Source organism: Coenobita brevimanus, chromosome 43, assembly GCF_032717465.1.
Source record: "Coenobita brevimanus isolate Jiangsu-jjx chromosome 43, ASM3271746v2, whole genome shotgun sequence".
Classification (NCBI taxonomy): Eukaryota; Metazoa; Arthropoda; class Malacostraca; order Decapoda; family Coenobitidae; genus Coenobita; species Coenobita brevimanus.
Window position 1 is genome coordinate 526679 of NC_136996.1, and position 72089 is coordinate 598767.

The 72089-nt window shown below is 42.8% G+C and overlaps 2 protein-coding genes across 3 annotated transcripts in view; one reads left to right on the top strand and one right to left on the bottom strand.

The window, feature by feature from the left end:
* Positions 1–903: 903 nt before the first annotated feature.
* On the top strand, positions 904–6916 carry LOC145397779 (uncharacterized). Its single transcript, XM_080270801.1, has 7 exons — positions 904–1002; positions 1642–1815; positions 1957–2061; positions 3303–3920; positions 4484–4721; positions 5336–5436; positions 6794–6916. Exons 1-7 carry the CDS (start codon positions 904–906, stop codon positions 6914–6916), a joined length of 1458 nt encoding a protein of 485 aa, XP_080126927.1.
* Positions 6917–56087: 49171 nt separating this feature from the next.
* LOC145397735 (breast cancer anti-estrogen resistance protein 3 homolog) overlaps positions 56088–72089 on the bottom strand; it is a 92941-nt gene continuing 76939 nt past the window's right edge. For both annotated transcript variants that reach the window (XM_080270751.1, XM_080270752.1), the window contains exons 5-13: positions 69670–69748; positions 68971–69236; positions 68527–68711; positions 65215–65740; positions 63745–63969; positions 61514–61657; positions 60116–60284; positions 58616–58822; positions 56088–57167 (exon numbers count right to left, since the gene is read on the bottom strand). In XM_080270751.1, coding sequence (XP_080126877.1) covers positions 56868–57167; positions 58616–58822; positions 60116–60284; positions 61514–61657; positions 63745–63969; positions 65215–65740; positions 68527–68711; positions 68971–69236; positions 69670–69748 — 2101 coding nt within the window. In that variant the 3' untranslated portion in view covers positions 56088–56867. The remainder of the gene's footprint in view (positions 57168–58615; positions 58823–60115; positions 60285–61513; positions 61658–63744; positions 63970–65214; positions 65741–68526; positions 68712–68970; positions 69237–69669; positions 69749–72089) is intronic.

The window sequence follows — 72089 nt, forward strand, 5'->3', positions numbered from 1 at the left end:
TAGAACATGGTGCTAGTCACGAAGAAGTGCTATGGAGAGAATGCAGAACCATTGTCTTATTTTGTCACTGAACTACGTGAAATACGCTGTAAAAGGAGGAAAATCTGGGTCAAGTTAAGGTCAAACAACAATAAGTGAGTCCATTCTTATCTATTGACAGACGCTTTCATCTCGTAAGGGGTGGCCACAGACAAATCACCTCCACGTCACCCGGTACTCTGTTATTTGTCTGCCCTCCCTCCAGCTCACATCCCCCTCTTTCATGTTTTTCCATTTCATCCCCCCATCTCATCCTTGGTCACCTTCTCCCCCTCCTCCTCTCTCTCTCTACCTCACTCACATTCACTCTTCTGGTCAGTCTCTCATTCTCCATCCTCTCCACACGGCCCTCTGTTATGAGGTAGGAATGAGTCTCCTTGATAACTAGTCAGACCAATTTCCAGTCTGACTACATTTGGCCATGAACTGGGCTTAAAGGGGTTAGAGATATGTACCAGATGAAAATATACTGAAGATGAATGCGTGAAGGAGCGTGGGTTATGAAGAGAGACAAGATAATACTGAGGTGTAATGTACAGAATAATTCGCTAAGTAAAACGTGTTGCGGGACCTCCATAGTGACTAAGAATACGGCCATGAAATATTCGTGCTGTCGATAAGCATTAATCATCATCATCATCATCATCATCATCATCAGTCCTCCTCCTCCTCGTCTTAATCTTAATCCTAATCCTCTTCCTCCTCCTCCTTCTTCTTAATATTATTTCTTTTTCCTCCTCCTCCTTCTTCTTAATGCAGTATTATTACCTCCTCCTCCTCCTCCTCCTCCTCCTCTTCCTCTTCTTCTTCTTCTCCTCCTCCTCCTGCCCCTCCTTCTTTTTCATTCTTCGTTATTTTTCCAGCATGCGAGTGGTATGGCGGCTGTGGTTGCGTTCCTCCCTTCGCCCACTGCTGGTCGGTGTGAGTCTGATGCTGCTGACTCTCCACATCATCACTAATAAGGCAAGTTAGACACAGTTGCCTTCAGATATACCATGTCGCATCATTACGGCCGCTGGAGAGGGACCCCTTCACTCGGTGGCCCCAGTACACCCAGATGTAGGACCTGGCCGGATGCACCAACTTCCCTCAACTCCCCTCCTCCCCAGTCCTCTCCTTCACCACTAGTATTCCCAACAGATACCAGATACCAAATTCCAGGTTCCATATACCAGATACCAGACACGAAACGCCAGATACCAGATACCAAATACCTAATACAACCCACACCATCTTCCCATCAAGCACTTCAGTTTTTTTGACATTTTATTTTATTCCTGGTGTCTCCTGATGATTTTATTCTCTTTAGAAGGGATTTGATATAGTATTCATATACCAATTTGCTCCTGGGAGATTCTGTATACTCAGAGGAAAATCGTTGCACAGATATCAGACGGCGCTTAGAGCAGAAACACCCCAGAGCACCAATCCAGTCCACAACAACGACCAAAACACTTTCCCGTCAAGATCTGTGTGGGGATCCGTTAAGAGACGTTTCAGAGTAAACTAAAACGTGCACTAAGAAGCATTTCAAAGTAAACTAAAGCGTAAACTGGGAAACATTTCAGAGGAAACTAATTTAAAATGTAATCTTTCCTACAGGCACCGGACGGAGCCGAAAGCAGAAATACCCGAGAGCACCAAACTGATTCACAACAACAACAACAACAGCCACAAGACTTCCACGTCAGGTTCGATGTGGCGCCGCCGTTCAGAGACTTTCCAGAACTCTCCACTAGGGACCTGACTCTTGGCCCCCCTGCAGACTGGCTGGAGGTACAGTCCTTTTACCTTAACCTGGCCCAGATTTTTGGTTGGATTAGCTTATACGATCAGATCAGATTAACACACACACACACATACACACACACACACACACACACACACACACACACTAACCATCTTTCTCTACGCCAGGTGGAGGGTTCGGGTAGGAAGTTCTTCGTGTATGCCGCCTACCTGGACAATCGGAATAAGGAGGCGGTCATCAGAATCATCGCCATCACAAAGAAGAAGATCAAGGTGAGGCTGCATCCATTAAGACGTGTATTTTTTATCAGGTTAAGAGACTTTCTGGCACTCTTCCCCTAGATTTTGATTTGCCACGGTACAGTTAAATATTCTGTTGTCTGTTCATGGAGTTCAGTGGCTTTATCTATCTATATTATATATCTATCTGTCTATCCATTGCCAGATGCCTTAATACCGTAAAGGGCGGCCACAAACAAATCGATGCCATGTCAACTTGTCCTCCGCTATTTGGCTGTCCTTCCTCTAACTTCTCTCATGTATCTCTCCACTCCGTCCCTCCATATCATCTGCGTTTCCCTCCTCCCTTTCCCTCTTCACCTTACTTACATATATTCTAGCCAGACCATCTCAGAGTATTTCGCTCAGTGCTTTCAGTCACATCCACATCAACACCACAATGCTCCCTCACTTCTCCATTCATCTGTCTGTCTCTCTACCTAACGCCAAGGAACATGTACGGTATTATCTTCAGCCACTGCATAAGTAAACATACAAGAAAATACTGTAGCAGAAAAATGGGCAAGGAGGAGATACTATGGAGACTCTTAACTGAAAAAATAATACAGCCCATGGTATGTAATGTATTGTATAGCCTGTCCTTCTTAGATCGCATTTGATAGTCATGCAGCCATTTTCTTGAGCGATTCGAACATTCATGATTCGTCTCCGTACAAAATTAATCCTTTCCAGAGATCGTCTTTTTATCTTACGTTCTTGTGACTGCCAGACAGTTATTTTCAGCTTACGGCAAATTGGTCGTAGTGAAGTTATTAAAGAACTTAATGTCTGGCTCTTGTGGTCCAGAAAATATCCTGAGATGAACAGGGTCACCTGGAGGCAGCATGAATAAAATAATTGCCTCAGACTGAAAGGGTTAATGTGAAAAAAAATATATATATATATAGGCCGTCGATGACTGTTTAAAATTAAGAGTTGTGTGAAAAAGACCTGTGAAAAATACACCTTTCTGTACAAGGAGTTCCCTTTTTTTTTTTTTTTTTTTTTTTTGAGGGGGGAAGGTAGAAATATATAAATAGTTATGAAAATATGTCATCGTTTTGAAAAGATTAAGTAGATAATTTTTTCCCCCTACAGGTGCATAGTTGTCAGAAAAAAATTTTGCGTGCTTTTTCATCATCATCATCATCATCATCATCATCATCATCATCCCAGTCTCTTTTCTCACCTAAGGATTTTATTTATTTATTTATTTATTTTTATTTTTTGCACAGGTAGATGGCTGTGAGGTGTATATGGCAAACAACAGGACAGAGAGAGTCACAGCTCATACAAAACCCATCAAAGAGAACTGGAGCCTCGCCTACTCTGCCAGCTTCATCATTTGCCAACTACCAGAGTCCTCAGCCACACCTCTACGGGTCGCCATTGTTGTCAACTCAAACCCTGCGATATATTCTAGTCTACCTGTCCAGAATCTTTCAAACAGGCAGATTCTGGGCAATATGAGCGTATGTGTGAAGCCCTTCCACTACGACTTCGACAGAGCTGTGTGGTTAGTTGAATTCATCGAGTTTTATCGCCTGCTCGGGGCGGACGCGTTCATTTTCTACAACCACACGATGGGCAAGAATTTAGAGGCGGTATTGGGGTACTACAGAAAAGAGGGACTCGCTACTATCCTGCCTTGGAGTCTACCGGTCATAACCCAGAAGGAAATAAGGACAGAGGGCATTTTCGCAGCTCTGAACGACTGTAACCTGAGATCAGTGGGCCGGTACCATCTCTCCGCCATGGTGGATGTGGACGAATTCTTGATCCCCAGAAAACACTCCGATTTACTGCAGCTTGTTAACTCTTACGGCCCCCCATATAATGCTTATATCTTCCAGGTGAGTTCAAAATATTCGTTCCCGCATATATCAATTATACTCGGTCTGTTATCACTAAAGGAAACTGGGTCACTACCACAACTTTAAAGCCAAGTCGCGGTTGAATGGAATCTACTGGGCTTTAGTTATGAAGCAGGATTGAGGAGTCTGCCTGGTTACTATAGTTGTTTCACCTTAACTTGGTCCAGATTTTCGTTCTATCGTAGCTTATTTCAAGTAGCTCAGTGGCAGAAAAGACAGTACTGTAGGTCTACATCCTTTCCATAGCATATTTTGGTGACTAGCATCATTGTCTTTTATTAGTATCGCAGCATTTAAGTTGGAGAGATAGCAATTTCAGGCCAGGCTTGTGTAAAGGAAGTATAGTCAAATCAACCGTCTGATCTGACAACACGGCCATCGACTGAGTTGAAAGGATGAGGAATATTCGTCTGGTTAGGGCAAAAGCACTATACAAAGGGAAAATCACTCTTTTCCAAGGGATAATCAAACTTAATTATAGATCTATCATTTGACTGCTGAGTGCTAGAACGAGATTATTTTTTATATATATTTTTTTTCAGAATGTGTTTTTCTACCTGTACTGGGACAACGACACAGCAGTACACGATAGCCTGTACGCGGACCAGAATGGCTTAGGTTACTCTCTATTCGGGCCGGAGGAGTACATGCCTTATCTGTTAACGGCGTACAAGACCCGCAGACTGAGCAAGCCTCACAAACACGGCCAGAGATCCAAGTACCTGGTGCGGCCAGAGAAGGTGATAGAAGTGGGCAATCATCAAGCGTGGGAGCACGTGGGTGAGTATGAACACTTTAGTCCCTGTGTTTTCATATGACGGAACTGTGTCACTTTCACACCCTGAAAACTAAGTCGTGGCTATATGAATTTCGATGAGCTGTAGTTACAAGTGAGTCTCTTTGGTTTCTAGTCAAATCAACCACTAGAATCAGTTTGCTCTCACTTTACGGGACTGGATAACTCACAATTTCAACACCCTATATCGTGGGTGTATAAAATTGGACGAGGCATGTTTGTCTCCTTGGTTACTATTCAGATCAGCCTTCCAAACTGTCGTTGTTGTATGAAATTCGATGAGCTTGTTTTGAGTAAGTCTCTATGGTTATTAGTCAAATTAACCCTCCAGTCTGAGCACATCTGACCATCGCCTGAGCTGAAAGTGGTTAGGGATCTTTGTCAAGTAAAACATGATATCTGTAATTACCAAGGAGACTCATTCTTACCTCTTAACAAAAAATCCGAATTTCAAGTACAGTAAACACGACTTAATATTCAAGTTATTGGCCCAGTTCCATCAGGTGATAATACATGACCCAAACATGCTATGATATCGTCTCGTTATCACCACCATGGTACTGGAGATTTGATAAGTGTTCCTGTCCCCTACCCCCAGGCACCGCGCGTGTGAACAACATTCCTTCTGACGTGGGACTCTCGCACCACTACCGCATCTGTGAGTTTGGCGGATTCGACTGTCTAAAGCAGCCCAATGAGGTGAGGTGACGCCTTTGATTCACGTGACGCATCTCTCTCTCTCTCTCTCTCTCTCTCTCTCTCTCCATTCCAAACGATTAAAACAGCTTTCTTACTGTCCAGACTGACGGATCGAATTTGAATATCTGTGAAGTCAATTTCCGCGCTTTTTTTGTCACAAAGTGATACGAATCCGGTTGAGATATTTCTTAATTAAACCACGATCGTCCTTTACTATTACCAGCCGCGATAGCGAAGCTGGTATTGTTTTCAGTTTGTCTGTCTGTCTGTCTGTGTGATCACAAAATTTTACAGGTGTGTAGTAGGGAAAAAAAATCTATCACGAATTCGAAATTGATGAAAGTAGGTCAAGGTCAAGGTCATATTCCGAGTCGCTCTAGATATGTATCGGCTTGCGACTGGTGTGATTCCCACCTTGGGGAGGCCTTTAATTATTATTATTATTATCATCATTATTATTATTATTATTATTATTATTATTATTATTATTATTACTATCATTATTATTATTATTATTATTATTATTATTATTATTATTATCTTCGAAGCAGCACGGGAACAGTGTTGGTACTGCATATACTTGCCTGGAGCCATTCACAACGATAAGCAGTGTGAGTGAGCTGTAATTCACATAAAATAGCCCTATTAACATGAAACTGCATCGCATGAAAAGGTTATTAATGATAAATACGGTCATTTCAGCACAAATTAAGACTTTGGGGGCTACATTTGCACAGCATAATTTGCTGATAAAAGTGCTTGTTTCTGCCACAACATTTACTATATTCGATTCGCTTTCACCTGAAGGAACTGGGCCAACTAGAAAACCAAGTCGTGGTTGCATGAAGTTATATGAACCTAAGTTATAAGATAGGAATGATTCTCCTTGGTTATTAGTAAAATCAGCTACACTTGGCTGTCAACTGAACTAAAAGGGGTTAAGGATACATGTCAGATTAGAACAAACGCTCTACGTCTCATTTCCCTTCATCTTCCAGACAGAGCCAAATTCAAGATCCGTCTGTATCTGCCTTTTGTAACTACTGTAATTCTTTCACCTTACTTTGGTCCAGATTTTCGTCCCGTTCCACGCACTTTAATGGCAAAATAAGACAATACTGCGGCTCTACATCCTCTCCATAGCACTTTTTCCTGACTAACAACATATTCTAGTGTTAATCTGTTGTTGCAGCTCAGTTTCAAGAGGGAGATGTGTCAGTTTTAGGCCAAATTATTATTATTAGAGTGTATGAATAATGTGTGTGTGTGTGTGTGTGTGTGTGTGTGTGTGTGTGTGTGTGTGTGTGTGTGTGTGTGTGTTCAGAGAGTATACCAATAAGAGTGTGTGTATGTTCAGATCGACCGTACTACACATCGCTGGCTGGTTCCTCTGGTCACACGGACAGCTGAGGCCTGCAGACGTGCATTTACCGACCAAGGGAGGTGTCCTGAGGCGCCGCCGTTGGGGTCGCCCTGGTGAACCGATGCGTCTTTCCATCAAAGAGAGAAAATGACTAATTCTGTTTTAGCTAGTATTTTTAGTGGCTTTGGAGATTACTTAACACCTCTTCCTTAGCTATTTATTCTATATTGACATCATCGCTTGCATATGACTCCTGTTTGTCTCAGTGTTGTATTCTGTTTGGCTTTGGAGATTTCTTAACATAGCTATTTGGTCCGCAGAGTGCCTTAACATCCTCTTTTATATTATTGCAACAAACTGGTGTCGATATTAAAACGAAGAGAATATCGTACGGGAATATGAAGCTCTGAAATACTTAATAAACTCCCAGGGAAGAGGGAAGACAAGTTCTACGCCACTGAGAAGACGGCTTTTCTATGTGCAAAATAAATAGCTAAGCAACAGGTGCCACGAATTCTGTGTCACCAGAATGCGACCCGCTCTGTCCACCATCGCTCACATAACCAGATGTAGAATGACCGCCACATCATTCTAATTTGCTTTGCTAACTGAGTCTAACACAGTGCCCTAAAGTTCATTCATTTTAACCTGGCGGAGATTTTCGTTCTGTAGCATCCTAGTTCCCATAGCTCAGTGGCAGAATAAGGCAAACCTACGGGTCTACATGCTTTGTGTAGGACTTCCTACAGTATACTTTATCGTGATACCAAGCAGTGTCCTTTGTGTAAACCGAGTGCCTTTGTCAAAATACGACTGACTGTGATTCCTCTGTGTTACAACAGTACACGGGTACTGGAGAGGGGATGCCTGCATGTGGTGGCGCTGATATAACTGAGCTGCTTCACTGCCCAGTTATGCAAACTTCCCCCAACTCCCATCTTGCCCCCCGAATGGAGAATGGTGGACTGCAGGAGGTGGGCACCTTTAACCTGCAGTCCATTCGATTCACGTTTCATTTGAGCCTCGAGGCACACCAACTTAACCACAGTTTACTGTCTTGTGATACCATGCAGTGCCGTATAGGAAACCAAGTGCCATTTACTTGTCTTGTTGTGATACCATGCAGTGCCCTATAGGAATCCAAGTGCCTTTATCTACCAGCAACTACCTGTAGTTCCTCTCTACTGTTACTTCACGAGTCTTTCACTCCGTCTGGGTATTATTTTAGTTTCTGTGTTAAATGGATTTCGTCAGCATTTATGAGCGCTACAACCATATTTTAGTATGTATACTATCTTTTCTTTATAGCACTTCTGTCGAAAATCAACCTTAATTCTCTTAGCATATTCGTCTGTCACACTGGAATTGGCTTCCCACACGGAGGCAGCCATACTGGTTCTTTGTAAACAAGCTACTTTAGATTAGGTTATTATTTTTCAAAAGAAATGGAAAGTAGAGTGACACAAGGAGGGAAAGTAGATGGTGCTATGAAGGCCTTGATAAGAAACAGAGGCTTGAATGTTGCAGCTACGCGAGTCTTGCATGGAGGAGTGTTAGTGCCAACTTTAACATTGGGTTGTGAGACTATGGTTTGGCATAAAAATGAAAAGTCAGGAGTGAGAGCAGCGGAGATGGGACTGCTGAGGAATGTATGTGGAGTACAAAGAGTGGACATGGTACGAAATAATGTGATTCGTGAAAGTTGTGGAGTGAGGAAGTCTGTGGACACCAGAATCGGGGAGAGTGTACTGAGATGGTATGGTCATGTGGAGAGAATGGATAACAATAGAGTGGTGAAAAAGGTATATTTGAGCGAATTTGAAGAAAGGAGGAGGCGAGGTAGGCCAAGAAGGTAGAGGGATATGGTGGATGAGTGTGTGTTGAAGAGAGGTTTGGAAGTTGCTGACGCTAGGGGATTGACAAGAGATCGGGCTAACTGGATGAATGTTGTGAGAAGTGCATGATCAAGGACTTGACACCCCCTTTTAACATGACAGCGTCCGGAATGACTATTGGATACATTTATGCGAAGCTACAGAATGTGGTGAAAGTTTTTGGCATATCAGATAGAGCCAGGACTCCGGGAGCTTAAATGATGAGTGAATGGAAGCGTGGCCCATTGAACTGGGCAACTTGGGCTGTCTGGACGTTGCTACTCCTTATCCTGCCCTAGGGGGGGAAAGGAGGTCCTGATGATGATGATGATGATGATGATTTGCGATAGAAGTTTTACTAAGAAATATGATGTACAACCCCGTTCATAAGTAAGGATACACACCTACGTGTATTGTCTACTGTAATGTCCTCTTCTGAAGTGTAACTATTTCACTTACTGCCTGATGCACTGATAATTAAGACACTAAGTGGAAAAGTGAAGTAATTTGACATCCCGCCAGTAAAGGATGCTACAACAGGCAACACTAGTTGGTCTGTATCCCTTCCTATGGACGCATTTGTGAAGTACAGTGTAGCAGACATCAAAATTAATATAATCCAGTTGACACTGAAACGACAAATTTACCACTGTCGCCTGCGTCTGGTCTATCTTTATTATGACGATGCCCTTTTCCTCCCTGCCCACAGTACACCAATCCATTACCCTCCCTGCTCACACTACGCCACTCCATCACCCTCTCTGTCCACAGTTACCCACACCATTACCCTCCCTGCCCACAGTACACCAATCCATTACCCTCCCTGCTCACACTACGCCACTCCATCACCCTCTCTGTCCACAGTTACCCACACCATTACCCTCCCTGCTCACAGTACACCACTCCTTTACCCTCCCTGCCCACAGCACACCACTCCATTATTCTCTCTGCCCACAGCACACCACTCCATAACCCTCTCTGTCCACGGCACACCACTCCATCACTCTCCCTGCCCACAGCACACCACACCATCACCCTCCCTCCCCCAGTACACCACTCCCAGTACCTCAGTTCAGAAGATTATGGCTGAAGTCAACTTTCTTACCATCGACTATGTGATACAACCTAGTCAAAAGATCGTATTATTCAGGGCCGTAATTTTATTGGCTTGGGAGATTTCGCAGCACAACTTCCTTAGTGATTTAATTGTCCATAAGGCCTTAATTTCGTTGTATGTTACTTATACTGTACAAACAATGTCGATATTAAAACGATACAAGCAGCATACGAGAGATTGTTAAGGTGTCATATGCATAATAAATCGCCAAGGAAAACGTGCTACGGAGCCTCCTAACCACCTGGAATGTTGTTCTAATTCTTAAATCGTGAAGTGGATTGCAAACTCCTCGACGATAAGTTTTGAAGCCAGCGGGGAAGAATGGAGGACGCCTGTGATATGATGTATGTTTTTTTTTATATTTAACTTGTTTTTCCTTCCTCTTCGTCGGAGAGAGAGAGAGAGAGAGAGAGAGAGAGAGAGAGAGAGAGAGAGAGAGAGAGAGAGAGAAACGTTAGTCGTTCCTCGTATCGTTATTAACTCTTAATATGGGATGCAGGCTGACGATACGTATAGTTCTTTGACTTTGAGTTGTCTTAGACTTTGATTATCGTCTTTTTGTAGCTAATTCCACGTAGGTCAGTGGCAGAAAACGAAAATATTTTAGGCCAACTTAGAGTAAAAATGATTATATTAAAAACAGCGTTTCATAAAAAAATCGCATGAAATTAAATCCTTTCAATCCAGTGACGCATTTTTAGTTTCATGTTCGTTATCTCAAGACAGTTTTTATTCATTATAGATTTTTCGAAATACAGAGTTAAGAAAAAAACAATTAACCCTTTCGTTTTTATCGTGTGCAGATAGGAAGAACAGGTTAAGAAAATAGATAATCGGATGGAAGGGGTTCGTCTTTGGCCTGTATTCTCGTCGGTTGAGGAAGCTCCCTAACACCATTTCCTTAGCTATTTATGTTTGGATACGGCTGGTTGATATAATTTTATATGTTATTTATGAAGAGTATGGTGATATTAGAATGAAAATAAAACAGACCATGACAGCGACGTGTAATAAGCAAAATAAATCGCATAGGAAGAGGTGTTAGGGAGCTTTGCATTCCATTTGACGATGTAAGATATAAAAGCACATTGGCCGAAGTGTGTTGAGGTTATGGGGCTTCCAAGTCTTCCTTTGTGTGTGATAATTGCTGTTTTTACGATGAATAAAGAACTTGTAATTTTCTCGTAGTCTTTTTTCTGTCCCTGAAATGATAAGTTTTTGTCGAACTCTAGGACAAATATAACTGTAGTGTGTGTGTGTGTGTGTGTGTGTGTGTGTGTGTGTGTGTGTGTGTGTGTGTGTGTGTGTGTGTGTCTGTCTGTCTGTCTGTCTGTCTGCGTCTGTCTGTCTGTGTCTGTCTTCTGTCTGTGTCTCTCCGTTTGTGTGTGTGTGTGTGTGTGTGTGTGTGTGTCTGTCTGTCTGTCTGTGTCTGTCTTGTGTGTGTGTGTGTGTGTGTGTGTGTGTGTGTGTGTGTGTGTGTGTGTGTGTGTGTGTGTTTTAATCAACGTAATAATAATCCTAGGTCACATAAAACTCTAATATTCTTGTTTTTCTTTTTTTAATCCAGGTAATGACAAGTCTGGTTTGTATCCTCATTGTCTTGTAAGGCTTTCTATAGTTGGTCTGTTTTCATCTGACGGGACTGGGCCACTACCACAACTTGCATGCTAAGTCGTGGTTGCCAAAAATTGGATGGACCGTTTTATGAAGCAGGAATGAGTGTCTTTGGTTTCTATACTCTTGTCACCTAACCTGGCCCAGTTTCTCATCTTTTTGCAGCCTATTTCATGTAGATCAGTGTTAGAAAAAGACAATACCACGGCTCTACATCCATTCCATAGCACCTTCGTGACTAGCACTGGAATCTGGTGTTAATTTATTGTTACAGCCCAGCATTCAAGATGGAGAGATGGTTGTTTTAAGGCAAAAGTTCAGTAGTAGTGTTAGCCCCAGGTTGATCTGAAACGTGAACCCAGTGGACTGCAGGCTGAAACTGCCCTCCACCAGCAGTCCACCCTCCTCCATTTTTCAGGGGATAAGGAGGAAATTGAGAAATGTCTAACCAGGCAGCTCCACAACCCGGTTATATTGGTGCCACCTCATGAAGGCGTCCCTCTCCAGTAACAAAGAGAGGAAAAACAATGCAGGGTGGTTCGTAAATAGCTCCACTCACGTGCCGGTAATCTTTTGTGTTGCGGGGACGGCTTACTCTTGCTGATTTGGTCATGGCTGTGGTAGTGGGAGTAGGAAGTGGATAAGAGATGCAGGGTAAATACTGTCAACACTAAACCGTCCCCACAGTACTTGAGAAATTGCCCGGCCGCGTGGAAGTGGAGTATAGCCTTTTGTGCTACAGTTCTCAAAATTCATTCAAGTCAGCTCCCAGGGACACCTTGATCCTGGCCATTCGCACCCCTCTCACCCACTTAGGCCAATTCAAAGCCATTCAGTTCGTATTAGATCCATTCAGAGCGTTTACCTCCATCGTGGTACTGGAGAGGGACGCCTTCACCAGGTGGCACTGATATGACTGAGTGGTTCAACTGCCTGGTTGTACACACGTCCCTCAGTTCTCCCTCTCTCCAGACAGGAGGATGGTAAATTGGCAGAAAAGGGCAACGTCAGTCCGTAAACCATCAGGTTCACGCTTCAGACAAACCTGGGACTACTACTATTCCTGCTTATTACTACTACAATTACTACTACTATTACTCCTACTAGTCGTCCTTACACACTTATCTACCATATCATCCCACTTTCTTGGCCCACAGAAAGCCCAGCTTTCAACCTCACTCACCTTTTCATCACCCTTTAACACATTCTCTACATATATGCCAACCATATAAGTACTCTCTTCAACTCTTAATACCAACGGACCTCCTTACTCCACAGCTTTCATGAATCACATTATTCCTCATCCTATCCACTCAATTTTCCTCACTGTCAAATTGATCATCCATTTTTTTTTTTTTTTTTTTCCAATCGGAGGTGTGGGAGCCAGGGGTAAGGATATTTAGTCCCAACAGATAAGGATGACCTGCTTCGCTCGTCCATGACAGGCATTATGTGAACACAATTCCCAGCCATCCCTCTGGTGTAAAACCTTACGGGAACCATCTGGTCAGAGCGCCTTAATCCACTGTACCTGAAGGTATCATTTGGTTATATGGTTGCCACCCAACGTAGTAAACCGTGTCCTGGGTTTCAGGAACCTATTTGGTTTGTCACTCAGCGTCGAGTCACCTGAACAGCACCCATTTCCACAGTTCTTACTCTTAACTTTTCTTTCTCACGCCAAATCAGTCTCTCACCCCTTACAGTAACCTTCCCATGGTCGGGACAGTTCAAGTATTCTTTCCCAGCAAACGCCAAACGACTTGACTCGGCTGAAAGTACGCCATAGCGGTGATGTGGACAATAATACACCTTTATGCAACCCTCTCACAGCTTTCGCACTCACACCTCTGTTTAGTATCAAACTGTTCACAGCATCAGCAACCTTCCTTCTTTGCGTAGTAGTAGTAGTAGTTATAGCAGCAGCAGCAGCAGCAGTAGTAGTAGTTATAGCAGCAGCAATAGTGGTCGTTGCAATCCCAGGCTCATCTGAACGTGAACGCAGTGGACTTCACGCTCACGCTGCCCTCCAACTGCATTCCATCCTCCTCCTTTAAAGGGATGGGGAAGTTAATGAGGGACGTTTATTTAACGAGACAGTGGAACCGCCTGGTTATATAGGTGCCACAGTGCCACTGCATGAAGGCATTCCATTCCAGCATCCCTTGTGACGTAAACAATAATAGCCCATTCCATATTACACCTTTAAGGTGTAGGGTCCCGAGGCTAGGCTACCGTAGTTTAATATATTTAATGGTAGATGCTCGTAGTGAGACCATGATATTAATAATAACAACAGTAAACTCCCAGTCCAAAAGCAGTCAAGATACGTCACTCCAAAATCTCTTTACCTAAAGACTCGTGGCAAGTGAAGTGCAAGATTTTCGCACAATAGGACAAAATCAGTTCATGTTTAAGAACATTGTACGTAGAATGAATAAAATTCTAGTTTCTGGAGTACAGGAGACTGCCCCAACTTTCCATTTGGGGAAAAAATGGTTAAAGGAAAAAAATCTAGACAGAAGTTATCGGGAAAGGGTTATGGTATCATACAGTTGGGTATATGCAACTGCCTTTTTCTCTCATATACGAAATGACACTGAAGCTTTTTTCTCAATCCCTAAATACGCGCATCATTATTGACTAATGTGATCTGGTGCGAATATGGCTGCCAGCAAAATGGGTAGTGAGAAAAGCGACCAAATAATAATAATAATAATAATAATATCTTTTTTTTTTTCTGCTGGAAGGGGGTGTTGTTATAATCAACCGAAAAAGCGCGATGAAGCTATGTGTTTGGCCGGATTTATATATCTATCAGTCTGTCTGCCTGCCTGCCTGTCTGCCTTTGTCTGCCTGCCTGTCTGTTAGCAAGATTATGTTAAAAAGCAGATTATCTTATTTCTTTATTTAGATTTTGAATTTACCATTCCATACAAGCCCTTATAATCTGAGGAACGTTGTCGTTGGAAGCCGAGCAGGAAGAGTCAGCGGACAGTGACTAATTTTTCGCAGTTACCCATCCATTTTGCTGCTTTTCTCTGAACTGACAACCCACCCCGACTTAATCAGTGGCGTCACAAAAGGTGCGCGAGCAGATCATCTGTCATTAGACTCTGAATTAGGTTAGGATGAAGTAATTTGTTTTTGATAGCATTCAGTAAAAGGTCAGGGCTACAAGACAGGGATAAAGGCTCAGTCAGCCGTCATGCCTGAGTGACAGGCCCATGAATTTCGAAGCATTGTGACAAGCAGGCAATAAACAGTACGGTAGATCAGTAGACTCCGTGGAGAGAGTGCATCAGTACAACACGTCTACACGATTATTTGATTTCCTGTTACCATACTTCAGAATCATAGGTGTTTATTGATAAAGTGGACGGGCGTTTGAACCGACTGTGAGGCGCGAGTGTTGTTGGCGTCACTTCATAACTGGTGGTTAGATTTTGCTGGATTTTCCCTCCATTGTCCTCATGCCTGTGATATGTCGCCTTGTCCCCGCTGCACCCTCCAAAGGTATGCTATGTGACTTTACTAATTCTGTACTTGTTTTAATCTAACTTGGCCTAAAATATCCATCTCTCCAACCTGAATGCTGAGTTGTAGCAACAGATTAATGCTAGAATATGTAAGTCACAAAAAAGTGTTATGGAAAGGGAGCCTCAGCGTTGTCCATTCTGCCAAGGAACCTTATGTGTACTAAGAGGCAAAAGGACGAAAATCTTGGCCAAGTTACGTTGAATAAAAATATTATACTGCATGATATTATGATAATCTAGGACGGTGTGGACAGTTGAGAGTTGTTTGTGGTTTGCAATTGAGGGACAGGCAGACAGAGAGACAGACAGAAGACAGACAAAGAGACGCAAGGCAAGGAGACAGGAAATGGTAGAAGACAGACAGACACAGGGCAAGGAGGCACGACAGGGGAGAAGAAGCGTGGAGTTATTGACTGTAGCTGATTTCATACAACATTACATTTGTGCCCTAACTTGAGTAGCATGTCTTCTTAAGTATAACCAAGGTCCTTTGACTAGTAGTGAACTAACACACACACACACACACACACACACACACACACACACACACACAACACATCCACCTGGACACACAGACACACACACACACACACACACACACACACACACACACACACACACACACAATACTCTCTAATGGAACTTGCTGGTGGGGAAATGTGTGTATGTAACTGTGGTGGTGTCGGGAGGTTGCCATGGTAACACACAGGCACCTCCCACCAGTCAGGTAAAGACTTCCTTTACAATTTATTTTTTACAAGTGCTGGTAAAGAGAGCTGTATGATCATGAGAGTTAATAGAGACACATTAACACTCTCAGAGTAGTATGACTCACTCTCACCTGAATACTATCACCAAGCAGTACCTGGAATAGAATACTAGAGTTGGCCCTACCATGAAAGGGCCCTGGTACCATCTAGTGGTTGTAAAAGTAGCTGGACAAGTGTCTCGTCTTGGCAGGCGTCGCTACTTGGCTGCTTTTGTTAGTTTCCGCCGGACAATGGAAGGACGAGGGTGTGTGTGTGTTGCTGTTGCATCATTCCCCTGAGGTAAATGTTGGATATTTGCTGTTTTTAGCCATTAAGGTGACTACATTAGGACACAAAGATATCGCACTGACAGCCAGGAAGTATCATGGCCCAAAGAAATAATACCTATAAGGTTAATAGACGTATTTCTAATGAGAGAAGGGGGCTGTTGGTGTGAGGGAGATGAGGAGGCCTTGTACCCCCTCAGTCTTGGCGTCTCAGCACCTGTGAAATAGTGTGAGTTTCGTCATATAGATTCTCGTGCCGATCAGACTGGTGGACTAGGTTTGCCTGCCCCTTTGTCCCTGTCCACCCAACAGTACAGTTTGGGACCTGAATGTACACTGATAAGTGAGATTCAGATATCAGAGGGACAATGTGATGGAGAAAAAAATTATTGTATGTAAATTATTTTGTCCTGAAGGGCATGTGCACACACACACACACACACACACACACACACACACACACACACGTACGTATATTGTGGTGTTGTTCCTTCGTTTTAACTAGGCCGAGATAGTCTTTTTTTGCAGCTGATTTCCCGTAGTTCAGTGAAAGACCTAGACAAACTTACAGCTCTACAGAATTTCCATACCACTTCATCGTGACTAGCATTAACTCTCCTCCTCTAACTGACTCCCTTCAACCTCTGTCTCTTCGCCGCACTGTTGCATCTTTATCTCTTTTCTATCGCTACTTTAATGGTCATTGCTCCTCAGAACTGTCTGCATGCATTCCTCCACCTCTACGACGGGCGCGTAGCACCCGTCTAGCAGCAAACTCTCATCCCTTTTCTGTCCAACTCTCTAATGCAAGAGTTAACTGTTACTCCCAATCCTTCATTTAAGCAAGAGGTCAACTCTGGAACTATCTCCCTCTGTCTGTATTTCCTGCTGCCTATGATCTCCAGTCTTTCAAACGCAGTGTGTCCAGGCATCTCAAAATGATCGGATCTTGAATTTGGCTCTCTATTGTATTTTGTTTTTCTCTTGGAGGGAACTGTTACTGCAGGCTCATGGCCTTTGGTTCCTTCTTCCTCGCATAAAAAAAAAAAAAAGATAGATAGGTGATGATGATATGATAATGATGATGATGTTGATGGTAATGAGAATGAGAATGAGGGTGTAGATAATGATGATGATGGTGATAATGACGACGACAACTACGATGATGATGATGATGATGATTTTTGTTGGCAGGTGGAAGGACGAAACAGCAAGAACTCTACCATCAGTCCAAGCATCCACGATTCCACATCCACCCATCCGTCCATCCATCCATCCATCCATCTCGCTTGATGTTAAAAGCTAAGTCCATTTAACTTAAGCAGTACCAATTGCTTCTTCATAAGCTTTCCAACTGTCTGAACAGATCTGCAGTAGCTTTAAAAGCTTCTAAAATAACTCTGTTCTGGTGCTCATTTTTTTTTTTTTTTCCTTTTATCAGCACTGGCGCGGCAAATTTTGAGAAGTGTCGCTCAAGTAACTCCTATTATTTTTTTTTAATTAGGTTTCTAATGATGTCCATAGATCTGTTGTTGCTTTAATAGTTTCCTAGACAACACAGTCTTGTCGCTGTTCTCTGCCACCCTATTATACTATGTCATATAGCGTTTTCGCACGCTTGCTTTGTTCGCTCGCTCGCTTGAACTGAAGAAAAGATGATATAAAACCCCCTCAGCCGCCACAATATTATCACTCTCTGTATGCAGTCCGTTCCCTGTGGTCTTGTAACTGTGTTCCCGGAGCGCATACAAAATTACTTGCGATAAAATTCCTGTCGTAACTATAATCCTTTCACTTTAACCTGGCCTGAGTTGTTGTTGCTGCTACATCCTAGGCTCCTCTGGATGTGAACCCAGTGTTATGTTGAAGGATGGTCTGTGTTGTGGTAGTGTGGTGCAGGAAGTGAGTGAGTGTGTGTGTGTTGTGATGTGGGGGTGCCACTTTGCAGTATGAGCACAGGGGATTGTATGTGTGTTATATTTTGTGTTAGTATTGTAGCAGGGAAGGTTGGTTTACTCGTGTCTCTCTGGGCTAGGTAATATCTGAAGGGTGTATGTCTGGAGATGGTTCATGAAGGATGCTGTTTGGTAAAAAGTTTTGGCTGGCTGGGGTGACCATGTGCTTATGTATGTGTTTGGTAGAAAGTTTTGGGTGGATGTGGTGACTGTGTGTTTATGTATGTCTGGGAAGTGTAGAGTTGGGTGGAGGAGGGGGTATGTCGCAGATAGAAAATCTATGTACTGTTGGGCGGTTGTTCGATTTTGTTTCTTTGTGGAGAGGATGATACAACATAAGGTTACAAAGGTGGGACGGATCTTGAGCTGAAGTGATGAACTGTGTGCCTCTCATATTCACTTGGTCTCTGACTGAAATTAGTTATGTTTCTTGGTGTAGGCTGTCAGTACTTGTGGTCTTAGTGTCCTCTGCTATCAAGGTATTGTTTTCTGTTCTTTAAAGCTCCTTCGTGTTTGTGTTGGATATGATTACGGCTCAGCTTGTGCGGCAGTAATTCACGGTTGTTTTAATGTATTACTTATAAGTGGAGGATGGAGTTGGGATGTATATGAGAGAGGGTGTGAATTAGGGGGAGTGATGCATAATGACGGGGGACAGGGTGGCATAGAGGCGACTTGTTTGTGGCCACCTCTTACGGGCTTAAGTCGTCTGGCTATAGATAGATGGATAGACAGATAGCTTATAGTTTCCATACGGTTTGCCGAATAGTAGCGATAGTTATCACTAGAATATGATGGTAGTCACGAATGAGTGCCTTGGAAAGGATGTTGGGCTGTAGTATTGGCTGTTTCTGCTACTGATCCGCGTGACATTCTCATATGCTTTAAATGAAACTCTGTGTCAAGTTAAAGTGAAAGGCGTGTATGTTTGTGTAGGAGGAACGAGAGACAAGGAGGTATTCTGTGGCCTGTTGTCTTTGTGCTTCCTACAAGACACAGTAATAGTTATGACGGGGCATTGATGGCAAGTTTGTGGGTCAGCACACACTTACGGCCTCTCATTATACAAGGTGGTCCATATATTACGCCACCCAGTTCTTGTGTGTTGCAGGCACGGCTCAGTGAACATTACCAGTATCTATCCTGCATCATTATCTACTTTCCATAACCCTCTTCAGGCTTAGCTTTATAATATAGGCTTTAATTTAGGTCCACTGATTGCATGGTGGAGAATTCCCATAACCTTTTTTATGCTTAGCTGTATATCATTGTATTGTATAATCTTTTATGTCCACTGATCACAAGGCTGAGCAGTAATTTGGTGAAGCGATCAGAATGTCTTAGCTCATCACAAAAGCCGTCCCCACAACACACAAGACTGCAGAGCGCAATATACTTATCACCTATATTAAGTCAAAGCCACAGTTAAAAAGGTAATGAAACAAGACAGAAAATTTAAGTTTTCATTATTAATACTTCAGTACAAAATACATTAACAGAGACAGCAATATAAAATATGCATTCAAAAGTAGCATTTGTCCACAGAACATCCTGGACTTGCAAGGCAGATCACACCATCACCACCAGGCTTCTCTCGGCAGGTCAGGGCAGATCACCAGCAGCAGCAGCAAGTAATCTCACGGCTGGGGAAGACACGACACCCTGCCGCCGCCGCCGCCTCCGCCACCACCACCACACCACCAGGCATCTCAGAGTAGGGGAAGACACCACACCACCGTCAGGCTTCTCACGGCAGGGCAGACCAAACTGGAAGGGTCACATTACAACCTTCAGGAACCTGTTCAGTAGGAAAGTAATTAAAGGTTGATAGGAGAGCTTTTGGACTGAAGGGGTTAGGGACAGGCTTCATTAAGCCATTCTTGTTACCTTTAAACTATGTTAATCAGCATAGGAGAGACTTTTCAAACTTAGAGTCCCATATCACATTGTTTAACATGTGTAGGAAAGACAGTGGATAAAGGTTGATTGGAGATATAGTATATTGAACTGGAAGGAGTACATGCCTTACATCCTTCATTAGCCATTGCTGCTACCTTTAAATAAGAATTATCATACTGAAGGTAATTACTAGCAGCCTTCATTAACATATTACTGTACTGTAATTAGGAGAGAGGTTTCATAAGTTGATTGGAAGTCAGGAGACAGCAGGAATATACCATTACTTTTGAGGGGGATGAATTTGTGTGTAGGCTATGATATAGGAAGCATATCTCAGAATATGGATGTACAAGGTTAATCATATCTTGTATAGTACTTACACTTTCAGATTTGATAGTTTTTCCTTTCGTAATCTTTACTGAATGATGCAATCAGTTCATGATTACACATTATATAATCTCAGACTTCATCTGTGTCATTGTAGTTGGCTCACCTTGACAAATTTTAGTCCTTCTGCTGCTTAGTTCCTGTATCTAAGTGGCAGAATAAGACAGTATTATGGTTTTGCATCCTTCCCATAGATCTTCATCGTGATTTGCATGATAATCTAGTCTTTATCTCTAGAAACAGCTCAGCATTCAAGGTGGAGAGATGCCAAGTACTGTACTGTCTTCCTGTGCAGTGTATATTTTTTCGTTTGTACTCTCATTATAAGTTTCATTAAAGAATTTGTATCATATGTTTAGTTTCTGTGTCACTCAGTGTGTTAAGTTTATGTAATATATGGTTAATCGTTTAAGTTCTGCCGTTGGATAGCAGTCTAAGTTGCAGTTTTTACTTTCTCCCTTTATATAAGTAGCAACTGCTCTATATTCTTTCCATAGCACTTGTTCATGATTAGCATTAAACTGCAGGCTTAGGTATTCCAAGTAGCTCAGGAAATTTCGAAATATCTCCTCCTAAAGCGACATTAATAGGTACATGACAATTTAGTTTAGTCTGTGCATGATAGTTCAATTTTCCATTTTTTGTAACATGTAAAGAAATAAAATACAGAAGAAGTTTTAGCCGGTATTCTTATGGGGGAGCGGTGGCATGGTCAGGATGGTGCTGGCCTGCTGATCAGGAGGACCCGGGTTCAACTCCCGGTGTGATAGAGGTTTCTTTAAAATGTGGCTGAGGGAAGTTTGCGTAGCTTTCTTTCCTTAAAACCAGAAGGCCCCATACTTACACTTAGCTCACACACACCAAGACACTTACACACACACTACTACACACACACCAAGACACGTACACACACGCTACTACATACATACACACATCAAGACACACACACACACACACACCAAGACACGTACATAGCCACAGCCACCTTCACACAGGAGACACACACACACAGAGGGTGGGACAGACACACCACAGGCAGACAGAGAGGGACATATACAAAACACAGGGAGTGAGAGAGGAGGGGGTTTTATTAAAAAGTCCAATTTTGGTATACCTCCTCTGGCAAAAATTGATATAGCCCCCCCTTTAATATTTTTTGGATATTTTCATTTAGTGCCCCCCAGGCCCCAGACCCACTCGGCTGAACCAAATTGTCTGGCGTCAGCTGGAACATGATATACCAGAGTTATGCCGGTCATGTGGGGGTTAATGGTGACAGTGTAGTAACTGTCAGGCTCCTATGACTCACTCAGCCGAACAAAATCGTCTGTCAGCTGGAATGGAATACTAGAATTGTCCCAAGCACCAGAGGGTTAAGAATCTTAACGCCCTCAGTGATGCTCGGGACAACTCTAGTACCCCATTTCAGCTGACTCAGACGATTTTATTCGACTGAGTGAGTCATAGGAGCCTGACAGTGTCAATACCGTCACCATTAACCCCCTCACGACCCACATAACTCTAGCATCATGTTCCAGCTGATGCCAGACAATTTGGTTCAGCCGAGAGAGGATCCTAGGATCCTGAGAGACACTATAACATCACAAACAAAATACAAAATGCCTTCCCTCCATCTTGAACGTACTAGTAGTCATTTACATTAAGTAAGCTCGTATTTTCGTATTTTTGCAGCTTATTTCATGTATCTTAGTTAAAAGAAAAAAATACTACGAGCCGGTGAATAAAACCCACACTTGTAGACGAAGAATATAATTACCAAACAGTTTCGGTGGACACTGCCACCATCTTCAGTGGTCAAGATAGTGAGAGGGAGTGACATACTGACCATACAAGGGTTCCTTTTTATGCGTGTGTGTGTGGAAGGGTGGAGTAAAGGTGAGGTGGGGTGAGGTAGATTGTAAGCGGGGATTAACCCAAGGAGGATTTTGGAGGGGACATTACCGGACAGGTCAGGTGTAATTCCTATCTGACCTTACCTGTGTCGTAGCAGGAAGGGACATGTCTCTTCCTGCTACGACACAGGTAAGGTCAGATAGGAATTACACCTGACCTGTCCGGTAATGTCCCTCCCAAAATCCTCCTTGGGTTAATCCCCGCTTACAATCTACCCCACCCCACCTCACCTTTACCCCACCCTTCCACACACACAGGCATAAAAAGGAACCCTTGTATGGTCAGTATGTCACTCCCTCTCACTATCTTGACCACTGAAGATGGTGGCAGTGTCCACCGAAACTGTTTGGTAATTATATTCTCCGTCTACAAGTGTGGGTTTTATTCACCGTCTTTGATTATCACGCAAGAGTGATTCATCCAGCCAATACTACGAGCTCTGTATCTTTTCATAGCCCTTCTTCGTGACTAGCATCGTATTCTAGTTATCGATAGTTACAACTGAGCATTCAAGTTGGAGGGATCACAACTTTAAGCAATTACAGTAAACAAACAAACAAAAAGCAAGTGTCGTCCTCTTGACCTCTCGTCTTCGCAGGAATGCAGCGGTGGCGCCATCTTGTGCGTAGAATGCGTGAAGTGCAGACTCTTGAGTGGAAGGAGCACGGAGCCACGGGAGACTTCATAATATTCGCTAGTCAGCCAGTCTAGAAGCCTGGGACATTTGCCTGAAATAATAATAATAATAATAATAATAATAATAATAATAGAAATAACAACAAATCCAGTCATACATAATTCAATATCTTAGTCACTCGATCTGTCCATTCCGCTCCTTCAGTACGAGGACGCATTTCTGTAAGCTATTTTTTCTAACATGGGAGGTTCGATACGTTTGATTAAGCCTATCCATAAGACTCCTAAAGCCGAGTAAATGCCTCTGAAAGTTGCAAAATATAAAATATAAAACGTCTATATGATATAAAAACCTTTGTTCACCTTCGGGACTCGATCTGTGGTGCCTAGAACAAGTGTTGACGTCATGTTTACACTTTGCTACCTTTAGACGATTTCCTGGAGCTTAAAGAAACCCTCTCGGGATGATGGGACAGACACAATAACCCCTTCAGACAGAGAATGACTTAGTTACTTAGTTCTAGGTAACCGGACGATTTTATTCAGCTTAGGAGATCCCCTCGTAGTGAAGGGGTTGATGGTGACTGTATCTAACCCCTCCAGTACGAAATTTCTCTCCAGAGTTGAAGAAAATCGTCTGGAGGAAGAAAGATGAAAATGAAAAAAAGTGTTAATGTGGACAATGAGTTAGGTAAGTGGTTTGGTTAAGGTAGGGTAGGGATGGGACGGTTGTGGCAGGGTGGGGTAGCGTTGGGTCGGTTATGGCCGGGTGGGGTAAGGTTGGGTTAGTTTTGGCAGGGCGGCGTAGGATTGGGCCGGTTTTGGCAGGGTGGGGTAGGACTGGGTCGGTTATGGCAGGGTGTGGTAGGAATGGTTCGGTTTTGGCAGGGTAGGGTAGCGTTGGGTCGGTTTTGGCCGGGTGGGGTAGGATTGAGTTTTTTGGGGCAGGGTGGGGTAAGGTTGGGTCGGTTTTGGCATGGTGGGGTAGGGTTGGATCGGTTTTGGCAGGGTGGGGTAGGGTTGGGTCGGTTTTGGCAGGGTGGGGTAGGACTGGGTCAGTTTTGTCAGGGTGAGGTAGGATTGTGTCGGTTATGACAGAGTATAGAATAAGTTTTGGTCGGTTTTGACAGAGTGGGGTTTGATTGGGTCGGTTTTGGCAGGGTGGGGTTTGATTGGGTCGGTTTTTGCAGGGTGAGGTAGGATTGGGTCGGTTTGGACAGGGTGTTAGGACTCCATATTATAATTACAAATCATAATAGTTCCGTCATATCCAACGCCTATTTCACTCAGTTATACTACACTGTCTCATCAGATTTGGGGCGATCTTCTCTACGATTTTTGTTCTTCCCCGCTTAGTTCAGCCCTTTAGTTCATTCATGACCCTTGGCTTTCCTTTTTATTTTTATTCCTATTATGTGGTGGAGCGCAGGTGCACGAGGCTTGACCACCATTAGTCCAGAATATTTAAGGGTAGGCCACCAAACTACGCCCTGGTAACGTCTACACGTCAAAACATCCGTCCACCTCTGGGACTTGAACTGCGGAGCGCTGGACGCAGAGCTCCCGGTCTGCGGATGTCACTTTTACACTTTGCTAGCTTCTGACGATATCCTACAGCTTCAGAAAACCCTCTTAGGATGACGGGACATAATCATTTAACCCTTCAGACCAAGAACGATTTATTTACTTTGTCCTAGCTGACCGCACGATTTTATTCAACTTAGGAGATCCCCTGACAGAGAAGGGGTTGATGCTGGCTGTATCTAACCCCTCAAATTCAAAATTCCTCTCCAGAGCTGAAGAAAATCGTCTGGAGAAAGAATGAAGAAAACTGAAGAAAGTGTTAGAGTGAAAAATGAGTTAGATAAGATTGGTTTGGTTAGGGCAGGGTAGGGTTGGGTCGGTTATGCCAGGGTGGGGTAGGGTTGGGTCGGTTTTGGCAGGGTGAGGTAGGACTGGGATAGTTTTGGCAGGGTGGGGTAGGACTTGGATGGTTTTTGCAGGGTGGGGTAGGATTGGGTCGGTTATGGCAGGGTGGGGTAGGGATGGGTCGGTCTTGGCAGGGTGGGGAAGGGACGGGTCGGTCTTGGCAGGGTGGGGTAGGGACGGGTCGGTTTTGGCAGGGTGGGGTAGGAATGAGTCGGTCTTGGTAGGGTGGGGTAAGATCGGGTCGGTCTTGGCAGGATGGGGTAGGATTGGGTCGGATATGGCAGGGTGTGGTAAGATCGGGTCGGTTTTGGCAGGGTGGGGGTAGGATTGGGTCGGTTTTGGCAGGGTGGGGTAGGGATGGGTCGGTCTTGGCAGGGTGGGGTAGGGATGGGTCGGTCTTGGCAGGGTGGGGTAGAGATGGGTCGGTTTTGGCAGGGTGGGGTAGGATTGGGTCAGAGTTGGCAGGGTGGGATAGGAGTGGCTCAGTTTTGGCTGGGTGGGATAGGTATGGGTCGGTTTTGTCAGGGTGGAGAAGGGTTGGGTCGGTTTTGGCAGAGTATAGGTTAGGTTTCGGTTGGTTTTGGCAGGGTGGGCAGGATTGGGTCGGTTTTGGCAGGGTGGGGTATGATTAGGTCAGTTTTGGCAGAGTGGAGTAGAATTGAGTTGGTTTTGGTAGGGTGGGGTAGGGTTTGCTCGGTTTTGGTAGAGTGGGGTAGGATTGGATCGGTTTTGGCAGGGTGGGGTAGGATTGGGTCGGTTTTGGAAGGGTGAGGTAGGATTGGGTCGCATTTGGCAAGGTGGGGTAGAATTGGGTTGGTTTTGGCAGAGTAGGGTAGGGATGGGTCGGTTATGGCAGGGTAGGGCAGGATTGGGTCGGTTTTGGCCGGGTGAAGTAGGATGGGGTCGGTTTTGGCAGGGTGGGGTAAGATTGGGTCGGTTTTTGGCAGGGTGGGAAAGGATTGGTCGGGTTTGGCAGGGTGGAGTAGGACTGGGTTGGTTTTGGCAGGGTGGGATAGGATTGTGTCGGTCTTGACAGGGTGGGGTAAGGTTGGGTTGGTTTTGGCAGTATGGGGTAGGGATGGGTCGAGTTGCGTTCGGGAGGGTAGGATAGGTTATGGCAGGGTAGGATAGGGCTGGGTGGTGGTGGACTGGGTAGGGTAGGGCTGGGTATGGTAGTGTTGGGCTGGGTAGGGTAGGGTAGGCTGAATCAGGGTAGTGTAGGGTACAGAAGAGAGGTGGGTATAACTGCCGTTTAGTTCCGTCATATCCAACGCCTATTTCACTCAGTTATACTACACTGTCTCATCAAATTTGGGACGATCTTCTCTACGATTTTTGTTCTTCTCTGCTTAGTTCAGTCCTTTAGTTCATTCATGACCCTTGGCTTTCCTTCTTTTTTTTTTTTTTTATGAGGTGGAGCGCAGGGGCACGAGGCTAGACCACCATTAGTCCAGAATATTAAAGGGTAGGCCACCAAGCTACGCCCTGGTAACGTCTACACGTCAAAACATCTGTCCACCTCTGGGACTTGAACCGCGGAGCGCTGGACGCAGAGCTCTCTGTTTGCGGATGTCACTTTTACTCTTTGCTAGCTTCTGACGATATCCTACAGCTTCAGAAAACCCTCTTAGGATGACGGGACAGAATCATTTAATCTTTCAAGCCGAGAACAACTTATTTACATTGTCCTAGCTGACCGCATGATTTTATTCAACTTAGGAGATCCCCTGATAGAGATGGGGTTGATGATGGCAGTATTTAACCCTTTCAGTTCGAAATTTCTCTCTACTGTAGAGGTGAAGAAAATCATCCGAAGGTAGAGAGAAGAAAACAGGAAAAGTAATGTAGTGGTGAAAGGGCTGTACAGGGGAGGGTAGGTTAAAGTAGGGTAGAGTTGGGTCGGCAATGGCAGGGTAGGGTAGGGTAGGCTGAGGTAGGCTAGTGTAGGGTTGAGAAGAGTAGGGTACGGTAAATTGAACTGAATAAGTATATACAATAAAATCTGGCGATACAACAACCAGGGTCATATGCCGCCGGACGACAACGAGAATAAAAGCACTCGAAAAGATGAAATACACACACACACACACACACACACACACACACACACGCACACGCACACGCACGTGCACGCGCACGCGCACACGCACGCGCACGCGCACACGCACACGCACACACGCACGCACGCACGCACGCACGCACGCACACACACACACACACACACACACACACACACACACACACACACACACACACACACACACACACTTGGACCTAATTCTTAAAAAATATCTATGAATACTAAAGTTCTCTGTACCAAGAAATGAAGTGAAAAAGGTGTCTGGTGGTGGGGTGTAATGGGTGTCTAGCTGTGCATTGTGGTGAGACACACATGCGCTCACAGGCACACATATACATGGACATGCACCCACCCACCCACACCTACACAGAGTAGACTGTAGCACCATTCGAGCAGGGCAGTACTCCCAAGGTGGATGGAAAGCTGATGACAGGGAGAGCTGGAGCTCCTGTTTTATCAACTCCCGGGACTAGTTCCTAACCATCTCCCCTTGCTGAACTTTTCAGTGTTTCAGTAACACAGAGGGTAGGCCAGCATGCTCTCCAGTACAAGTTCTCCAACTGTCAACACCAATCTACATGCACAGTACACACTACACTTCCTTAAAAAAAAAAAAAAATGAACAAAATAACCAGGCCTCGGAGTGCCCAGGAATGGGGGGGACCATAAATGCCCCCATCCGCTCCTCTCCCAGTGACGACTCAACGAGATGCCTGGAACCACTGTCTGACTCATTCCTTCATTTCTGCAACATTCGCGGCCTCTTTTTTTTTTTTTTTTCTAAAACTTCTCTGTCGAGCACCACCTCTCCTCCTCTAAACCTCACCTTCTATTCCTGACAGAGACTCGGCTGTCTGAGGCAACTGACAACAAACCCTTTTCCGTTTCCTCCTACTCTTTATACTCATTTCAAGGGCAAAAGTGGCTGTTGTGTATATGTACGCAGCGACTTATCAAGCTTTCGTGTTCCTGAACTTGATTCTTCTGAATTCTCTGCTCTCTGGTTTCGGCTTTCCTGTCATTCACTGACTAAATGTATCTGCGGTGTTAACTTATCCCCTAATTCAACTATGAAAAATTCTTCGACTATCTTAACTTCTACGTTGGAAAACATTCCATCCATTTCTCCTTTCTTTGAAATCTCCATTCTAGGAGATTTCAATGTTCACCACCACCTTTGGCTCTCCTCTCTTTTCACTGATCCACCTGGTGAACAAACCTAAATCTTTATCCTTAATGACCTAGAGCAGCTTGTACAGCACCCTACCCGTATCCTTGACCGCCTTGAAGAGAGCTCCAACTTACTTGACCTCTTCCTTACAACTATTCCTTCTGCTTACACTGTATATCTTTCCTTCCCGTTGGGCTCCTCCGATCACAACCTTATTACCTTGACCTGTCATATCGCTCCTGTACGGCCTGTGGACCCTCCAAATAAACGTCGACTGTGGCACTTTGGAGCTGCGGATTGGGAGGCCCTCAGGCAGTACTTCCTTGATTTTTCTTGGAATGATTATCGTTTCCATGGCCGAGAGCCATCCGAATGTGCCTTGCGCATTACGGAGGTTATTCTCTCGGGCATGGAAGCATACATTCCCTTCTCATATCCTTTGACTAATGCAAAAAAGCCTTGGTTTAATCACGCTTGTTCTAATGCTGTCTGCAACAGAGGCGGCCTATAAAAAGTACCAGAGCCAACTCACCCCTGAATCATCTTTTTTTTGTTTCTGCCCAGAATCGCACGCACGCACTCACGCACGCGCACGCATACACGCACACACACACACACACACACACACACACACACACACACACACACACACATACATACATACACACACACACACACACACACACACACACACACACACACACGCACACACGCGCGCACACACACACACACACACACACATACATACACACACACATACATACACACACACACACACACACACACACAGCCTCCAAAGTCACATGCAATAGAGTATGATTAAGAAAACTGGTTGTGTTATGCTTATTAAGCTAGTGAATCCTAGATCACCACCTTAATTTTATTCTTGCTATCTCAAGACAATTCTATTTAACATACGAAACATGTGACAGTGAAGGTTAACTAAGATATTTTTCCTATTCCCAGGGCTAACGAACGGCCATTAACAGCAGCAGCTGACAAAGAAACTAAGTGACATCTCTTCACTGCAATGTGCCACCATATCCCGCCCCACATCACCACACATCCCCTCCAGTCCCTCTCTAGTCCTCAGTCTACGAAACAACCTAACATCATCTTTCCAAAGCCGCGAGGTGTAGGTGGTGTGAAGTACAATCATGAGTTTCTCTCCTAACCTGAGTATGTCATCAAATAAATAACTGTTACCTTGTGTTGTTACCAGTTTTTTATATAGGCGTAGCAGAGAGGAAAGGTTTGCATGTAATGGAGATGAGGTGTCTGTGGAGTTTGTGTGGAGTGACGCGTATGGATCGAGTAAGAAATGATGAAATGCGAAGGAGAACTGAAGTTGTTCAGGAGATGGCTGATCGAGTTGAACGGAGGGTGTTTCAATGGTTTGGGCACATGGAGTGAATGAATAATGAGCGATTGGTGAAAAGGATAACTAGATCTGATGTGGGAGGTGTAAGGGTGAGAGGGAGACCACGAATATGATGGATGGACAGTGTGAAGAGAGCGCTGGATGCGAGAGGGATGTATGTTGAGCATGGGAGAGTGGTTGTGCGTGATAGAAATGGAGAGAAATTGTGAATGAATAAATGATGACGCAGCCCTGAGAGGATATTCTCCCGCATTTTGTCTGATCGGCTGATCAGGTCAGGTGCGGGTAAGGGGATGGGTCCATTATGATGCGGCAGGGGTAAACCAGTGCTGGTGTCGGGCCCTGCTGCGGATGTCACTGATTGCACTGCGCAGTTGACCCTCGTGTGGTGGTGTGCGGTGAGAATCTGTCCCTTGTCCCCTTTGGAGCAAAGATGCGAATGAATGAGTGGATGAGTAAATTGGGTGTGTGTCGTCCTGTCTAGGCTACCTCCCTTTCCCTGGGGGAAGCAGCTTAGGTAGGCTATATACATAGACTGATATGAACAGGCTTAAATATTAGCCGTAAATAACAAGTCCAGTTAGGTAAGCATCCTGTGAAAATGCTCTGAGTACATAATGGGCAAAATGAGGACACCAGAATTCAAGGACAAACCAAAGACGAGCCCATGAACTTAATCATGACCAAAAGCACCCCACCTGGCTTCCCTAGCATTGGAATACTGGATATGTTGGTACTCCACTATCTGTGTTAGTCATGAAGGCTGTAATCTCAGTAGTACCCTTAAGACAAACTACTATATGAAAATCTGATAGGAAAACTGTGAAAGCTTTGAAATGTCGAGATGCCAAGATCTGAAATAACGCTTAAACTGTAGCGTATTGCATTAAAAGGAACAGATCAAGTCAGACACTAATCCGATGCAGTAGCCTAACATCAACTCGGACACTGTTAGCCTGAAGGTTCCGTTATATTCGTCAATTAAATCTGGAATGCTGATCCCTCAGACTAATAACATTAATAATAATAATAATCGATGGGGTATTCCAACCACATGTAGCGTTACTGGAGGATACAGTTATCAAATGTTCCTTTCACTGTCTGATTGTCCAGCAGGAAAAAAGTCTTGTTAGGCTAAATGGTAGAAGCCAACCCGTGTACATCATGTACCCTCTTTTTTAATGTTCTTGTGTAAATAGTAGCTTCAGTTACTGAAGTTTGCGTTTTTTTTTTTTTTAATCCATACTTTTTTCTTTTTTACATACTGGTACGTGGTATATCGACTGTGTGATTAGCCGAAACAGTTATAATTCCATAAATTAGTTCATGGTGAGGCAACTTAAAAAAAATCAGAAGGATGAGGATAATAATGTAAGCCTAGGAGTTATATTATTTTTATTTAGGTAATTTAACATTTAGTACATGTCCTAGTGCTGAGGTGCTATGCCTCTGAAGGTCAAACAGGGATAGGTAGAAAATGACAAGTTGACAAACTAGCATATGTCACATCACAGTAGATCAATAGAGTAAAAAACATTCACGACCACTTCCCACGAAAGATGGGGGTGAACTAGGGTTCAGAAACCAATAATTACTCTAATAAAAGGAAAACTACCAAACATGTATTAAATCAGTACATGCCGAGCTTTCAAATCAATGAATCAAATTATATGGATGGCAGTCCTGCTACTTCGTGTCAGGGCTTCAACAGTTAAATGGATGGCAGTCATGCTACCTCGTTTCAGGGCTTTAACAATTAAATGGATGGCAGTCCTACTACTTCGTGTTTGGGCTTTAAATGTTAAAAGTCCAACACGATGTCGCCTTATCCTTCCTCATCAGCTCCAAACTGACACTTATTTTATTTGTTCTCTCAAATTGATTTTACTTTAATACATGTTGACAGTTCGTGTTGTCACTACATTCTGGACTGGCTGCTGGATGGACGCGATACGGAAGAAGGATAAGACGACATGGTGATTGAATTTAATGGCAGTCCTATTAATGAATTCCGTAACAAGCAGAGTGGGCATGTTTCCACTTGTTTGCTGTCTTCCCCTGCTCAAGAAGGAATTACCTTGACGTACAGCGGATTTCACTTAGTCGTGCAACGTAGGCCGCAATCGTAAACTGGCAAGTACAAACTGGCTGAGCGGCTCCCTTCAAAGTACAGTATCCTTCATTTGATTTCTCGATAAATCTTTAACTTTAAAAAGTCAACGTATCTTTGAGGATATCAAGTTCTTTTTCATCTCCTCTTTGTACAGGAATTGTGGTAAACATTAGTTTTTGTTCTGCCAGTTTTTATGGGTGGATATTTTTCCCTAGTTTTTAGTATTATTCTTTATAATGTATCGTTCGTAAAAAAAAAAAAAATAGAATCAGTCATGAAGACATTGAAGGGATTGATAAGTAACAAGTCTGCTTTGATTTTCAAAATCCTTGGCTGCAATTTTGATGCACAGTAAACTTCTCAGTCTTGTGCAAGACCTTCATAAGTGACAAATAGGGGGTCTGCAACTGTACATCATGTTTTCTTACCCACTGTGCCTGAGGAGTTGTATTTTCATTTTATTGTTTCCCTTACCTGATACTGTTTAGCTTGGGGTGCTCTTCAAACTGGAGGATTAGATACAGTATAGCCTTAATAGGGGGAAAAAATGCCATACCCAGATTGCCCCTAGGTTACCTTTAGTTCAGAATAATTAAGGTTAGGAGATCAGCCAACACCACTGGTAGTACTTGACATTATACAGTAGACAAACCTCTAGCCATCTGTAACGTTAGGACAATGTAGTTTATAAGCCAGATAGCACTCGAACCAGAGATCTCCAGCAACTGCACCACCAGGCATGTATGCCTTCCTTATCTAAATGATAAAGTCAAGCTGTGTGTGTGTGTGTGTGTGTGTGTGTGTGTTCATTTCTTTCATGAGAACGGTAATAGATATTGACAGTTCTTTTTACATTAGGGTGGGGGTAAGTCCAGGGAATGTCAAAAATACAAACAAAAATTTTGGCAATTGCATGCAAAGTGACAGCGAAATTGTTGTAAATCACAACATGCGAAAGTGTCCGAGTTTGTTACTTTCATGAGATCAGTAATAGATAGTGACCTAATACAAATCAGTAATAGATAGTGACCTAATACAAATCAGTAATAGATAGTGACCTAATTCATTTTGTATTAGGTTGGGATAAGTCCAGGGAGTATCAGAAAAATACCAAACAAAAATTTTGGTGAATGGACAGACAAATTGGAAATTGACAAAAATTATTATTTTTGTTTTATTTTATTTTTTTTACTTTTTGGTCACAAATGGTTATTGTGGTCTTAACAGTATGGAAACAAAGGTAATAGTATTTGCAACCATCTTGTGATGGAAAGGTGATTAGTTACAGTAGTCCCACAAATTTTTGTGGGCAAACACTAGTACTGAATAAAACTCTGGCAAGAGCAAAAAAATATTATACAGTCAACTTGGGTAATTCGCTGTTATTTTAGTCGTAATTAATACTTACTGTGATGTAGAAATTCAGCGAATTGTAAGAAGCATATCTCTTGGGGAAAATTACTTACTGTATGAGTCTAACCTCTTGGCAAAGTAGCCCCCTACCACCATACTTACACCAGACTGCCACCAGTGAACACTTAACACCTTTTCAAAACAGTATGTAATGCATATTTGGTATTTAATGGGAATGAACAATATTGTAAGGTTCTTAGCTGACTACAGTTAACGACAGTGCTTAAGTGGATGGGGGAAGGGGAGGGGTTCAGAGGCTTGAGGCAGACTACGGCCTCTCAGCACAAGGAGAGAGAGTAGTAGTAGTGGGGACAACAGGGTGGACTTATGTGCCCACTTGCTGCAAGGCATGGTTGGGAAACACTGCGATTGGCTTGTCATGATTGAAAATGATTGACTTCTGGCCGTGACTAGTGTAAATGACACCACGACCTTGAAAATTCCTCAGAAATGAGTCACTTGGGACAGGGACTGTGTTATCAAATTGGTTACCGCGATGTCTGAAGCGGTCATTAGAAACCCATTACAAACAAACCCATGATATATGCAATGCAAAGGTTTAGTAATTTTCACTGTAGGTGAATAATGCAGAAGATCTGCCTGCTGATTTTTTTTTTTCCATCAAACCTAACCCAGTGCTAATAATTTCACAGCATGAAGATGTGTAGTGTACCCCTTTATAACAGTCCAATTGGTATTCTTTAAGAAGACATGGACCACTTTATTTTTCAGTTTTCTTGTTTTTTCTTTACCTTAGCTCTTCATGGGATTCTTTAAGTATATTCTAATTGTATGTTCAGATTTCAGTGCTTTTTATTATTTTAAAAATAGTGAAAAGTATTGTAAAAAGTGGTGTTTGTCTACAATCCCTAATGGTGCCGAAGACAGATGGACGGCATCTTGTGGTGAGCGAAGACAAACACTGTCTTATAATGCCATTTTGAATGAAATTAACCAAATTAGTACTTACTTATCCAAACAACCTAAATTTTGATAACCCAACCTTATTTATCATAACCTTATTTAACGTAACGTAACCCATTTTATGTTAACCAAGCCAGACTTATCCTATCTAACCTATCCCTTATGTAATATTTTTCTTGCTTATTGATGGATCTTTACACATAAAAATGCACTTCTGTACACCTTTATAAAGTCACAGGATCAGTTCAAATGTAGGCAAAAATTGTTAATTTTTAAGTGGTGGTCCTTGTCTCTCTAAGGATTACTGTCTGAGTGGGTGGAAATCAGATTCATTATATCCAGCAACTCAAAAGTGTTATAGCCATACTGTATTTTGTATAATGTGGTTCATATTACTGTATCACCTTCAACTCTATAGAGAGGTATCATAATTTCTATTTTTCCTAGGTATTGAGGAAGTAGAATGCACAGATGGCATGTTTATTGCATTAAAAAAAAAAACATGACTAAGAAATTATGTGCAGAATGATAACAGATCCAGTAAGGGGGGGGGGGCCTTATATAGTTTTTCACTTATAAATGCTCCAACAATGCTTGCATGTGTTGGCCTTGGTCGCCTAATGGTAGCTATCCAGTTTGCTCGATTTCTGGCTTATAGCCTACAGTCATTTATATCGAGGGTTCACAGTAATTAGAAAAATGTTGTCAGAATTTTCCATTAACACCTACAAAACTGGTTACCTATTTCCCCTAACCTACATAATTGATTATGAGGGAAAAAAAAAAAAAGTGAAATTGTGGAGAATATCTTCAGCATATGACAGGGACTTGCTGTAACCCTGGTGCTGAAGAGGAACCCCATAATATGGTGGCTCTGAATTAAATGGATGACTCCACTGCCTGGATATACAAATGTCCCTTAACTCCCTCATGGTCCCTAAAAAGGAGGATGTTGGACTGCAGGAAAATGCATTCTGAACCTACAGTCCACTAGGTTCATCTCTAGATGAGTCTGGGGTTGCAAATGCTACTACAGTACTGCAGTACAGTACTATTACTGTCCCCCTTTGCTGACACCACGAGGGATTGAATTCTTTTATGGTTTGGAACCTTACTGTATTTTTTTAAAAGCAGATTTACATAACCTGTTTCAGCTTCGGTGATAGCCAGGTGTAGTTATACTGGTACCATGCAGTTTTATTAATCAAAGAATAGTCTCTGGTATTAGTAGTAGCTGCAGTATTAATCTCGTATGAACATAAACCTGGTGAACTGCATGCCAGAGTTGGACTTCTGCAAGCTGCCATCCTCCTTTTGGCAGATAGGGAGGGGGTTAAGGGACTTTTGTGTACCTGGGCAGCTTCACAGCCTGGTTATAACAGGACCACCAAGTGAAGATATCCCTACCAGCACCCCTCATGTGTCTAAGATTTGTTAAGGCTGCCTCAACTTCTCCAGGTCAAAAAGTATATACAGAAATTAGTAAATGCATCAGAAGATGGCAAAAATAAAATGAGAGCCTTATGACGATGCAGTAATCAGTTTTTACCTGATGGAACTGCTATTTCCACAACTTCTAATACTATGCCATATGTACATTTAATAGGATGAACATTAATTGTGAAATGTGAGAGTACTTTGCTACTAGTTAAATCAGTCCTCCAGTCTGACCACAATTATTTATCCAAACTGAAAGGGAATTGGAGATCTTTGTCAGGTTAATCACACATTGGGATGCACTGAGTATCTCATTCTTATCATGGCAGCTGGTAATCCTGATATTACTTCATCTTGCCCCTAGTTTTCTCATAACCCCCTGGATCTGGATGATGCCTTTTTCTTTTATTCTTGTCATCACGAAGCAACTTTACTCAGCTTCCAAGAAACTTTTCAAACTGGAGAAGTTAGATGACAGCTGCCATTATATAATTAGGTCAGGTCAGGTCAGGGACCCTTCTTGCTTTTCTGTCTTTTTCTTTAACTCAAAGAATGTTACATTAATTATAACCTACCCAATAATAAACAGCCTCAAAAGGATGAATAGGTATTTTGCCGTTTGATTTCTTTGTAATCTTTTATTAGGCAAATGGTAAGTATTGTACTCTTTTTCATTTTTACTCCTTTTTAGGTAGTTAATAAAGTGACAGGAGCCTGGCTGGCCATGAGGTGTGTCGTAGATTTACCTTTATGTTGCAGCCATTATTGCTTCACTCCATGCATTATATTGGATTGCTTTTGTCTTGTTTAATGTATTTATCTGTCCATCATTTATTTATTGCTTCATCAGAAGTATAAGGACCTGGGGGTTGGAGGTAGGTTATTCAGTCAAGATATTTAAGGCAAGTGATCATTTGCTGTAGTGGCCCTTGAGTGGTTTTGTGTGACCAGTAAACTCCACACCCCTCTTGAATTTAAATTCATATTGGTTGGGGTGCCTTAAGTCAGTACTGTAGCTCCGTTACTATGGTTCATTCACCTTAATGTTCCGGAACTTTTTTTTTTTTTTTTTTAGTTTATTTGCTGTAGTGACAATACTGTGGCTCTGCAAACTTTCCACATCATTTCTCAGTGGCTCACATCATGCTCTTACGTTACTCTCGTTATAGCTCTGAGTTCAGGGTGGAGAAATGGCAAATTTTTACGTAGTTCTTGTGAATGGAGTAAAAATGACCCATTCTCTTTACATCTGTTGGCATATTTCATCCTCTGTTTTCTGATGATGACGTGAGTACCATAGTTAGGCTTGACAGAGCATCATCCTTCAACTCTTGTGACTGCCACCTTTGTCATTAGTGAAAACCTTTTAGATATGTTGCGCCCTGGAGCAGACTGCACTGTCCCATTTCCTTGATACAGATTCCTCATTCCTCGTGTTCATCAACCAGGACATATTATGGTGTATGGTCCTAATGTGCAGGTGTCACCCCAAGGACTAGGTTAGCTGAATTCTTAACTGATTATCAAAACTATTATCTTTGATGGATGAGTACCTTGCTTCCAAAGCTGCATGTTACATCAGGTTGATGGCGCTGGTACTTTTACACACTTTGCTATAGCTAGTTTGTTTTCATTTGACAGAACTGTGTCACTTCCACAACTTGAAAAATGTCATTGTTGGATTAATTTGATGAGCCTTAGTTTTGAGGTAGGAATGAGTCTCCTTGGTTACCAGTAAAATCAGTCCTCCAGTCTTGCCATACTTTGCCATCAACCAAACTGAAAGGAGTTTGGGATCTTTGTCAGGTAAGACCAAGTGCTCTGTAGCCATTTGTTGCTGCATGATTCACTTCGTGTGTGTCCAGACAGCTTTATCATCATGATAGTTCCTGTGTTTTGAATTGCATAGATACTTTATTTCTGTTCATCATATCGTACATTGAATGTACCAACGACTTTTTGAACATTATGTTTGGCTTACTGGGCTTCATATATATTCATCAGTGTCAGTCATTTTAATGGTTTAATGCCACTTTTGAACTCTTGATCTGACTGGTAGATTTTTGCCATGTATCAGTCTCCAAGTGTGATGCAAGATTTCAATGACTCATCCAGATATCCAAAAATCATACGGTATTTAAGATACAGCTGTCAGTGTTGCAGTCAGTAACATGTGCTGGAGTAATAAGGCAGCCATATATTCACAGGCAGAGTAACTTCTTTTTTAACACCTCTTCAGGTGTAACATGCTAGCAATGAAGTGCCTAAATCTTGGGTGTGTTGTGGCTTGATCCATTTTTATGTTTGTTTGCTTATCTTTCTGTCCAACTCTTGGTGGGTGGGGGCACTCCTCATCCACACATCTGATGTAGTGATACCTTCAGATGAATACACTAAGTGACAAGGCAAATGGTTTCTTGTAGCAAGGGAAACCATTTACTTCGTATGTTAGGTGTTTACCATAAAATGAAATGAATGCTTGATCTAGTGCTTAAGGGACTCCAGGCAGATATGGCCCATAAGAGACTGTGTCTGAGGGAGTGTTGGAGCTTATTCCTCATACAGTATAATGCTACTCAGGGATGAGCAAATGGTTACTCTTGCCTTACATGTCAGGACTATGTAGCTTAGCCCTGGGCCTCTGTGCTCCTGGTGGGACAATAAAGGATTGGTTGAGAAGATAGTGTGTCAGATTCTAGGCATAGGCTACAGTTGATTAGTCTGTTCCCTGAAGTTCCAAAGGGGGAAGTAATTCCTCCGTGGAAGAAAACTTGGATAGTCCAGAGGGTGGGGGTGGGGGGGGAAATGAAACATAAGATCAAAATGGCCAAAGTACAGTAATCTTTTTGATGTCTATCTATCTATCTATTGCCAGACGCCTCAATCCCGTTTGGAGTGGCCACAAACAAATCGCCTCCAAGTCGCCCTGTCCCCCGCCATTTCACTGCCCTGCTCCCAACTCAACCCCCCTCTCTCATATACCTCTCCACCCCATCCCTCCATCTCATCCTCGGCCTCCCCCTCCCTCTTCCCCCCTCCACCTCACTCACATACACTCTCTTCGTCAGTCTTTCACCCTCCATCCTCTCCACATGGCCAAACCACCTCAGCGTTTGATGTATTGTTGGTTATAGATTTCCTGTATTTTATGGCCAAATGCACTGACTTTTGATTTGTGCTGTTAAGAGTAAAGTGAATTTTGATTCTTAAATATGCTGCTTAAAAGTACAAAATCTATTATTCCCCGGACTTTGTAAAACTCTCCATAATACCACTCCTTTTTTTGACATTACTCATTTAAAACCACAACTAAACGAAGGTGGATAACTAGAAAATATTTACAATAACTCCTAAAGGCAGGAATTTTCCCTTTTGGGAGTTAGGGAGGTGGAAGAGAATTTCTGGCAAATGTGGGGAATGGCCAGAAAAAGTTTGGGAACCTCTGACCTTCACCATCACCCCACACCTCATTCCACATCACACCATTACCCACACTATTAATTACACCAGCACCCATACTATTTTTCACACAATCACCCTCACTGTTATTCACACCATCTTCCTCACAATTAGCCCACACCATCACCCTCACTATTAGCCCACACCATCGCCCCACACCATCAGCCTCACTGTTACTCCACAGCATCACCCCACACCATTGCCTCATATCACCCCACACCATCAGCCTCACTGTTACCCCACACCATCACCCCACACCATCAGCCTCACTGTTACCCCACACCATCATCCTCACTGTCCCCCACACCATCACCCCACACCATCAGCCTCACTGTTACCCCACACCGTCACCCCACACCATAGCCTCACTGTTACTCCACACCGTCACCCCACACCATCAGCCTCAGTTACTCCACGCCATCACCCCACACCATCAGCCTCACTGTTACCCCACACCATCAGCCTCACTGTTACCTCACACCATCAGCCTCACTGTTACCCCACACCATCAGCCTCACTGTTACCCCACACCATCAGCCTCACTGTTACCCCACACCATCAGCCTCACTGTTACCCCACACCATCAGCCTCACTGTTACCCCACACCATCAGCCTCACTGTTACCCCACACCATCAGCCTCACTGTTACGCCACACCATCAGCCTCACTGTTACGCCACACCATCAGCCTCACTGTTACGCCACACCATCAGCCTCACTGTTACGCCACACCATCAGCCTCACTGTTACGCCACACCATCAGCCTCACTGTTACGCCACACCATCAGCCTCACTGTTACGCCACACCATCAGCCTCACTGTTACGCCACACCATCAGCCTCACTGTTACGCCACACCATCAGCCTCACTGTTACGCCACACCATCAGCCTCACTGTTACGCCACACCATCAGCCTCACTGTTACGCCACACCATCACCCCACACCACCACCCCACACCACCACCCCACACCACCACCCCACACCACCACCCCACACCACCACCCCACACCACCACCCCACACCACCACCCCACACCACCACCCCACACCACCACCCCACACCACCACCCCACACCACCACCCCACACCACCACCCCACACCACCACCCCACACCACCACCCCACACCACCACCCCACACCACCACCCCACACCACCACCCCACACCATCACCCCACACCATCACCCCACACACCATACCATTATCCAACAGCACATCAGCTAAAACACGTAACTGTGTAGAATAAACGAGGAATATGCACATCATTTACTTTTTATCTGCATTATGAAACCTCGTGATTGCTACCCCCACGAAAATAAGAATTATATGAGCTGTAAAACTGGATGATTTCAACATATACTGGCACTGCATTGTATTAGATGTATGAAGGTCTATCTGTTTATCTTTCTGTATCTGTCTCAGTTGCCAGACGCCTTAATGTAATCCGGGAGGGGTGGGCTATGAACCAATCGCCCCATCACTTTGTCCTCCACCATCAAGCTGCCATACCTACAACTCATACCACCCTCATTCCATTGCCTCTCCACCTCATCCTCGGCCTCCGGGCCCCTCTCACTTTACCCTCCCTCACTCACGTACTGTACTCTCTAGTCAGTCATTCTCCACTCTCTCTCCATGGCCAAACTCTCTCTCCTGGGATACAGCTTATTTTGCCACCAACCTGTTTCGTCACCGTATTTTGACCCGTCTCGTAATTCCAGTCCCACCCGTCTCGTCACCATGTTTTGCCGGTCGCCAGACATTCTGTAGGGACAGTAAATACATTTCAATAAGTTTAATGCATGAATGTGAGTTCCTTTTTCTGAGATTGATGGGATATAGTATTCTGTTACTGCATTTTAGAGGGTAACTAATTTTCTGTCGCCGTTTAAGGGCGTTGAACTTTTATGAAGTATTCAGAGCTGTTAGTTTCTAGGAATACTCAGTAGTTTATTTACTAACTGCAATAGTTAAACTTTAAACACATTAGATATATAAATGTGATACTTTCAGCTGTAGTTGTGAGAATAAGGACTGAAAAAGAATAAAACATCTAAAAACAATATTGTGTACACAATTTAGGGCACAGATACTATGTGCATCTCATGCTTCTGTTCTGTTAATCCTGGGTGAAGGCCCTGGCAATCTTTGGGAACTTGGTGGTTGAGATGGTCTTTTTCCCAGTCATCTCAAGTTTCCAGAGGCGAACTTATTTGCCTTGGTCTGCCCGTCGTGGTGCTCATTTCAGCTTGTGCTCTGCAGCTAATTGTGGTTGGTAAACATAATTGTATGCCTGTCTGGAGTAAAGGGAGTAAGAACAAAGGTTATTTTTCCCTGCATGTTGATCCAATCGTAGGTATCAAGCCACTCAAGCATCATTAGTTACTAGTCGTCGAAAGCCACATCAGTTGCAAGTAACTAATTTGCCTGCAACATTCATAATCTGGACGCTTTCCACTCAGTAATGCAAGGGCCTGTGAAGAGTATTCAACAGTCCTCGGGTTTTATGAACGCGTGAACAGAGACGTTGATAAAATGGTTGTCATACTATTAATCAGTATTTCCCTGTCTTGAAACTCTTCATAGGGGAAATTGCTCATTGGTAGCCATGACTGACGTGCAGTTGTCTGGCCGTTAGCTTTGTATATTTTGACGTCTTTTGAAGAAGTCAGGGAGCCCTGACAAGGAGATAGGGGCGGGGGAAGGTGGTGATCAGGGAATAATCTAAGCTTGAATTAGAATGACGTTTTAAGAGGTGGACTGGTGACTTCTACGCGACGATACGAGCGCCCCTCACCCCCCGTACGCGACGACACAAGCGCTCCCCCTCCCCCCCGCACGCGACGAAACAAGCGCCCCTCCACCCCCACGCGACGAAACAATCCCCCCCCCCACCTCCCACTCTACTTTCCCTCCGCTACACGCCCTCTCCTTGCGAGCCATTTTTTCATTCTCCCCTCATGACTGAACTGTCTCAGTCGCATTCTAGCACACCCACAAGATTAAATAGCACGGTTTAATTTATGTTAAAAATACATACTGGAGTTTTGTGTATCATACGGCGAATTCCATGACTCCATCCACGTATATTCAGATGCAATAATTCTACCATTGCACTTATATCAGGTTTTGTTACAGTTGGCATTGTAGCGCACCACCCTTAGTGGTTTATTCTGTGCGTTACACCTCCGTAATTATATTTTTGTATCTTATTGATGTGATTTTTATCGATTCTAAGACGATATAAATAACATGCAAGTGTTCGGGGGAAAATACACGCAATAAATCGATAAGAAAGAGGTACAACGAAGCCTGTCTTGCCACCTAGAGTACCGGGTCAAGACAAAATTGTTGGGGTACTTTTCTGTGGTCGTCTGGGTGGTCTGCCGTCCTTATGGTGAACTATCTGCACTGTTCTATAGTTCTTTCACCTTAACTTGGCCAAGATTTTCACCCTTTTGCTACTTATTTTATGTACATTAGCCAAAAAAATCCCGTTGCGGTACACTCCTCAGTATTTTTTCGTGACCAGCCTAATAGTCTAGTCTAGTGGTAGTCTGTTGCTACAACTCAGCATTGACGATGGGGGGATAATTTTTACGTCGTTAGATCGAAAAGGGAATAGGCTAGCCTTGTCACGGTATACTCTGGACACTTTAGCCAGACGTAAAACTGCCATCTCTTGAAATGCTGAAATGTAACGATAAATTAAACAGAATATGATGCTGGTCAAGAAAAAGTGCTGTGGCAAAGGTACATGGCGTAGTATAATCTTATTCAGCCGTTGAGCCCTGGGATAAAGGCAGCAAAACGACGAAAATCTGCAACAGTAATTAGTAGTAGTATTAGCTTCTTACTAATGTTACACTAGCCTGAGAGATCTGTGCACAACTTCACCTTTCCTACAGCCGGCACTGGTGGTGTCATTCCTTGCATTCCAGCAGTTGGGTCGTCCATAATGGTGTGTGATATCCACTCTTCCCAGTCTCATCTTGACACTAGTATTCTGCAGTAGTAGCCTTGTCTTGTTACCAGTGTTGCAGTAGCCTGAGTGTTTGTTGCACGATGAGTTTTTTCTTCACTTGGTACCGATGTTCGTATTCTCAGACTCTGTAGTCTGTTCCCGTCAGCGTTCTGTCTGTCACTGGCGCGCTGCTGTGCCTCTGCTTTACACAGGCTTGCTTTCAATTCATCCCCGGTTCGCTGCTTCAACTGGTCGAATCTGTAAGCTAGGTCTGGCAATACATTCGCTATAGCGCATGGAAACCATCATTTTAGGAGAAATGTTCAAGTTTTATTAGAGCCATCAGGAAGAGGACATATATGAATATATTTCAAAGTGACATAACCTTCATAATTAACTTGTTCAGAGAAGCATCGGCAGATTCGGCACGTACAGGTAGTTATAGCTACTGCGAGGGAGGGATAACTCAAGTAATTATATTAGCCTTCTCCAAATCCATAAAAACAGCATACAGCTTCGTGCTCTGCAATATACACTTAGTATTTACGTGGTCGCACCTTCCCTGCCGTTTTATCGCATCCTCTCTTCTGTTTTTATCCCACATTTCCTGCTGTTTTATGCAAACTAACGGCAGACGATTTTATTCAATCTTTTCTTGGCCGCACCTTACCGTCCATTTTATGCAGGCTAACGGCAAACGATTATATTCAGTCCTCTCTTGGTCGCACCCTCTCTCCTATTTATCGCACCTTCAATGCTTTTTTTTACGCAAGCTAACGGCAGACGATATTATGCATCCTAGAATCTTAAGGGGTTGAGAGAGTTAATACTGTCACCAAAAATCGTGCTGTCATCGGGGTAATTCAGGTATTTTATTCCAGTGGTTTTATTAAACCAAGCCATTTTATTCAGCCGCGTCACAGAAGGGTGAGAGTGTTAATATGTCACCAATAATCCTGTCATCACTGGGATTACTGTAGTGCTCTAGTCCAGCGATTTTGTTAAGCTGACAGTCATAGGAGCTTGAGTGTTACCAGCTCTCGTGACAGATATTTGATCTTTCTATACATATCTATCTGTCTTTCCATCTGTCTTTCTGTTTGTCTACGACTCTATTGTATAACCAAACGCCATCATGTCACCCTTTACGCCATCAGGCTACCCTTTGTCCAGCTCACACCTCCCTCGCTCATCACCCCATGCCTCCATCTTCTTGATCTCCCTCTCCCCCTGCCCCCCATTACCTCATACAAGCACTGCAGTTCAGTCTCTCATTCGTCGTTATCTCCCCATGACCAGACTTCCAGTGCTTCGACACCATCACAACACCCCTTCTCTTCCTCATTTGTCTGTTTATCTCTCTGTAACTCCATACGCTGCTCTTACGTCCACTGCTCTTACTCTTGGCTTGTATCCTTTCAATAGGGCCTAAGCTTTACTTCTGTACCTTTGAATGGGGATAATGAAACAAAACATCGTAGTCTTTGCAGTTAAGTGAATATCCTCGATGTAGGTATTTTTATCTGTACATCCCAGCCCAGTGGCGGGGACAGAATTTGGAGTGCAGGAACTTGAGCTGTAAGAGAGAGAGAGAGGGGGGGGAGGGAGGCACTATGCAGTACTTCATTCTAGGAGAGAGAGAGAGAGAGAGAGAGAGAGAGATTGGACTATACATAATTCCAGTATTGAGAGAGCTTGCACTATACATAATTCCAGTATTGAGAGAGAGAGAGAGAGAGAGAGAGGAGGGGAGGGGAGGGAGGGAGGCACTATACTTCATTCTAGTATTGAGAGAGAGAGAGAGAGAGAGAGAGGGAGGGAGGCAGGCAGGCAGGCAGGCAGGCAGGCAGGCAGGCAGGCAGGCACTATACTTCATTCTAGAGAGAGCAGCCTAAGACGGCCCTTTGTAACCAGCAAGGCAGTCAGAGGGGTCAGTCGCCTCGAGTCCTCTCTCTCTCTCTCTCTCCCCTACTTCTCACATTCCCCTGCTGGCTAATACTGTATTCCTAAGCTGAGAGAAACTTGGTAATTTTCTCTGCTCATAGATACAAAAGCTCACCAAGTATTTCAACTCCTCTCCTTCTCACTTTCCTGTTCGCAAATATTCCAAAGCTGAGAGGTACTTGGAATTTTCTCTTCTTAAATGACGTGTCATGGGGGAAAGTGACAGACGTTCCCTCATTGTAAAGGCACTGGAGTAGTAGGTGAAATCTTGATTTTGACTGTAGATATACCGGTATATAATTGGCGATAGGTGGGGACGCTCACCATCTATTCACTCGATGTAGTACTGCTTTAGGTGTCAGCCCTTTTCTCTTTTCCATCCTTCCTCTTCGTTCTTTCCTTTATTCTTTCTCTGCTGCTTATGGGTGACTTTACACTGAGTGACAAGTCAAATGGTTTCCTGAACGCCAGGAAACCATTTACTGTGCTGGGTGGTAACCATATAACCAGATTATGGCACGTGGTGGTTTAGTGGGTAATTAAGGCACTCCAATCAGATTGAGTCTGTCTAGATTTATATCCAAGGGGTGATTGGGGTTTATTGCTTATGTAATGCCACTCAGGAATGAGTGGGGCCGGTCACTTTCATCTTAAATGTCAGGACCAATTTGCCTAGCCCCAGGCTCTTCGCTCCTCATAGGGCAACATAGGATTGGATGATGGATGGTTGGTGATATACAGGTATATGAATGGGAGGAGACTGGAATTGGTAAGAGAGTTCAAATACCTGGGTACAGTCATAGAAAAGAGAGGAAATTGTGCAAAAGAAGTGGAAAATAGAGTGACACAAGGAAGAAAAGTAGCTGGTGCAATGAAGGCCTTGATAAGTGTGTAGCAGCTGCATGAGGCTTACATGAAGGAGTGTTAGTGCCAACGTTAATATATGGATGTGAGACTATGGTGTAGCATGAAAATGGAAAGTCAGGAGTGAGAGGAGTGGAGATGGGACCGCTGAGGAATGTATGTGGAAGACAGAGAGTGGATTGGATACGAAATAATGTGATTCGTGAAAGATGTGGAGTGAGGAAGTCGGTGGCCACCAGAATCGAAGAGAGTGTACTGAGATGTTATGGTCATGTGGAGAGAATGGATAACAATAGAGTGGTGAAAAAGGTATGTCTGAGCAAATTTGAAGGGAGGAGGAGGTGAGGTAGGCCAGGGGGAAGGTGGAGAGATATGGTGGATGAGTGTTTGAGGAAGAGAGTTTGGGAAGTCCGTGAAGCTAGGGAACTGACAAGAGATCGAGCTGGCTGGATGAATGTTGTGAGGAGAAGTGCATGATCAGGGATTTGGCACCCTTTTTTAATGTGGCAACATCTGGATTGGCTTTATCAGATACATTTATGTGAAGCTACAGAACATGGTAAATGTTTTTGTTGTATCCGATGGAGCCAGGATTCCGCGGGCTTGAATGATTTGTGAATGGAAGCGTGGCTTATTGGATTGGGGAGATTTGGGCTGTCTAGACATTGCTACTCCTTACCCTGCCTAAGTGTGGGAAACGAGGTCCGGATGTTGATGATGATGATGATGATACGTTAGATGATGGTGGCTACATTATTTTTATCCAGTGTCTCATTATTTTGCTGTACTGTATGCTGTATGTGATAAGTTGTTGAGTGTTCATTTCTCTATTTTCCAGGAGTTCATCATTGTTGCTCCCCATAGCTGATGGTCAGTGGAAGACAAGTAATCATCAGACCATCTTATTGTGAGGAGAACTCAAGAAAGGGAGCAGGGAAAAAGGCAGATACCAGCAAATATATCAAGCACATGGCTATTCTCATATTAAAGCTGATAAGAGAAGGTTGAGTGCTGTATCATTTTCTCTTAATTCACTTGTGATCTTCTTCATTAAGATCAGGAAGATTTCACCATAAAAGCTGTGATCTTAATGTCAAGTAGTAGTGAATGAAGATACAGTACTAGTGTAATCCCAGTTAATGTTGAACTCAGATGCAGCATTTTGTGAAAAGATGCTGTACAGTACTGTACTGTTAAGAAGTGAGATTTGTCAGTCAGGTAGCCCAGATTTTTCTCAACTTTTTCTGATGCTTACGGTAGTTAGTTCCAGTACGAGTCAGTTGCCAGTTTGCCTGCTGTTTGTGAGTGTAGTTATTTCATAAGTTATGCATTAATTTTTGTGCTCTTTTTAATGTTTTATTTATGTGATTGCTTGTAAACTTAGGTAATTTAATTTAAGTTCGTATGGCAAATGATTTAGAGTGTTCTGTAATGTAAGAAAACTGGCATGTTTTGATATCTCAGGGTTGGCAAATGTTGTTCTCATAGAATGTAGAAGTTTCTCGAATAATGCAAGCTTATATAAAGATGAGGTAGAGACTACTTCAGGTCAGTCAGTTTTCAGTTCAGTGTGAATGTAGTGCTGAGTCAGTGCAGTGAAGTTTGTATATTTTCAGTATTTGTGTGACAGCAGTGAAATGTTGTTAGGTATTAAGTGTAATAACAGTGAAGTGTTGTCAGGCATTATGTGTAATAACAGTGAAGCGTTGTCAAGCATTAAGTGTAATAGCAGTTAGTAAAGTTTGTATAGCTCCAGTGCTTGTAAGAATAGTGAAGTGAAGTTGGCAAGCTTTAAGTGTGATTATTTGGAAAATAGACAGTGAACTTTAAGAAGCCAGTGTTTATATTCGCCCCAGCTGACCTTGTGTGATTTACACTGAAAGGCTGCCTATGGGAAGAATGACTCACTGGGGAACGTCATTCCTATACTAAACTACTGCTGTTAGAGCCTGTGGCAGTGTGGGGACGGGGATGTAACAGTACTTTTTATTTTATCATTGTTTACCTTCAGTCTTTAGTTACCTTTCATTCAGAATGTGAAAATTATGCTGTGACAGCTGCAATTAGGGACAGTGAAACCATCATATCTTCTTTATTCACCTCCAGTCTTCAATTAGCATCATTAAGATTGGGAAAACTGGACTGTGACAACTGTGATTTGGGGTCAGGTGGTTGTATCAATGTAGGTGTCAGTCCATGTGTGGTTCACTGCAAGACTGGACCTTCCTCAGCGTGGATGATAGCCAAAATTAACTCTTACCTGTGCTGGCAATGTATGAAATTGACACGTATGTAAATAAATGCCAGTGAATTCCTAGCTAAGCTTCAGTAGCAGTATCAGTCATAGAGAGATGGATCTAGAGAAAGAAGAAGACACTTTGGTTACCATAACTATATATGAAAATGAGGTGCCCAAGATTGTCAGCTGCAAAGAGGAAAGAGATCACTCTCCTCCAGTGCAAGTAACACAGAGTATCCTTTCCCCTGATTACTCTTTGGTACTTAAGCAGTGCTTGGAATCATGTCTGAAGCTGAGTTTTGGGGATGAAGATTGTTTAAAGACTGGCAAGAACAGTGAGTTAATTGAAGGTGATTATTCTTCTAACAGGACAGAGATAGTGTGTTTTGTGTGTTTTGATAAACTTTCCACTTACACAGAGTTGAAGCAACACCTTTTGAGAGACCATTCCTTGTCTCAAGATGTTGGCCTTCTGTCAGACTCTAGCCCAGAATTTATAGAACTTATTGCCAAAGAAATTAAACTTTTAAAATGTGTATGCCCAGATTTTAAGTGTGACAAATGCACTTTAACCTTTAAGTTGCTCTCTCCGTTCATGCTTCATGTTTTTTTTGAACATCCACAGTCGTTTTCAGAATTTCCACCCCTTCAAGGACAGGAAAATGAAGGCCTACCAATAAATTGTCATCGTTGTACGATACTAAAGAAACTGCATGCCATAAGCTACCATCTCTTTATTAGTGTTCTCCTTAGTGTTGAAAGTTGTTCCGATGACATATATGTTCCTCTGCTGCATTGGAACCCCCAGAATAAGTTCCCAAGTGATTTTGATGATAATGTTACTGAAGAAAAGAAAGGGGATCAGTCAAAGAGTGATGTGAATGTTGACAGTCGTGAAATTAGTGTGGAAGCCGTTTGTTACAGTGTTGTGCAACAACCAGAGAAAATTTGCACAGAACCCAGGCATGGAAATTATAACATAAAAGAACCCATTAAATGTATCTGTCCTGTGTTAAAATGTCCAGCGTGCCCAAAGACAGCCCCTAACTTCAAGGAACTTCGCAGGCATATAAGGCTGAATGACCACAACACTTGTAATGGTTTGAAATTAATGTGGACTAAATACAAAATCATAAAGGAAAACTGCCCTGACTGTCAAAGCTACCCGTACCTGAGTTACATCTTGTGCCCCCATTGCCCTCACTTAGCCTTTGAGGATGAGAGTGCAGCCCAAGCTCACATGGACTCAAAACATTGCAGGAAAGGTGGAGAGTTGGACAGTAAAGGTAGTGTGGCATGCATTTGTGCCAGACATTTCACTTGCCTGACTTGCAAAACAGAGCACCGAACCCCACAAGGCCTCCACCACCACATGCGGAGGCTTGGTCATGAGAGACGGGAAAACTTTAGTGTAATCCCAGAAATGATGAGGAAGAGAATGGAGGATAAGAAGAAATGCCCTCAGTGCTCCCTGTTTAAATCCACTAGAATTATAAGTGGAAAAAGTGATGAGCAGGTCCAGTGCACATGTGTATGGGCTGTTTGTGATACATGTGGAAACTCATACAGGAAAATTAGTGCCTTGATGGATCACCTGAAAAAAACAAAGCATCCTGTAAACAGGGACTATATTGAGGCCCAGCAGAAGATGGTAGCACTTTCCTTCAAATCTTGCATGAGGTGTAATAAAATGGAGGATAGGTACTGCATCTTCTGCAATAAGAAGGTTAACTTCATCTACTACCATATCAAAACTCAGCACCAGGACCAGCAAATTCTGCTTCTAAGCGGCCATGATGGAAGCTTGATAAATGAGTTTGATGTGACGTGCAGGAGTAAGGAAGCTCCAAAATACGAGTGTAGCATTTGCCTCCAGCGTTTTCTCCACACCACAACTCTGAGGCGACATGTGTGCAAAGTGCATCCAGAGTGCTATTTCACCCTGCAGTGCATTGATTTAGGGCATGATAAACTTATGATGAGTAACTTTGCCAAGAGAGTGGAAATAAAGATCCTTACTGCAGCCATCAAGAATCCAGGTGAGACTTAGGGTCATGTTCTCATCAGTTGACAAGATATCCTAGCATCTCTTTTGTATCACTTTATTTCTGTATATGGAGAGTTAACACCTTGAACCCCGGGTGGTTTACTTGGTGGTTTATTCTTGATGGTACTGGATAATTTTATTCAGCTTAAGAATGGCCTCTCATATTGAAGGGGTTTATTAATGCAATATTTAACCTCTTCAGTTTGAGAAGTCTGTCCAGTGCTGAATAAAATAGTCAGAAAATGGCAAGAACAAAACAGAAAAGATATCCTCAGGAAACAGAAAAGATATCCCCAGGTTCAAAGGGTTAACATTCTCAGTGGTGTCATTTATACTTAGTGCTGACATTAAAAAGGGGGAAATAACAAACTGTACAATGCATAGCATGTTGATGTATAATAAGCAAAATGGATTGCTAAGGAAAAGATACAAGAAAGCTTCTTAAGCCATGAAAAACATGACCCCTGTTATAACTTTCCTAAGAGAGATTATATATTGATCCTTATTCAAGACATCAAAAGCAAAATAACTTCATTAGTAGCCTAGCCTCAGGCACCTACATTTCACAGGGGATAATGTAGGATTGGCTGTTACCATTTTTAAATAGAAAACCAGGGTTTAGCACAGTTTATAAGAGTTCAAGATTGAGTTCTGTTTGTTAACTGTACTCTAGCTTGTCATAACTGTTTGCATGAAGAGTGGAGTAAAAAATATAATGTATTACTTTAGTTGCTTCCCTATGTATGAACTTTTTTGGCACAGAATTGGTTTGTAACTTAAAAAGGTCGTACAGTAAGCTTTCGTCTTTTGCAGGGGATATGTCGCATGGATGCTTATGGGAAAAAAAAGGAAAAAAACAAGCTCTTAAAATGGGTGCCTGCAGCCATATTTTAACTTTATGATAGTTTATAAACCCCCTGGTAGTGTCCCCAAACATTGTCAGACATTAAAACCAAATTGTTTCAAATAGATGATTTAACATTATTTTTTCTCTAATCCCACAGTGCACTTTACACTATGGTAGTGAATTTTGTGTTGGTTTACTCACCTGCGAAAGAAAACAGAGCTGACAAAGTTGGGCAGTGCAAAAGACAAGGCTTCCTGTAAATAAAAATTCATTAGTAACTGAGGCCAAATATTACACCACTATTCCTTTTAAGTTGAAGTAGTAATGCACAATCAGTAAGCATAGTCACCTTGATAAAGCAGTTCCGTAGGGGAGGTACAATACAGTACACTAATCCCTTCAAGATCCAACGTAATGGAGCCAAAGCAACGTCCGGGACTTGGTCTTGTCCAGGACTTGGGAAAAATGCCCCTGGACAGGTACTTATAGACCCCAATCCAACCTAACTTTGAAAGCCACCTAAATAACTCCCTACTGGACATGCATAGCACCTATTAAAGACCCTGTGCACACAAATAAGGGAGAGAAACCATAAAATAAATGATAATGAACCAGAGAATGGGAAATTAGAAGTAAGGAAAATATTTAGCAGTGTACAGGGTACGGTACTTATGACACGTCCGTGGCTGTCGCGAAGATTAACCCGCCTCCTCAGCCTCTGACAGTGGTGAAGGTGCACTTGAAGCACATACAGTAATCCACTGTTGCGCTGCACTTAATCCTTTGCATTTTGAATTCTAATTTCTTAACACTGCACATTCTGTTCTTACTTGCGCTGCACATGAAACACGCCAGTGTTGCACTCTGCACTTAATCCTTTGCACTGTGAATTTTAATTTCTTAACGTGGCACTTTCTGTTCTTACTGTACTTGCACTGCACTTGAATCAAGCCAGTGTTGCACTCTGCACTTAATCCTTTGCACTCTGAATTCTAATTTCATAACATTGCACAACACTGTAAATTCCCATGTGGCCTAGTAGTGAGGTATTGCAGTTTATTCATTGTCAAAGCCAGAGAGTAGGTGTTGCAGGTGGCCCAGGGGCACATCGCTGGGACAATGGAAATGGGCTGCCCACTGCAGACGACTCTGAAGATAACTGCAAACTCACGTCCAGTGGAGACTCCACCATGGCCAATGTGCTGGGCTGTGGTTTGGAGGTAGAAGGCAGGTCTTGGTGAGGCAGTGGTGTGGAGCCAGGGCTGGGCATGGCAGGGGTCACCAGCCTGAAAAAGTTGCCAATGGTTGATTGACAAAAGGTACGGCAATTCTGGTGGTTGATGATGTGCTTCCTAAAAGCTCACACTTCCTCCACAAGTCCCAGGGGCCCATCTCTCTGTCGCAGTCTGGGTGTTCCAGGTAGTCGAGGATGAATTCGACGTGCTCCTGGAGTGCACTTAGCTTGGGGATGGCTGGAGTAGTGGCGTGCTGAGAGGAGTCTGCATTAACGTCACTGTCCTCGTTGGAAACTTCCAGCTTGGTACCTTTACCGGCAACAGAAGATACGATGTCAATATCAGACATGATCTGACACCCAGGATTGCCCTCGTCGTCATCCTGCCACTCATACACTTTGTCCACATCCACCTCATCGCTAGCCACACGAAGATGCGCATGGAAATCATCCACGTCAAAACCTGGAAAGTCATGCACCACATAAGCTCCAAGAAGCAGATGAGACCAACCACTTTCCAGAGTCTTGACAGGGACTTCCCTCCATGCACTGGCCCAGTTGTAGATTGCAGAGACTTGATGTTGTGGTGGCGAAGGTTTTCCAAAGTCCGCTGGACCCGCACGTCCCGTCCCTCCCTGCACTCATCCTCGTCCTTGAGAACAACCATCACCTTGTCCAGGAACTGCTGATGGTACAGCCTCTTTGTTGCCACAATCACTCCATGGTCCATTGGTTGGATGAGAGCAGTCATATTAGGTGGTAAGACCAAGCACCTAATGCGGCCATTCTCAGCCACCAACTCCTTGTTGGACGGATGTGCAGGTGCATTGTCCAGGAGAAGGAGAGCCTTTACCTGGTTGCGTGGGATTCCCAGCATCTTCGTTTGATAATGGATGACCTCCTTGATGAAGTGCTGGTAAAACCAGTCTCAGATCATCTTGGCTGTGAACCAAGCCTTCACAGAATGGTACCAAATAACAGGAAGGACATCCATCAACCCACGAAGGCACTGAGACTGCTTTGCATGGCCAACAGTAATGGGCTTGAACTGGTGCATACTGTTAGCATTGGTCGAACACAAAGCAGATATCCACTGCTTGGAGAGCTTGCGTTCAAGTTCACGCTTTTCCATCTCCTCTACTAGGGTGTTCGTTGGCAGCGAATGATAGAATAAACCAATTTCGTCAGCGTTGTAGACTTAACCGAGAGTGAGGTCCCCCCTGCCAATCAAGCCCTTCACCTTCTGCTGAAACTCGTCTACTTTCTCCTCGTTGGCGTCTAAAGCTTTGCCTTGGGCCTTACGGTTGGCAAGGCCATGTTGTAGTTTGAAAGCGAAGAGCCACCCTTGGATGCCTTGAAGTCTGGGGAGTCATGGAGCCTTGCGAACTTCTCTGGAGCAGCCTTCAGCTCCGTACCACACACCAGCACATCAGCAGCACGTTGCTGATGATACCAAATCAACGTGGAGAGGTTGACTTCTGCAAACCTGGGATCTTCCTCTGCACGTTGCGTTTGGTCTTTGATGCGAAGTCTGCCGTGTACTGGATGAGTTTGTCCCGGGATATCTTGACGTCGAATAAGGTAGAGCAAGCCAGGTTGAATTCTCAGAGGATGCGGGAGGTCAGCCATCCCCCGTCCACCTTGTCCATTATCTCCCCCTTCTTCTCCTGAGTCAGAACCACGTGTTTCCACTTCTTGGGTGGCTGGGCCATTGTCACACACACGAGCAAGAGCTGGCAGAGGAACAGCAGGGCCTGCAGCAGGTAGGGTACCAACACAAAAGCGAGCATGTGGGCAGCCATGGTGACGAGTGTGCAGTCACGACGGTAGGTAGGTAGGAAATGGGGAGGATGCAAGGGCGCACTAGTGGATGTTGCTCGAACTACACTCCAAAACACAGCTGTTCATCACCATGTGGCAAATTTAGAGTAAGAACACATATGGGCTTTTTTTTGCATTTTGACATTTTTTGGCCATTTTGGTGTCTCAGATGTCCATATATTGTAGGGATTTATCTGAGACTTGGACTTACGCACCCAAGCCCAAAATGTCCTTGGGTTGTCTGTGTCATGGGTGTCCAGATCTTAAAAGGATTACTGTACACTGTAACTACACTTCTGTATGCAGTACTATATTTTGTAGATTTCATGGATAAAAATTAATAAATGCTTTAAAAGTTCGTATCTCCAGAAGTTTGTGTGTAGGGGAACAACTGTAGTACTATATCTGAAAAGGGTAATTAAAACATTTTTGTTACAGTATATTCTGCAGAAATGCAGATTTATATAATTAGTGACTATTTACAATAAGTACAAAGGTTTGAAGTATAAATACATTAAGTCTGATTCCATGTACAGTACAATCTTACAGTTAACATGTGACTAGAACTATGCAGTGGAGCTACATTTGGTACCTTCACAATTATCAAAATCCTTTTAATCATTATGGACTAAATTTTTATATATGAGGAAACCAGAAGTGAAGACAGACAAGTGCCAGTATATCATAAGTGAGATGTCACTGTTAAAATATAGGAAAACAGCTTTTATATACTGAGTTTTATTTTTGCCATTTATCTGCTTTCACTTCGGAACACCTCACATGCTCTCCACTTTTCACGTACTAAATTATATAGGTTATTACCATTCAAGATTTCATATAAAACAAAAAATCAGAGTTAAACTTGTGAAAGCATAACTGTACAGTATTTCACTCTTAATGAAACTGTGAACAGATTACCATACTAATGACCTTAATAACACAGCTTATATGAGCACCACATCATTTGTGCACAAGGTACCCATACACAGTACAAAAATATGAAATAGGAATCAATGAATGTTGATGTGTGTGGAGAAATATTAACTCACTGAGCTTGGGAATGTCTTTTTTATTTTATTCTTGCCATCTTCTGCTGTATTTGCCATAGGATAGACTCTTCATATTGTAAGGGATATGGGGAGGGAGGAAAGGTGAGGGGCATGCAGCAAGAATAAACTAAAAGGATATCGCCTTGAGTAAAAACATTAAAATAACAGTAGCTGCAATCCCAGACTCACCTCAACATGAACCCAGCAGACTCTCCTCCAGTAGTCCACTATTCTCCCCTCAGGGGATGGGCATAGGACTGAGGAACATTTGTACAACCAGGCATCTCCACCAACCAGTCATATTGATGCCATCAAGTGAAGGCATCCCTCTTGAGCACCAGTTGAGTGATTAGAGCACCCCAGTCAGAGTGACAGACTTGGTCATGCAAACTGACTCAATCCTCTAGAAGTGACTGGAGGTTTATTGTTCATGCATTGCCATCAGGGGAAGCTGTAGCCTTGTCTCAGGCCTCTGCACCTCAAAGAGGGTAATGTGAGAGTGGCAGTTACTACAATACTGTATTATCTTCCTATCCTCGTATCACATTTATAAAGGCTCCAACATGCTGGCAAGTGTCAGTTTTGGTCACCTAATGGCGGCTCTCCATGCTCTCTCTGGCAGCCTCCCTGTTCAGTCGCTTATCAGTGAGGTCACACTCTATGACCTCGTCCCAGGTCTTTTTTGGTCTGCCTCTTGCAACCCTACCTTTGATGTTCACACATCAACTTAATTGCCCACTAAACCACCAGGTGCCATATTATGGTTCTGTGGTTACCACCCAACATAGTAAATGGTTTCCTGGTGTACAGGAAACCATTTGGCTTGTCAGTGTTGTCACCTACAGACAAAAGAGGAAAGAATGAAGGAAAAAGAGACAGAAAAGGAAGGATAGAAAGATGGAAGGAAGAGAGGGAAGGGCAGGCACACGAGAGCAGCACTACATCGAGTGATTGAATGGTAAGCATCGGTATTATTCTCCTATTTCAAGAAGTCATGGCACTATGAGGGCGAGACAACAGTACTTTAGTATCAGGGGTAAACTGCAAGCTGTTGCTCACACTACATACTGCTTGTGTTAGCAATCATATGGTCTGTTATGATGAATGGTCTCAAATGCTGTACAGGGATACATACTTTACAATGTGCTAAATTTTTTTATCTTTCAAGAAATAATTATTACTCAGCTACCATGATGGCAACAATCATAGGTGGCCAGTACTGTAGTAGTTTTGGGAGCTGTGGCTTCTAATATCATGAGTGCCCTCCCTCTGTTTAAAGGGGAAGCTGTACACAGTTTGTGCAAGACCTATAAAACATGGGCAAGACCTATAAAACATGGGCATTTACAAGGGAGGATGAGCAGTGACATTAACAATAAAATGAGAATGGTTGGATGGACATAAAATGTGTCATTGAAGGGTAGGCTGCCTAGTACATGGTGAAAGCTGGGGTGGTCTGGACTTGTGAATATAGGTATGCGTATGGATGGGAGGAAGATGCAGGATGAGGTGCTGGGAAATGATCATCAAGCTCTAGGCTTAACTAGAGAGATAGCAGAACACTATCTCAGAGAGCTATCATAAGGTTCAGACATGTAAGCTTGATTTAGGCTGGAAATTATGATGATAAGAGTAACAGCTACTACATAAACCAGTACAGTACTAGTGTATGCTGACTTGTAAATATAAGCAGACCTTGTTATAAGTAGCATTTTATTTTATTTTTATTTTCATCCCTTTTTTGCTATGAAGCCCTTGGTTAACTAAGGAAAAATTGTCCAGTAAAACCTCAGTTTTTAAATTTAGTCTGCCAGTTTCCTCAAACTAACAGTAATGATTGTATGTACAAAGCTGTGATATCTTAAAACCCATCTTCAACTTGTAACAAGGGCTGCTTGTACAGTATTACCCAAATTATGGTTAATACAAATACAGTATTACTGTTAAAATTTCTATAATGAACATATGACTAGCCATTACTTTCAGGGGTACTGAATATTAATAAATGCATATTTGATTACATAATTCAGAATGTATATAGAATTCATATACATACTTTTACCACTAACCTTTCCTTGATTTATGCTGATCATCACAGATAATGCAGTACCAATTTTCCACATGTTAAACCTATGTCACTGCACTGTTTTTCCTGTATGGGCACAAAGTATTCTTCAGGGGCTTAAGCTGCAGCCTCACAGTGTTCTGAAAGTTTGCTAACCACTTGTTGAAACTTTGCATGTCGTTCGTCACTGGTGGCGAGAGAACCTTTGCTCCCCCACAGGAACTTGAGGTGGAACTCTGTGCGGAACATGTCCATAGTAAGCTCATCTAGGGTGTTGGGATCTGGGAGGATGTGCTCAGCATTGCGGCGGTAGAGTGTCAGGTTCTGTGTGATTTCTCGTGCCTCTTGTAGGTGAGAAAAGAGCATCTGTAGACCATAATCTGATGCTGTGCTTTCCCACTGTAGTATTGATGAACACTGAAAACGTACAGTAAATTAGAAAACATCCATCCATCCATCCATCATCCAATCCTACGTTGCCCCATGAGGAGCGTAGGAGCCCGGGGCTAGGCAAGTTGGTCCTGACATTTAAGATGAGAGTGACCAGCCTCACTCATCCCTGAGTGACATTACATGAGCAGCAACCCCAACCATCCCTTGGATATAAACCTTCACTGGCTCCACCCCTTGGATATAAACCTTCACTGGCTCAATGTGGTTGGAGCACTGTAATTACCCATTAAACCACCAGGGCACCATAATTTGGTCATATGGTTACCACCCAGCATAGTAAATAGTTTCCTGGTGTACAGGAAACCATCCAGCTTGTCACTCAGTGTAGAGTCACCCACAGGCAGAAGGAAGAGGAAAGAATGAAGGACAGAAAGACAAAAGAGGGAGTGTAAAGTCACCTGTAGGCAGAGGGATGAGGAAAGAATGAAGTAAAGAAAGACAGAAGAGGAAGGAAGGAATGGAGGGAGGATAGGAAAGGGCAGACACCCAAGACCAGCACTGCAATGAGTGAGTGGCACTGAAAATGTAAAGTAAATAAGAAAACTAACAAAAATCAATATGAACTCTCGTACCCTTGTACCCGTCTAAAGACTGGATGAGATAGGATCCAGCAACAATAGAAAGAGCAAGTATGGTACAAATGTGGAAGAACTATCAACAGCCTGCCAAGTGAAATGGAGCCCACACAATTAATTGTGACCCCAGAATCAGAACACCATCCCACAAGCCTTACTATCTACATTTATATTTTTTTGGTTTTTAGATATGTTTCACACACCACACATATATATGTACTGCTCTGGCTCTTTGTGTAAAAAGTTGATTACTTATGAATTACTTTCTCTTCTGACACAGCTTTCCACTGTCATCCATTACTCTATTATCCTGGCATTCAAAACTATCTATAATATAATTCACAGGATCCATACTCATATCTTATCATTTGTATTATTTATAAAGGCTCCAACATGCTTACATGCATCAGTCATGGTCACCTAATGGTGGCTCTCCATTCTGCTCAATCTCTGGCAGCCACGCTGTTCAGTCACTTCTGCTTGAGGTCATACTCTATGACCCCATCCCAGGTCTTTTTCAGTGTCTCTCTCTCAGTCCTATCCCTGATGTTCACACTTCTCACCTTCCACACCCAACTGTCATCCTCCATCCTCTCAAAATGCCCAAACTATCTCAATCTACTCCTCCTCACAACACCAATACAATAAAATTCTATCCTTCCTCTCAACTCTTTGATTGTAATCCCAGCCCCCTCTGGCCTGGCATTCAATGACACACTACATATAATCAGTGCCATTTCTGTACATCTTGAGCCCATGAATATCTTCTTCCTTTACTGCCCAGGTCTCGTTATCATATAGCTGTATTAGTATAACCTTTCAATATACTGTACTTACATGCGTGTGCATTGCATAGATGTCATTCAAATCCCTCTCACAAAGCAGAATAAATGGAAGGAGATGTGGAATGGTAGTGTTGGGAGCTTGAGGATTTGTACATTCATTCATTGCCTTTAAAGTAGATCTCAGCTTGGATTCAAAGTTATACGCGGAGTCAGTAAATTTTTGTCGAACTGTGTGCCAAGTTGTTGTGAGCCGCTGGATCTGTACGGAAAGAAGATAAATCATCATCATCATCATCATCATCATCATCATCTGGTCATTATAAATTTATTTTTGTAAAATACTGAGTTTCTACATCTCTCAGCTGCTGTGGGTTTTATAAAGTACAAGCTTGTGTGAAGCATATATATGTGAACAATGCTCTTTTCATTCTCTTGGCTTGAAACTGCCATTTCTCCACCTTAAATGCTGAGGTGCAAGAACAGATTAACACTCGAATATGATGCTAGTCATGAAGACATGCTGTGGATAGAAGGAAGAGCAGTTGATGCATTTGGGAGAATTTCTGTTACTAGAATCCTTAGATTTATGGGCACCTGCACAAAAAACACATTTAGGTTCATCATTTTCTCCAGAACATCTCTCAGATGTATGACCAAAGCCCTGACAGTGATGACACTGTGTAACCCAGAATCTGTCAAAAGTGCAGCATATTGTAAGATCCACATAGATATAATTGCCCTGTTCTACAATGGAGGATCTCACCTCTGGCCACATCTTCAAGATAGCAGTTTTGGTGCCATTCCTTTTTCTTGAGAAGAGAAGGTTGGGGTACAACCTCGATCAACGAGCATCTCAGTTTTATTGATTTCTCTCAGAATGTTTGGGATGATGTCAGAGTCACCCAAGGAAGAGGAAAGGCCTGTCATGGTTATTTTTGGCAACATTTTCTTTGGCTCTGATATGCAAAAAGTGCCCTCAGAGCCAAAATGATCACTGAGCACCCCAGTTGCTTCACCTTTGGCCTCGGCTGATGGAAACTTCACTAGCCCACCAGTCTTGGTCTTAAGGCAGCTGTCAACCGGTACCGAGTTAAGTACACCTCTGATGTCTTCTGGTCCCATTTGATTTGTCAGGGCATCAGCACAGCTCTTTGGTTTCGCAATCAGTACATGATGAATACAGTATGAATGGCCTTTTTTTTGGCCATGAGCAGTTATCCCAGTTATGCCCCCAGGCATAACCTTCCCTGCCCCCATGAGAGAGGAAAGTATCAAGACTTTTTGCGGTGGCTGTAAATGGCTTCCTGGTGTACAGGAAACTATTTGGCTTGTCACTCAGTGTACAGTCACCCATAGGCAGAAGGAAAAGGAAAGAATGAAGGAAAGATGGAAGAGGGAGTGTAAAGTCACCAACAGGCAGAAGGACGAGGAAAGAATGGAGGAAAGAAAGAGAAGAGGAAGGAAGCGAGGAAAGCATTAAAAAAAAACAAAAAAAAATATCAGTGTCATCACGTGAAGATGCCCCTCTCCAGCACTAAGACTGACAACTTACCTCAGGCAGACACAAGCCCAGCATGATACCAGCAAATCCATACAGGTTCCCCATTGCAGTTTTGGTGTCTATCGCTATCTGGATCCACCGGTTAATTATTTCAGCTCTTTCACTGAGGTCATTTGTCATCAGTATGGTCACTGCAACAAGCAGCTTTAAGCACTCCGTTCTGCAAAGAAACTATTCTTAGACTATACTTTCACAACTTCCATGTAATCACATTATCATCCCAACTACTTTTTCCCAACCATGGATGGTAGGGTCTGGTGAGATAAAGTCCAGAGGTCAAGAAAAAACCAGACAGATGGAGAGCTAATCAACAGCATGCCCAAGTACTGTACTGTTAATGGATTATACTCTCATTCACTCATAATTCAAGACCCTAGAATCCTGACTGCACCAGCACAAGCATAACCTCCCACACTTACATGCTTTACATCAGCTAGAGTCAGTTTGATGACTATCACGTCAATGGGTTACCCACACCTCATTTAACCCTTTGACTGCTGGGACACCTCCCCACTAAATACAGCTGCCTGGTGTTAGCCCAAATGGAATTCCCAGGTGTACCAGCAGTAGTTGGCATGGATTTGTAGGTGCAAATGTTGAAGGACATACTGTACATTTCAATAATGACAGCACTTGTTATATACTGTATCAGGTGTTTGACCCTAACTCACTACCTAGTGGAAATTATTTTTCCTTTGTCATGGTATTATTATGATGATGATTATTATTATTATTATTATTGTTGTTGTTATCATCTCATTCTGTCAGGAAATTACTTACTCCTGGCATTTAGTGCACACATACACACACACACACACACACACACACACACACACACACACACACACACACACACACACACACACACACACACACACACACACACAAGAAAAGGGGGCAACTGATCAATGGAATGCGCCAGTGAATGAAATAGTGTGTCCCAAACCAATTCGTAAATTTAAGGATATGTATAATAAAGGTGATTTAATATATGGGACAGTATGAGCTTGATTAATTCCTGTTAAGGTACAATTGGTTAAGAATAATTAGGTAAGAACATACATACATACATACACACACACACACACACACACACACACACACACACACACACACTGTAATAAGTATCTCCTCCAACACACAAAGTGATGGGCCAGTCTACAATACATTCTCTCTGAAGGTGAAACAAACACAAAAGTAAGTGAAAATGAGGTAAAGTTAACAGTGAGGTCATGAGAAAGTCAGTGGATGCTGACAGATGTTACAGGCTTCATCTGCAAGTGGATATTATCTATCACTGTTTTCAACAGTATGAAAATGATAGATTTTCTGAAACACTTTTGGTTCTCAGGATGCTAACTTAAGCTTTGACTTTTCTGTGATGCTCACCTTTCAATGAGATCAGCTCTCAGTTGTGCACCATGAGGTAGAGTCACCAACTCAATTCCAGTTGTCACACCTAAACCATAATCAGTCTCTCCTGTACCATTCAGCAGCTCCAAATCAGCCTTTGTTAAATGAGCTGCCAGTACCCTGCAATAAATAAATAAACATACATACATATATTATCTAATCCTGTGTTTCCCCATGGGGAACGTAGGAGCCTGGGGCTAGGTAAGGTGGTCCTGACATTTAAGATGAGAGTGACCTGCCTCACACATCCCTGAGTGGCATTACGTGAGCAATAAACCCCAACCACCCCTTGGATATAAACCTACACAGACTCAATCCAGCTGAAGCACCTAAATTACACCGGATGTTATAGTTTGGCCATGTGGTTACCACCCTGCTAGTAAATGGTTTCCTGGTGTACAGGAAACCATTTGGCTTGTCACTCATTGTAGCCATTCATAGACAGAAGGAAGAGGAAAGAAAGACAGAAGAGGAAGGAAGGAAGAGAAAAAAAATAAATGGATAAAAAATTAAAATATGCCATTTCTTCTTAAGGATTCCCATACTGTGGTGACCGTGGCTGAGCTGTCTGGAAGCTAAAACAAAGGCCCAAACCAGCTACTTACTTCCCAAAACTCACTGAAAACTGTTCGGAATAAAGCTAATAAAAATAATGAATATAACATACAATATAAATATTATACAGTTAACAATCTGTGGTGAATTTGCTGCAGGAGTCTAAACTTTGCTCATTTCAACTTGACTCTTTCCATTCACACATGTACAGGTATTGGGTATTGTATTGGTTTATTTGTACTACCTTCAGATTTTTTTTTTCCATGTTGGGTGAATTATCATCATGATGGGATCACTGAAAGCTATCTCTAACCCTATTAGTTTGAAATGTCACCCTTAAGCTGCATAAAATTGTTGGTTAGTAGAAAAGAGAGAGAGAGAGAGAGAGAGTACTGTATGTCATTGGAGTCAAGTGGTTAAGTTTGCTGTTGATCTAGAGACTGATCATCATCATTACCCACAGATCCATCCATCTTACATTCCTTTATTTTGCAGTCATGGGAAGGCTATGAAGTCATCACATTTAAGATGAAGGTACCCAGTCCTTCTTCCCTGATTAGCATTATGTGAGCAAGAAACCCCAACCATCCCTTGGACTCAAGTGACCCTTATCAGAAACATCCATTTGGAGTTCCTTGACCCACCACACCACCAGGCATTCACATTTTTTTTTTTTTTTTTTATGTGTCCAACTCTGGGCATAGGCTTCACAGCCTGCTTTCAAGGCCCAGTAGCCCTCCTACGTACCACACACCTCTACATGTTTACATGATTACCACTGAACACAGTACAGCCAGGCTTTGTTATACATTTGTTCGGTATGTGACAAATCAATAGAACGATGAACTAAAATGTTATACCCAATTTAGCAATAACGATATTGAAATTTGCTTACATGATAATTGTGGTGGCCGTGTATGACAGTCCCTTACATACGCGGTGCCTCCCACACAAGCCAACGGTCAAACGTTTGAGGCGAAATGACCGCCCAGTGTTTACACTCACTGTAATCATCTCCCATTCATTACATTTTGTGAGTGCAAAGCCACTGAACCACTATTGCCTTCACCATATAACAGTGCAAGTATGCAACAAATAGTGCAGTGTGTAATATTAAATAGAGTGATAAATTTTTTGTGTGAATACAGAAACTTGTGACTTGGAAATCATGTATGGCAATGATGCTACCCCTAGTGGAAAGCATGGTGCTACTGAGGGCACCGAGGGCAAGCACTGTATAATAGGGTAAGCTTTTTTTTTGTATTTTAGGTTACGGGCTCCTACGCTCCTCATGGGGCAATGTAGGATTGGATGATGGATGGATGGTTACGTGATCCTTGGTCCTCTCCCTAACCCTAAGGAACCCGTTATGCTGACCTTGATATACAATTAATCATTGTGTGGTGAGTTTTCATTTGACATAACACTACTGCATTCCGAGATGTCACCATAAGTTGTTTACTGGAGAACAGAAAACCGTTTGGCTTGTCACTCAATGAAAAGCTGTCTGTGGGTAGCACTACATCTAGTAAATGGATAGTACTTTGAGTGCCAACTTGTAGTTGCTCAATAATGTGCCTTATTTACCATCAACATGCTTCACAACAGAACATGCACACCAGCACATACAAACATACTGTATATGTTCTTACCTCGATCCACTTTCTAAAAGTGTATTCTTTACTCCTTTAAGAGCTGTGGCATCCAGAGGCTTATTTTCAATGGAGTTAAGAAGAAGTGTGCTAAAGTTCTCAATATCAAATGCTGTTGTTGATATTAACTCTGGCAGGGTAAACAGTACTGGTTCCTCATCCACAACAGAGTCTTCTTCCAATTGTACACTGCTGGTGTCACCGAAAGAGGCTTGGCTGTCTCGACTGTGGACAATGATAACATTCAGAATTAGCCAAAATAAATTCAATTTTGCTTTCAATCAATCATTCAAATGACACCATACTTCCTTTTAACTTACAAATTGTGCCACAGGGAAAATCTGCCATGCATCTGGAGTGCAAAAAAACACTGACTTTAAAAAGTTTTCCTGAGAGATTTTTGGGTCACACAGTCTCACAGAGAATATGATGAAGCAGGTGCATAAAATTTGAGATTGATATGTACCATAATTTTGCTGCAGTATTTTCCTGACCCAAAGTATTTTTCAGCAAGCTATAAAATATTTTTTGTACACATAAAATATCTATCTATCTATCTATCTATCAGTTTAAGTGGGTAGGAGGCATGGTGAAACAAGGTTTTGCTAAGTTCCAGCTAATTCTATACTGTAGCTTAACCAAAAACACAAAGTGTAGGAAATTTAGTCTTGATTGGTCTCTACTGAGGTTCACTGCAATCATAGCCACATCCTCTGTATGTTGCAGCCATTAGGTAAAGGAATCCTTATACTGGAGTTGGTTATGGTACACCGGATGTTTACTATGGACTGGGAGCTAAACCAAGCACCAAAGCCAGATAATTACTTCCCAATGGCTGACAGGAACTTCTGGGAGAAAAGAAATTTTAGATGTGTAATAGTGCATTGTAACAATGTTTTAGTGTTCGCCTGGACTTTGATTCTATTTACTTGTAGCCAAATTTCCTGCCTAAAAGTGATGGTTGTGTGGTTTGATACCAAGTTTGTAACCATACTTCATTCTTGTGGTGATACCTCCCACAGTCAATGGTAGCCACCTGTCTACTGTCTGTATAATTATCCTTTATTGCCCGATTAAATGCACAAGGGCCCAAGGATAGGCTACTTAGTCCTGCATAAGCCGAGGATGACTTAGCTTCATAATTATGACCTTGTGAGCAACAAACCCCACTTTCTCTCTGGATGTGAACACTTACGGGCGACCATCTGGCTGGAACACTATAACCCAATAGACCATCAAGCATCACTTGGTTAAATGGGTAATTCCCAATCCAGAAATTATTTCCTGCATTACAGGAAGCCATTTGGTATATCATTCGGCATAGAGTCACCTGAAAATAGTACTACATCCAGTGTATGAATGTGGGCACCCCCACCTACCACAACACATTTACGACTCTAGTAATTTTCTAGGAATGATTTACTGCTTTTAATGACCTACATATTACATTATTTCTATTCTGCAACTTACTTTCTGGCATCACTGGCTGATGTCTGAACAGAATCACCTGAACCATTCCCAGAATCCGATCCTGAAGGCTGGTACATTTCCGACAAGCGCGAGTGTCGGGGGGTGGAACCTGTATCTGTGCAACTGACTGCATTTTCCTCAGCTTTACCATTGTCTGTCTCAGTGCATTCTGTAGGAGTCTTTAAATCATCTGACTGTAGCTTCTGGGTCTTAATTTCATCCTCATCACCTTCATCAATCTCGGCATAAATTCTGTCATTAAAGGATGGCTGTGGTGGTTTCTTAGGCTTTACTTTAAATGATGGAACTCTTGATGGTTTAGGGGGTGGTTCTTCTTCAGGTTTATGTTCATCATGGGCTGTAATGCCAAATTCAGATGGGGATTTGTGTTCTGAGGCAATGGTAAATGGTTTTGTGGTCATTTTTCGTGGCAGTGACTGTGAAGTAAACTTGCTTTGGTCTGTTGTAGGACGAGAGCCAATTACGCCATCATTGCTGCAGCTTCTTTCTTCAACGCGACCAGTAACTGAGAAGAATATTACAGTACATGGAATTAGGCACATGCAAGAAGCAATCATTACATTTGTTTTGATTAAAGACTATGGGCAATACAAGCACTTGCAGGTCTTTAACTTGATGGTAGCTCTCCATGTGTGACAATCTTGGGCCATATAATAATAATAATAATAATAATAATAATAATAATAATAATAATAATAACCATTCATTCATTCATCACCTAATCCAATATTGCCCCGTATGGACTGAAGGAGCCCAAGGCTAGGCAAGTTGGTCCTGACATTAAGGATGAGATCCTTCCTGAGTGGCATTATGTGAGCAATAAACCCCAACCACCCCTTGGATATAAACCTGCACTGGGCCAATCCGACTGTAGCGCCTTAGTTACCCATTAAACCATGAGGCACCATAATTTGGTTACATGGTTACCACCCAGTGTAGTACATGGTTTCCCAGTGTACAGGAAACCATTTGGCTTGTCACTTAGTGTACAGCCACCCATAGGCAGAAGGAAGAGGAAAGAATGCAGGAAAGACAGAAGAGGAAGAAAGGAAAGGAGGAGAGAACACAGGAAAGGGCAGGCACCCGAGAGCAACACTATATCACATCTAGTGAGTGGGTGGTGAGTGCCCCCACCTACCACAAAATAATAATCATCATCATCTGGACCACCTTGCCCACCCTAGGACAGGGTGAGGAGTAGCAATGTCCAGACAGCCCAAGTTTGCCCAATCCAATAGGCCACGCTTCCATTTAATCATCATTCAAGCACCTGGAATCTTGGCTGTATCTGATACGCCAAAAACATTCACCACATTCTGTAGCTTCACATAATCGGATCTGATACAGTCAATCTGGACACTGTCACATTAAAAATGGGTGCCAAATCCCTGATCATGCACTTCTTCTCAAATCATTCATCCAGCCAGCTCAATCTCTTGTCAGTTCCCTACCCTCACCAACTTCCATACCTCTCTTCCTCACACATCCACCATATCCCTCCACCTTCTCCTTGGCCTACCTTTTCTCCTCCCTCCTTCAAATTTGATCAGATATACCTTTTTCACCACTCTATTGTTATCCATGCTCTTCACATGACCATACCATCTCAGTACACTCACTTTGATTCTGGTGCCCACAAACTTTCTCACTCCACATCTTTCACAAATCACATTATTTCATATGCTATCCACTCTCTGTCTTCCACATACGTTCCTCAGCAGTCCCATCTCCACTGCCCTCATACATGAACTTCTTATTTTCAAGCTACACCATAGTCTCACATCCATATGTTAACGTTGGCACTAACACTCCTTCATGTAAGTCTCGAGCAACTGCAACACTCAAGCCCTCTGTTTCTTATCAAGGCCTTCATAACACCAGCTACTTTCCTTTCATGTGGCACTATACTTTCCACTCCTGTTGCACATTTTCCTCTCTTTTCCATCACTGTACTTAGATACTGTATTTGAACTCTCTCACCAATTCCAGTCACTCTCCATTCACTGTAACATCACGCTGGGAGTCACTTTCTCTCACCATCACTTTACTGTTTTCTACATTTACTCTCAAGGCATGACACTCACAGACATCAGCAAAACTCTGCACTAGTCTACCAAGTTCTTGTCTGGTATTTGCAAGTAGTACTGCATCATCGGCATACACTAAATTTGAGATTCCCTCCATCACCATTCATTACTAATGTCATCCCTCTCTCCATTACTCTTGTTTTTACTTCTTGCATCACCCCATCCATATATATATTGAACAACCATGGGGACATCACACAACCTTGTTGCATGCCCACACAGATCGTGAACCATTCAGTTAGATGCCCATTTACCCTTACACATGCTTCACTACCATCATAAAAACTCTTGATGGCACCTAGCAGCTTACCATCTACACTGTGTGCAAGACCTTCCACTATCCTTCTCTGTCTACTCTGTTGTATGCTTTTTCTAGATCCATGAATGCCATAAACACCTCATTGCCCTTCTCACAGGTCTTCTTCACTATCAGTCTGACTGCAAATATTTGATCCACGCATCCTCTGCCACTCCCAAAGCCACCCTGACCATCACTCACTAGGACTTCTGATTTCTCTCTTACTTTCTCTATAATAATTCTTCCATATACCTTCCCTGTCACACTCAATACACTTATGCCACGATAATTCTTGCACTCACATCGCTCACCTTTATTTTTGTACAGGGGCACAATCACAGCCTTTTTCCACTCTGCTAGCAGAGTTTCACTCATCCATGCCTTCTTACATATCTCCAACATGCACTTCATTACACTCTCTCCACTACACTTACTCATCTCTGCATACACCTCATCAACCCCAGCTACTTTCCCATTTTTCAGTTGCTTCACAGTGTTCTTCACCTGAGCGAGTGACATGTTTCCTGGCACTGCATTCCTTCTCTGCACACCCCCCAAACCAATCATGTTTACAGTGGCTCTGCTCTTTCTATTCCCATTCATTAGGCTTTCAAAATATTCTTTCCATCTGGTCCTTACTTCATCTCCATGAGTTAATAATTTACCACTTACATCCTTCACACTTTCACATTTCTTTCCGCTGTCACTTCTACATTTCCGTACCTTTTTCCAGAATAACTTCCTATTTTCAGAGTAATTTGCATTCATTTTTCTTCCTAGATTATCATTTACCTCCTTCTTTTTCCTGTTTACTTGTCTTTCCACATGCTTCATGTTCTCAGTATATTCAGTTATTTCAATTGAACCCTTGTCTTGTAACCATAATAATAAAACCCTCAAACACACCTATGCCCAGTTCCAATGGCTCATCTGAGGTCCTGGATATGCTACTGCTGCGGGCCTTGAAGGGAAGATTTGGCGCTGTATCTCTTCTGCCCCTTGGTGGGGAGTGGGCAGGACTTCTCACAATGGTGCACCCGACACCAATAGGCCCACTATATGAATGCTGGTGCCTTAATATGCTCCCACTTCTGCCGATATGAAATATTATATTAGTACAGTCATATAGGCTATATCAAGAAAATAACAGTAGCTAATAAAAGAGTAACTGCATCCCACATCATAATCGTTATATTCATTGTCATTATTATCATCCCAACTTTTTTTTTTTTCTTTTCAATTAAAGATTGGTAAAGTATGATTCACTAATTGAGGAATGACAGGGCACAGAATGACTGTCCACTGAAATGAGTCAGACACTTTTACAATACTGCATCCACAGTTACAAACCCTGACACTGGTTCAGACATTCTGTTGATGGGTCGTGTGAGTGTGCCGTGGGTCCGGGTGTGGGCAGTCTGCACAGCATATTTGGAGGCATAGAAACTAAGCGGTGCTGTACGGTTGACAGGTGTGGCGATACGAGCACCGGAGGACACTGTGATGGGCTTTTTACCACCCACATATGCTCTCACTAAGTCGGGGATGGAGTCATAGGCATCATCCTCTAGCTGGTACTGAATTCTCTCATACACAGTGTTAGGCTGCACAATTGTCTGCACAAACACAAAATATCATTAACATCATCTGGACCTTTTTCTCTCACCCAAGGATGGGGTGAGGCAGGATCCATAAAGCAAGAAAATAGAAAACATCAGAGAGAGAGAGAGAGAGGAATAAAACAATATTGTTATACATCACCATCATAATCATCCTGTATGTGCTGCTGAATATATTCAAAAGCTGCAATTCCACAATTCATCTTCCATTTTTGGAGGATAGGAATTCTAAAACCTGTATACTGTACAAACAAGGTGTGTGCTAAGAAATTTGTTCCTTTGTTTCTATCTCAGTTACATCTGCCTATACTCTGCTATGTATGAACACAATATTGTACATAAAAAAAAAAAAAAAATACATGGGCCACATACTGTACAGAAAAAATATCACATATCATACACTAATATAATACACTGTACAGGTACTTACCTTTTGTATAACAAAGTGAAGTGTCTGGCCAGACGAGTGACAAGTAAGCACATAGTCCCCAGGCTGGGAGATGCAGTCCCTGAAAGTTAAATTAGATGTTTTATAAAACTGTTTTTAAAAATACAGTATTACATTACAATGGTCATCTTGGCCGTACCATGGAACTGTCATCTGTAACAGTAATATGTATAATCTATGGATTCAGTTCACCCATCCATTCATCTACCAGTCATTTCCTGACCTATCATTGTACAGTATATTGGGCTCAGGGGCAGGCTATTCAGTCCAGACAACTAAGGTTTGTGCCTGTGTGGCCAGCTGCTTGCCCGTGAGAGGCATTATGTGAGGAAAAACTGTAACTGAGCCTTAGATTAAAACCCTTGTGGTCCACATCCAGTCAGAGTGCATTAACTTGTTAGACCACCAGATAAAATAGATTTAATAAACTTTCAAAATTTTTTGTGCTTTATCTTATTACCTGTATTGCTTTGTGCTACTGTAGCTCTTCTAACCCAGGGCTGCCATTAACATGAAAAGGTATGCTGTACAGATGAAGGCCATTATTAGTATCCCTACTGGAGGATAAAAGCCATGGGATAACAACATCTACCACCTTCCACTGACTTTCCCATAACTCGCTGTGGGCTCACCCTCACTCTCGCCCTCATTTTGAGCTTGTTTCACCTTAGAGTAAGTGGACTGTTCACAGATCCTTGGATTAATTATTTTAATATTATTATTTTTTTCTTTAATGCAAAGATGAAAGAACCACAGTCTAAAAGCCCATAAGAAGGCTGTGCTTTCCAACAAAAACTGAACAAGAGCCAAATTCAAGATCTGTTGATTTTCAGATGCCAGGATACAATGCTTATAAAAGACTTGGTATCATAGGCTGAGGGAAATACAGACTGAGAAAGACAGTTCCAGATTTCACCCAATGCATACATCAATGACTGAGAGTATCAGTTAACTCTGCTGGGATGCAGATTACTGCTTTCAGGTGTTACATATACGCAAAGACACATAGCAATGCCCCACGACAGAAACATGGATGACACAGTTAACACTGATAGCCTGAAGGAAGAGATCATGAGTTGTATTTCAAGTGGCATAGAAACCTTCATAACACCTCCTCCACTGCAAATTATTTTGTGCTTTAACCCTTTTTACTCTTTGTATACTATATATGTACAGCAGACCCATGTTGAACCAGTTTGCAATGAATTGCTTATACAATGACAAAAAAATTAAGATCTTTTTTCAATATATGACAGCAATTTCGCTTATGTGATAATTATGACCCTGTACGAAGCCTCAGTGGTTGATGGACATTCACTGTTTTCACTTAAATAATCACTAGCACACAAGCTTACAGTCATTTGTTTGTTTCAAGATGGTCTTTGAATTTGGTCACTCTTGGATGTGTTAGTGTCAGTGATGGAACAATAAGTGTGGTGCTGGAGTTCAAGCAGCAAGTGAAGTGCAGTGATGTAAAATAAGCACCACCTTAGGTAAGCTGGAAAAAAAAAAAAAAAAAAAAAAAATCTGGTGGTAAGCAGCAAGTGAAGTGCAGTGAACTGAAAAACTACCTGCTGAGGTGAGTTGGAAACCTGTTTTTAGACTTTCCTGGGAGGGTGACCCTTGGCCAAAAACATATTCCCACTGAATCTGATATAATTGACTTATGTACAAATATTTATTATGCAATGGATTTTTTCAAACATCCTCACTGTAAAACAAAACTGTGTCATATACTGTGTTCATATCAACAGTGTATGCATCAAAAGTATACAGCACAGGATGATATGGAGTGCCACGAGCAGAATAAATTACTAAGAAAGAAGTGTTACAAAATCTCCAAAGCAACTTGAAATACAATCATCAGGCTGAAATCAGTCATATTGTGATGCAGTGTCCCAGCGCAAAGGCTGGTATAAATACTGATAGACACACACCCTATTAACAAGCTCGTATTTTGGTTAGTTAGTGGAAAGGGATCCCTTCACCTGGTGGCAACAATTAGATAAGCATTCCTCAACTCCTTCCCCCCCCCCCAGTCCCCTGAGAAAAGGATGGTGGACTGCAGGAGAGTTTAACTTATGCCTGTAGTCCACCAGATTCACACAAGCCTGGGGTCATAACAAGCTACAGTGGAGTCACCTAATTCGCGTATCTGTAAGCCGCGGATATGTAATCCGTGGTACTTTGCCCAACCAGTCCCTATTTTTTTTATTCCGTAGACAAAACTAAAAAAAAAAACGTGGTTCCTAGGTTCCAAAGTGGCTCATTTCCGAGGAGAATTATATTATCATGGCACCCATGATGTATTCTGCTGCTAGCCAATCACAGACAACCTTGACCCAGCAGCCAATCTCAGCCCAGCCCTGGTGGCAAGTGTGCACACTACAGCCGCCATGTTA

Bases quoted from the DNA above. Each gene is read 5' to 3' on its own strand.
- LOC145397779 (XM_080270801.1), top strand. From the start codon at position 904: ATGCGAGTGGTATGGCGGCTGTGGTTGCGTTCCTCCCTTCGCCCACTG. The intron at 1,816-1,956 runs GTACAGTCCTTT...TCTCTACGCCAG, and splicing joins CCCCTGCAGACTGGCTGGAG to GTGGAGGGTTCGGGTAGGAA. The intron at 5,437-6,793 runs GTGAGGTGACGC...GTGTATGTTCAG, and splicing joins GTCTAAAGCAGCCCAATGAG to ATCGACCGTACTACACATCG.